This window comes from Salmo salar, chromosome ssa04 (assembly GCF_905237065.1).
Source record: "Salmo salar chromosome ssa04, Ssal_v3.1, whole genome shotgun sequence".
Lineage (NCBI taxonomy): Eukaryota > Metazoa > Chordata > Actinopteri > Salmoniformes > Salmonidae > Salmo > Salmo salar.
This window is the reverse complement of record NC_059445.1, coordinates 29,873,442-29,941,001: the sequence shown is the minus strand read 5'-3', so window position 1 is coordinate 29,941,001 and position 67,560 is coordinate 29,873,442. Positions and strand designations below refer to the sequence as shown.

At 42.9% G+C, this 67,560-nt stretch overlaps 1 protein-coding gene across 3 annotated transcripts; it reads right to left on the bottom strand.

Annotated features, from left to right (window-relative positions):
* Positions 1-13,675: 13,675 nt before the first annotated feature.
* Positions 13,676-61,413, bottom strand: LOC106602801 (TBC1 domain family member 2A). Of its 3 annotated transcripts, XR_006769590.1 has the most exons (14): positions 61,273-61,413; positions 60,587-60,912; positions 57,504-57,670; positions 56,910-57,040; positions 56,423-56,634; positions 55,812-56,180; positions 55,316-55,426; positions 53,361-53,530; positions 52,604-53,125; positions 47,043-47,163; positions 39,324-39,509; positions 37,708-37,829; positions 16,404-16,545; positions 15,739-15,983 (listed from the first exon to the last, which is right to left on the bottom strand). XR_006769590.1 is itself a non-coding variant. In XM_045716798.1 (13 exons), exons 2-13 carry the CDS (start codon positions 60,896-60,898, stop codon positions 15,788-15,790), a joined length of 2,619 nt encoding a protein of 872 aa, XP_045572754.1. In that variant the 5' UTR covers positions 60,899-60,912; positions 61,273-61,413; the 3' UTR covers positions 13,676-15,787. The 3 variants fall into 3 exon arrangements, 2 of the variants coding, with proteins under 2 accessions (XP_045572754.1, XP_045572755.1); XM_045716798.1 differs by lacking the exon at positions 16,404-16,545 and having other exon boundaries at positions 13,676-15,983; XM_045716799.1 differs by lacking the exon at positions 16,404-16,545 and having other exon boundaries at positions 13,676-15,983; positions 60,587-60,909.
* Positions 61,414-67,560: the final 6,147 nt, after the last annotated feature.

Here is a 67,560-nt window from a genome sequence, read left to right as displayed (position 1 = left end):
GAAAAATATACCAGTTACATTTGAGGACAAAAAGGTTGACAGCTGTGCCATACAGGTTGCAAAATACATGGGAAAGGATTTTCAATGTACTGATTCCATGGCACATGGTTTATGAACTGATATAAAAAACAAGTTTATCAATTTAAATTTTATAGAAAATTCTGGTATTTCCTCTGTGTAGCTTGTTTCTGATCACAGGTTCAGGAATGGTTAGAAAATCACAACATTCCCTTAAAATGAACCTTACAAATAGCAGTGCTGGGCAATTTGGAAAGCCATAGTCAGTAAATAATAATACTCGTAGGAAAGGTTTTCATTTTTAGCTCACATTCTGTGGATACTATGCAATTAGAATGGTTCAAAATGTATGTAAAACATTTACAGCACAATTAAAAAGTATATGGCACATGGAAACCAACCGAGGGGTGGTCTATGGTGATAGGTGGGACTAAAGCGTTTATGTTAGTACTTTTATATACAGCAATTATATTACCTATGTATGTCAAATGTATATGTATGATGTACAGTACCAGTCAAAAGTTTGGACACCTACTCATTCAAGGGTTTTTCTTTATTTTTACTATTTTCTATATTGTAGAATAATAATCAAGGCATCAAACCTATTAAATAAAACATATGGAATCATGTAGTAACCAAAAAAGTGTTAAACAAATCAAAATATATTTCATATTTGAGATTCTTCAATGTAGCCCCCCTTTGCCTTGACAGCTTTGCACACAATTGGCATTCTCTCAACCAGCTTCATGAGGTAGTCACCTGGAATGCATTTCAATAACAGGTGTGCCTTGTTAAAAGTTAATTTGTGGAATTTCATTCCTTCTTAATGAGTTTGAGCCAATCAGTGTGTCTCGCTTCCAGACAGTAGTCAGGACGGCTCAGGGGAGCCTTCACTTGCCTGCTCCAGGGACAGATGTTATGCTGTAATTCCCACATTTGGGGATCTTATCAGCTGCTAATGACGAGTTACTCTGGAATTCCACTGAAGTAGTTAACTTTTATTAAAACTTCTACATCATTTGAGGTAGTCCGAATGACAAAATAAAATAGTGGGCTAATGGAGCAAAAAGAGCGTGGCTCACAGTTCAGCTACATCCCTGTCACACACAATTGCATCACAATCGAAATTTACCTTACTACGTTACCCATAATGCACTTCAGTGTTTTAAAGCTATTCCCCTACTTTACCAACACTACCCCACTCTGGATGGTGATTAGATCTAACACCACTCCACCACTCATACAAAGGCACAACACCCAATGGTTTTTATTTCAGTTACATGAACATTAGATATGTTACCCCTTTGGGTTCTTGAAAGTTACATTTTTCTCTTCTTTTCAGTCCACAAAGCCCTCTGAACTTGTCCTGTTAAGTAATAACTCCACTTGAAGGAGCAAATCAGTCTATACAGTCCGTATTCCCTAATTTCCCGAAAGCACATGGAGCGGTGGGTAGCACCATACAAGGGCTGTTGGTTTAAGAGGACGCCTAGAGAAAAGGAAGGCAAGTCAGTGGTTCCAGTACCTAGCAGTACATTATGTAGTTCCAGTATCACTTCTGAAAAAGTAAGAAGGTTAACACTGTTCTATTTCAAGAATGTTACTTTCCATTTACAGAAATACCTGGCTTTCTTCCCATACAAAATAACACAGTGCCCAAAACATAAATGGCCCACGTCTCAATGCATAGAATATAAAACTCACAATTTACAGTCCCAACTACTTCAGTGTGTTTTGTTCTTTTTTGATTTTATATATAACTCCAGTCATTGCTCTGGGTAGGGTCCTGTATTGTGCAGGGGCAAGTCTGGCGGCAGGGCCTCCTGGACAGGACGTCAGCATTTTCGTGGTGGCGTTCTAGACGATGCATGACCTTGAAGCAAGACCAAGCTTCTCGAGCCACCTCGCCAGTTGACCTTCTGGTTCCTTCATCCTTATGAGCCACCGAAAGCTGCTGTGGTCGGTGCGCATGATGAAGGGTCTTCCGAGCAGGTATTGATGGAAGTGTGTAGTGAACTCCACTACTGCCAGTAGCTCCCTCCATGTTGTACAATAGTTTTGCTCAGTGGAGGACAACCGCCGGCTCCCATACGCTAATACGCGTTCCTCACTGTCCTACATTTGGGACAAGACGGCTCCAATGCCGAAGTTGCTGGCATCTGTATCGAGTATGAGGTCGCCGCTGTTGAGTGGATAGCCCAAGACGGGCGTGGTGGTGAGTAGCTTCTTTAATTCTTTGAACACCTCCTGGCACTCGCGTCCACCGGAAACAATAATGTCTCTTTGTAAGCTCATGAAGGGGCTTGTCTACAGCAGCAAAGTTTTTGACAAATCGTCGGCAGTACGAGGCCAGGCAACGAACTGACGGACTACTGAAACACAGGTAGGCTGGGGGCATTCTTGGACTTTCAGAATTTTCTGGTGATCTGTGGCGATGCCATGTTCGGAAACGATGTGTCCAAGGTAGGTTACCTGTCGGGAACCCACTTGGAGGGTTTCAATTTCAGGTTGGCTTGGCGTCGCCGATCAACCACTTGTGCCAGGCATTGGAGCATCTCTGTGACATCCCTTCCCAGGATGATGACGTCATCTAGATATACAAGGCAGGTCTCCCATTGCATTCTAGCCAGGACGCCCTCAATTAGACGTTGAAACGTCGCTGGTGCGTTGCAGAGCCCAAAAGGCATCACGTTCCACTCAAAGAGGCACTTCCTGCTGCAGAAAGCGGCCGCCTTATGAGCCCTGGGGGTAAGCTCTACCTCCCAGTAGTCTGACGCTAGGTCCAATGTGCTAAACCATTTGGCCGTTGACAGGGTATCGAGGATACGCATCAACAGTACGCTCATTTAGAGCCCTGTAGTCCACACATAGACAGTATGTCTGGTCCTTTTGTGGCTTGGAGAGGCTACTCCAGTTTCAAGACTTTGCTGGGTCTACTGGTCTGCATTGAGCTGCTTTTCTAATGCCATGCGCCGCAGTTACTGCATCACAGGGGGCCCAGGAAATGTCTAAATGTCATGCTGTACAAGACTAGTGCGACCAAGATCAGTGGGTCCAGTAGAGAAGACATCCCCGTAGGTACTAAGGAGTGGAGCCAGCCCACAACTTCGTCTGCACTTAGCGCAGTAGAGCTTTCTGTATACACTGGATTGTAAGTGATCAGGAACCGCTGGGGAGACGAGACTAGTTTGTGGTGACATGGAAGAAGTATCAGTGGGCTGAACAACATCTGCTGCCTGGAGGAATCCGGCAGAATGACGCCGACCGAGACGGTCGCCTCGTTTCGCGTTCTTAGGAAACGATGGAGTATTTCGTTTTTTTTATGTATTATTTCTTACACTGTTACCCCAGGAAATCTTAAGTCTTATTACATACAGCCGGGAAGAACTATTGGATATAAGAGCAATGTAAACTTACCAACATTACGACCATGAATACGACTTTCCCGAAGCAGATTCTCTGTTTGGACCACCACCCAGGACAATGGATCGGATCCCAGTAGGCGACCCAAAACAACGGCGCCACAGAAGGGGCAGACGGAGCGGTCTTCTGGTCAGGCTCCATAGACGGGCACATTGCTCACCGCTTCCGAGTATACTACTCGCCAATGTCCAGTCTCTTGACAACAAGGTAGATGAAATTCGAGAAGGGGTTGCCTTCCAGAGAGGCATCAGAGATTGTAACATTCTCTGTTTCCCGGAAACATGGCTCACTCGGAACACGTTATCAGAATCGGTACAGCCACCCAGTTTCTTCACGCATCGTGCCGACAGAAACAATCATCTCTCTGGTAAGAAGAAGGGCGGGGGTGTATGCCTTATGATTAATGAGTCGTAGTGTGATCATAACAACATACAGGAACTCAAGTCCTTTTGTTCAACTGACCTAGAATTCCTTACAATCAAATGCCGGCCTCATTATGTACCAAGAGAATTCTCGTCGATTATAATCACAGCCGTGTATATCCCCCCCCAAGTAGACACCTCGACGGCCCTGAAAGAACTTCATTGGACTCTATGTAAACTGGAAACCACATATCCTGAGACTGCATTTATTGTAGCTGGGGATTTTAACCTGTTATGGATAGGGGGCAGTATTTTCACGGCCGGATAAAAAACGTACCCAATTTAATCTGATTATTACTCCTGCCCAGAAACTAGAATATGCATATAATTGTTTGATTTGGATAGAAAACACCCTACAGTTTCTAAAACTGTTTGAATGGTGTCTGTGAGTATAACAGAACTCATTTGGCAGGCCAAAACCTGAGAAGATTCCTTAACAGGAAGTGCCGTCTCTGACCATTTCTTGGCCTTCTACACTCTCTTTATTTAAAACTGAGGATCTCTGCTGTAACATGACACTTCCTACGGCTCCCATAGGCTCTCAGAAGGCGGCAAAAAGCTGAATGATGTCTTTGCAGGCCCTGGCTGAAAAACATTAGCGCATTTGGATGGTGGTCGATCAGAGAACAGAGACTGGAGGCGCGTGCACGAGGCGACACCTTGTTTTTATCTTTTTCGTCTTTGAACGAAAACAACGACTCACGGTCGGAATATTATCGTTTTTTTACGAGAAAAATAGCATAAAAATTGATTTTAAACAGCGGTTGACATGCTTCGAAGTACGGTAATGGAATATTTAGAATTTTTTTGTCACAAAACGCATCGGGCCCGTAACCCTTCGTCACCCTTCGGATAGTGTCTTGAACGCACGAACAAAACGCCGCTATTTGGATATAACTATGGATTATTTTGAACCAAACCAACATTTGTTATTGAAGTAGAAGTCCTGGGAGTGCATTTTGACGAAGAACAGCAAAGGTAATCCAATTTTTCTTATAGTAAATCTGAGTTTGGTGAGGGTCAAACTTGGTGGGTGTCAAAATAGCTAGCCTGTGATGGCAAGCTATCTACTCAGAATATTGCAAAATGTGCTTTCACCGAAAAGCTATTTTAAAATCGGACACCTCGATTGCATAAAGGAGTTCTGTATCTATAATTCTTAAAATAATTATGTTTTTTGGGAACGTTTATCGTGAGTAATTTAGTAAATTCACCGGAAGTGTTCAGTGGGAATGCTAGTTCTGAACGTCACATGCTAATGTAAAAAGCTGGTTTTTGATATAAATATGAACTTGATTGAATAAAACATGCATGTATTGTATAACATAATGTCCTAGGCGTGTCATCTGATGAAGATCATCAAAGGTTAGTGCTGCATTTATCTGTGGTGTTGTTTTTTTGTGACATTATATGCTAGCTTGAAAGATGGGTGTCTTGATTATTTCTGGCTGGGTACTCTGCTGACATAATCTAATGTTTTGCTTTCGCTGTAAAGCCTTTTTGAAATCGGACAGTGTGGTTAGATAAAGGAGAGTCTTGTCTTTAAAATGGTGTAAAATAGTCATATGTTTGAGAAATTGAAGTTATAGCATTTTAAATCGGGTACGTTTTTTTATCCGGCTGTGCAAATAGTGCCCCCTAGCCCCAACAGGTTAAACAGCCATCACTAACATTGAGTGGCTGCTGCCAACATACTGACTCAAATCTCTAGCCACTTTAATAATAAAACATTGGATGTAATAAATGTGTCACTAGTCACTTTAAACAATGCCACTTTATATAATGTATACATACCCTACATGACTCATCTCACATGTATATACTGTACTCTATACCATCTACTGCATCTTGCCTATGCCGCACGGCCATCGCTCATCCATGTATTTATATGTACATATTCTTATTCATTCCTTTACACTTGTGTGTGTGTATAAGGTAGTTGTTGTGAAATTGTTAGATGACTTGTTAGATATTACTGCACAGTCGGAACTAGAAGCACAAGCATTTCGCTACACTCGCATTAACATCTGCTAACCATGTGTATGTGACCAATAAAATTTGATTTGATTTGATACTGCCCTTTTTTTACTTTCACTGACTCAGTTCCTGGTGGGCCTGATTGGGGATTTGATTATTGGTTTGTTCGTCAACCACAACCCGTGCCACCAGTAAACAATGTTTTTCAATTAATCCTTTAGTTGGGCTTAGCATCACGTCGCCTCTGACACGTTCACGGAAGTGTGCATTCCCCGGCACAATGTACTCCCACCCTGATTCGAGAATAGCTGTGCGTGCTATTCTTATGACATGCACCTTCGGTTTGTTCTTTGGGTTGAAGTAGGGCACCTGTTCACCAAACAGCACAGTCCTCTGGCTCCCGAAATCAAGGCATGCCCGTGACTGCTCCTTCTGAGTAGCTTATTTGTCCTCACTGTCAGATGAGATATCATAATGTACATGCCGGGGCTGCCTACCACGTGAACTGTATCTTGCTCACTTGGGGCGAGACTGTTTTCATAACAGTACATTGCATTACCTTCAGTGGGTAGAGCATCACTACGGATACATCCATGGCTGTCCTGCGACTTTGAGCGGTGGTTTTCCACAGGAGGCATGACTGGAGAGGAGGGCAGAGCTGCTGGCATCCTGTGTGGGTAATGGGAGAAAACAGCATCTACACGGGTACTCGCTGCATAGAGTATGTGGTTGGCAGAGTTGAAAGGGTTAGTGCATGGAGTATACAGCATTTCAGTAGTTGGCTGAAACACATTTCCAGAGAGAGCATTTTTAGGTGAGCATCTGTCATGCCAGCTGGCATAGTTTTGGTTGTGACTTAGCTGTGATTCGATTCCACTGTCACCCCCAATTCCGTTTTTTTGCATGAGACTTGAATGGATTCGTTTCTCTCCTTGGCTGTTGAGATGTCTTTGACTCACTGCATGAGTCAGCCATATTAGCTGCGGTGGGCTGCATATTAGCTACATCTGAACTTGGCATACATGGATTGCAGTTACTGTTAGCATTTGCAACATCAAATTCGTTCATCCAGTCGGCAAATGAGATTTGTGATTGCCTTTCTTCAGTCAATGTATTTAGCGACATGAATGGATTTTAGTAGCACATTGAATCCTCAGGCCATTTATCTCTCGTAATAACAGATTTCCTGTGTGAAGCCACCATTTCACAGCTTTAGCTAGAACATCAGCCACTACTCAGACAATGATGATTAACTTCGTTAGCCGTTGTCTCGTGAAAGTCAAATTCTATTTATTTTGTGATTTTTTTTTCATGTTTATTTTTCTTTGATATTCCGGAAGAATGTGAATAACTCACCGATGCAGGCAGGATAAATCCCGGACGAGCCCCCAATGTTACCTTTCCTGGCTGTCCTCCAGACCGTAGTCAGGGCGGCTCAGGGGAGACTTCACTTGCTAGCTCCATGGCCAGAGCAATTTATGGATGTTCTGGGGTAATTCCCACATTTGGGGATCTTATCTGCTGCTAATGACGAGTTAGTCTGGAATTTCACTGAAGTAGTTAACTTTTATTAAAACTTCTACGTCATTTGAGGTAGTCCGAATGACAAAATTAAATAGTGGGCTAACAGAGCAAAAAGAGCGTGGCCCATAGTTCAGCTATATCCCCGTCACACACAATTGCATCAAAACCGAAAGTTACCTTACTATGTTACCCATAATGCACTTCAGTGTTTTAAAGCTATTCCCCTACTTTACCAACATAAGGTAGGGTTGGTATACAGAAGATAGCCCTATTTGGTAAAAGACCAAGTCCATATTATGGCAAGAACAGCTCAAATAAGCAAAGAGAAACGACAGTCCATCATTACTTTAAGACATGAAGGTCAGTCAATCCGTAAAATGTCAAGAACTTTGAACATTTCTTCAAGTGCAGTCGCAAAAACCATCAAGCACTATGATGAAACTGGCTCTCATGAGGACTGCCGCAGGAAAGGAAGACCCAGAGTTACCTCAGCTGCAGAGGTTAAGTTCATTAGAGTTACCAGCCTCAGAAATTGCAGCCCAAAATAAATGCTTCACAGAGTTCAAGTAACAGACACATCTCAACATCAACTGTTCAACGGAGACTGCGTGAATCAGGCCTTCATGGTCGAATTTCTGCAAAGAAACCACTACTAAAGGACACCAATAAGAAGAGACTTGCTTGGGCCAAGAAACAAGAGCGAAGGACATTAGACCGGTGGAAATTTGTCCTTTGGTCTGGAGTCCAAATTGGAGATTTTCGGGCACACCCGCCATGTCTTCGCGAGACGCGGTGTGGGTGAACGGATAATCTCTGCATGTGTATTTCCCACCGTAACGCATGGAGGTGGTGGTGTTATGATATGGGGTTGCTTTGCTGGTGACACTGTATGTGATTTATTTAGAATTCAAGGCACACTTAACCAGCATGTCTACCACAGCATTATGCAGCGATACGCCATCCCACCTGGTTTGGGCTTAGTGGGACTAACATTTGTTTTTCAAAAGGACAATGACCCAAAACACACCTCCAGGCGGCGTGTAAAGGCTATTTTACAAAGAAGGAGAGTGGTGGAGTGCTGCATCAGATAACCTTGATTTGTTTAACACTTAATTTGGTTTCTACATGATTCCATATGTGTCATTTCATAGTTTTGATGTCTTCACTATTATTCTACATTGTAGAAAATAGTAAAAATAAAGAAAAACCCTTGAATGAGTAGATGTTTTAAAACTTTTGACCTGTATTGTCCAATTTCATGAAATACATTAAAAATAAATGAAAGATGCTCAACAATAAAGGATCTGTAAAATGTAGTCTGGATGAACTTGTCCACCTCAAAAGTGCTCTATCCGTTCTCCCCAATTAAGGTGCCACCAACCTCCTTTAATTGAGACACAGACCATGCAAATATCTCTAGCTTAAACAGATGCTTTTTGATGGGGATTTTTTTAAGGCCAATTAGATTTCCGCAGGGGGGCGGACATTGACTCTAGGGGTATCAGACCGTGATACAGTGCCTTCGGGAAGTTTTCAGACCCCTTGACTTTTTCCACATTTTGTTAGTTTACAGACTTATTCTAAAATTGATTAAATCGTTTTTTTCCTCCAGTCTATACACAATACCCAATATATACAAAAATGTATTTAACCTTTATTTAACTAGGCATGTCAGTTTAGAACAAATTCTTATTTACAATGATTTGGCCTACTCCGGCCAATTGTGTGCCGCCCTATGGGACTCCCAATCACGGCCGGTTGTTTTTCACATTAAAGGAGACTCCACCCCCAATTGGGGTATATATACCACAACTGGTAGAACCATGTCTTTGTCTGTTCAGCTTTTTGATCCTTTGGGATGAATAAACTTGGTTTAAGCTTTCATAATGTCTGTCGAGTTCTTACTCTGATATTTAGAACCATCCAGCCCTGGAGTTTTCCCTGGCCTAAAGGCTTTAATTGCATCAAGAAGTTCATTCTCTGTAATTTGGCCTTCACATGCATCTTTCTGTACAGCTGTTAATTTTACATTATTAATATAAAAGAATCCTTAGAGTTAACTTCGGAGATTGAGGAGACTGAACGAAAACAAATTCTTAAAGTACTTTGCTTCCTCTTTTCAAAATTTTGTTTGGTGAATCATAGGTAACAAGTTTCAGTAAAAAGAAAAATGGTAGTCTGTTTTTTTCCCATATTCCATACAGTTCTCTTTATTTAATATATTACACTTAATCTTTGAATAAGTTTCTCCATTTCTTTTTGTTTTTCCTCTAATGTATCCTGTGCCTCTATGGCACATGTAAAATTACTTTCTATCTGTACCATTAGTCCCTCTATTTACTTTGTTAATATGAACTATTTTGATCTAAAAATGTGTACTGAATTGCATGGCCTCTAAAGGCACATTTAAAAGTGTCCCATACCACAAGGGGATCTATGTTATGTCGGAAAAAGTCAGGTATAAATTATTCTATCCTGGTTAAAAACAAGTAAAATGTTCAATATCCTCGCCCACGTGGAAATTCTGTAAGAGTAATGTATATGCCAATTATTTGATGGTCAGACCGCATTCTGTCCCCTATCAACAGTTTATTTTACTTTTGGTGCCAGCGAGAATGACAAAGTAGTCAAGACGACTAGCTTGACTGAGCATCCGCCATGTATATCTTACTAGGTCAGGATATTTAAGTCTCCGTATATCGCTAGTTCCAATATATCCATGATATTTGTGATTACATTAAGTGCATAAGGGTGATAGTTCGTAGTGTGATTTCCTTTACGGTCCATTTAATAAAAATACGAAAATAATTATTTAACCAGGCAAGTCAGTTAAGAGCAAATTCTTATTTACAATGACAGCCTACTGGGGAACAGTGAGTTAACTGCCTTGTTCAGGGGAAGAATGACAGATTTTTACCTTGTCAGCTCGGGGATTCGATCCATCAAGTTTTTGGCCCAACGCTCTGACCACTAGGCTACCTGTTGCCCCAAATTAAGGTATGTAAAACCGTATTATAATCTCCCACCATAAAAATTGTGTGTTGTTGTAGGCCTGAAACATTATTATATATACTGTAGTTTCAAAGAGGCGTGGATCATCATTATTTGGACCGTATAGATTAATTAGCCAAATATGTTTATGGTCCAATAACATATTTAAAATAATCCATCTACGTTGCGGATCTGTTTGAACAGTTTGAACATTCGGGAAAAAAATATTGTTAATTAATATCAACACCCTTTTTGAGTTTCTTTTCCCATCAGAGAAGTTTATTTCCCCCCCAGTCCTTTTTCCACACAACTACATCTAAAATTGTTGAATATGTTTCCTGTAAACAATAGTTAACCTCCTACATCTAGGCGTTCCGCTAGCGGAACCCCATTCCGCCAGCGGAACCCCTAGCCAACAGCCAATGGGATCGCATGGCGCGAAATACAAAAACAACTAAAATACCACAATTCAATTTTCTGAAACATACGACTATTTTACACCATATTAAAGATAAACCTCTCCTGAATCCAACCACATTGTCCGATTTCAAAAAGGCTTTACAGCGAAAGCAAAACATTAGATTATGTTAGGATACCACCACAGCAAAAAAACAACAACACAGCCATTTTCCTAGCAAGGACAGCCATTTTCCAAGCAAGGGTAGCCGTCCAAAAGCACAAAACCAGTTAAAATTATGCACTAACCTTTGATGATTTTCATCAGATGACACTCCTAGGACATGATGTTAGACAATACATGCATTTTTTGTTCCATCAAGTTCATATTTATAAACAAAAAAAAACATTTTACATTGGCGCGTGACGTTCAGAAAATGTATTCCCACCAAAATCTTCCGGTGAATTTACAAAAATACTCATCATAAATGTTGACAAAATACAGAACAATTATTTTAAGAATTATAGATACAGTACTCTTTTATGCACCTGCTGTGTCAGATTTCAAAATAACTTTACGTAGAAAGCACATTGTTCAATAGTACTGAGCTCCAAGCTATTCAGTTAGCCGTCCAGCCACGGCATCTACAAAACGCTGAAATATGTTAAAAATATTATCTTACCTTTGCTGATCTTCGGCTGAATGCACTCGGAAGGTCTCCCACTTCCACAAGAAATGTTCATTTGTTCGATAAAGTCCATAATTTATGTCAAAATAAATCTGTTTGATGGCGCGTCCAGATCCCCATTCCAAAATGCATCTATCCATCGTCGACAAAAAGTTATAAAGTTCCCTCCGCGTTTGTAGAAACACGTCAAACTATGTTCACAACCAATCTTTAGGGTGTTTTTACCGTAGAATTTCCATAATATTCCAACCGGACAATAGCAGATTCATTACAGAATAAAAATAAAATGGCTAGCCCTGCATGAGCGCACACGAGGTTCAAACAAGGTTCTAATGACTGTTGACATCTAGTGGAAGCCTTAGGAAGTGCAATATGACATCACAGACACTGTAGTTTAGACAGAACATCATTTGAAATGACTACAACCATGTGAGGTGAAACTTCCTGGTTGGATTTTTCTTAGGTTTTTGCCTGCCATATGAGTTCTGTTATACTCAAAGACATCATTCAAACAGTTTTAGAAACTTCAGAGTGTTTTCTATCCACATCTACTAATAATATACATATCCTACCTTCTCAGTCTGAGTAGGAGGCAGTTTAATTTGGGTACGTTTTTCATCCGGCCGTGAAAATACTGCCCCCTATAGTGAAGAGGATATTATATTCCTTCTCTTTAGCCAGGTAAATACTGATTGTCTTTTCTTATTATCTGCTAAGCCATTACAATTATAACTGGCTATACTTATTTCACCATTAACCATAATGAGATGCAAGTTTCAATTCTATTTATCATAATATGTTTTTAAACTTGCCATTAAAAAGTACCATAATGACTGAGTGTCCATTTAGCTGTACCATGGTATTTGCACTGCTACTGAGTAAACCCAATTCCAATTGTTCTCCAAATCTAATTTTATTTGTCACATGCGCCAAACACAATAGTTTACAATTACCGTGAAATGCTTACTTACAAGCCCTTAACCAACAATGCAGTTCAAGAAAGAGTTTGAAAGAAAATAGACTAAATAAACTAAAGTAAAAAAATAATAAAAAGTAACACAATAAAATAACAATAACGAGGCTATATACAGGGGTACCAGTACAGAGTCATTGTGCGGGGGTACAGGTTAGTCGAGGTAATTTGTACATGTAGGTATGGGTAAAGTGACTATGCATAGACAGTAGACAGCATGAAGAAGCAGTGTAAAAACAAATGGAGGGGGGATGTCAATGTAAATATTCCGGGTGGCCATGTGATTAATTGTTCATCAGTCTTATGGCTTGGGGGTAGAAGCTGTTAAGGACCCTTTTGGTCCTCGACTTTGCGCTCCGGTACCGCTTGCCATGCGGTAGCAGAAAGAACAGACTTGGGTGACTGGAGTCTTTGACAATTTTTTGGGCCTTCCTCTGACACCGCCTAGTATATAGGTTCTGGATGGCAGGAAACTTGGCCCCAGTGATGTACTGGGCCGTACGCACTACCCTCTGTAGTGCCTTACGGTCAGATGCCGAGCAGTTGCCATATCAGGCGGTGATGCAACCGGTCAGGATGCTCTCGGTGGTGCAGCTGTTGAACTTTTTGAGGATCTGGAGACCCATGCCAAATCTTTTCAGTCTCCCGAGGGGGAAAAGGTGTTGTTGTGCCCTCTAGATGTCTTGGTGTCGATGTGTTTGGACCATGATAGTTCGTTGGTGATGTGGACACCAAGGAACTTGAAACTTTTGACCCGCTCCACTTCAGCTCCGTCGATGTTAATGGGGCCTGTTCAGCCTGCCTTTTCCTGTGGTCCACGATCAACTCCTTTGTCTTGCTCACATTGAGGGACAGGTTGTTGTCCTGGCACCACAGGTCTCTGACCTCCTCTCATCGTTGTTGGTGACCAGGCCTACCACTGTTGTGTCATCAGCAAACTTAATGTTGGTGTTGGAGTCGTGTTTGGCCATGCTGTCGTGGGTGAACTAGGAGTACAGGAGGGGACTAAGCACACACCCCTGAGGCGCCCCCGTGTTGAGGATCAGCGTGGCAGATGTGTTGTTGCGTACCCTTAACACCTGGGGGTGGCCCTTCAGGAAGTCCAGGATCCAGTTGCAGAGGGAGGTGTTTAGTCCCAGGGTCCTTTGCTTAGTGATGAGCTTTGTGTGCACTATGGTGTTGAACGCTGAGCTGGATTCAATAAACAGCATTCTCACATAGGTGTTCCTTTTGTCCAGGTGGGAAAGGGCAGAGTGGAGTGCAATTGTGGATCTGTTGGGGCGGCATGCGAATCGGAGTGGGTCTAGGGTTTCCGGAATGATGGTGTTGTGAGCCATGGCCAGCCTTTCAAAGCACTTCATGGCTACCGACGTGAGTGCTACGGGCGGTAATCATTTAGGCAGGTTACCTTTTCTTCCTTGGGCACTATTTCACCCGCTAAAACCTACCCCCATCCCAAGTTGGATTGTCATCCCAGTGACTAGCAGACCACCCCTGTCCACCTGGATCCTAGGGCCTTTGAGAGATTGGGACCTATCCTTTCAAAAGAGCACAGTGCCATCCACAGAATAGAAGCAGATTTACTGGCAAAAGCATTTCCAATGCCCTCACCTTGATTGTATTGTATACAGTTATTGAAAAATATATATACAGTGCATTCTGGAATTATTCAGACCCCTTCACTTTTTTCACATGTTATGTTACAGCCTTATTCTGTTAAATAAATAATAATACAGATTTACAAAGCATGTTTCTAGCACTCAAGCACACTTTGCAATGGTACAACAGCACAGTATTTTTGCATTATTTATTAACTGATTATGCACACTCACACTTCATTTGCTCACACACACACACACACACACACACACACACACACACACACACACAGAGAGAGACTACACACACTCACATACAATCATCTGTGGCGTACAGCAAGTCAGCCACCAGGGAGAGACTCGTCGAGGTCTGGTGACAGACGGCGTATACATCACGAGGCGATGGCTCCATCTGCTGGACATGCCAAGTCTCGACGGGTTCTCCGGCTAGGACTAATTGGGGCTGATTGGGAGTTGGTGAGTAATCAAGGGCTGATTGCTCACCAGCTGTGCAAGGCCCATAAAGCTGCCAGAAGGGCAGCACACAGGAAGAGAGTGGGGGAAGAAAGGACTCCTGTATAGTTGGGGACAGTTACAGAGGTAACAGGAGTGAGTGCAGTTTTGATCCTGGCTGGATATAGCAAGACCCGGAGCCCAGAAGACGGTATCCCGGAGAGGGTCTCATGGGGGAGACCTATCCTTTTCTTTTTGATTTATTATTTAAATAAGCACCCTTGAAACCGAGCTAATCCTACTTTGTCCGTGTCTGATCTGTGTAAAAGTCTTGACCAAACCCCCTGGTCTGCCACACATCATATATCCTGATGCCTAGTCACCTTACCCCTATACATACAGTGAGTTTCAAAAGTATTGGGACAGTTACAAAGTCCTGAATGAATCATGAATAATGATGAGTGAGAAAGATATTTATGCCTCTAACTTTCTCACTCATTATACAGGATTCATTCAGGATTATCCATAAATATGGTAGCGCCCACAATAATGTAGAAGTGTTTTGAAACATTCGATTCTTATTTACAGTACAAGTGACCATGCATTTTTTTGGGACACAAAATAATCTGAAACACAACCAAAACAAACAGCAAATGCATCCAACAGAGTCGCAAGCTTGATATAGTCATTGCGTGCTATTAAAATGGGACCAAATGCTTAACATTTTACTACACGTAAGTGAATTTGTCCCAATACTTTTGGTCTCCTAAAATGGGGGGGGGGGGACTATGTACAAAAAAGGCTGTAATTTCTAAACAGTTCACCTGATATGGGTGAAAATACCCTACAATTTAAACTGACAGTCTGCACTTTAACCTCACAGTCAGTCATTGATTGTATCATTTCAAATGCAAAGTGCTGGAGTACGGAGCCAAAACAACAACAAATGTGTCACTGTCCCAATACTTTTGGAGCTTGATGTATCTACCCCTACCACTCCCTGCACATTGTAAATATGGCATTGTAGATATGGTACTGGCACTGACCCTGTATATAGCTTACTTGCTTACTCGTGTTCTAATTTCTATTTTTCGTCTTTTTTTATTCTACTTTATACATTTTTATAGTACTGCATTGTTGGGAAAGAGCTGGCAAGAAAGGCATTTCACTGTATTTATGCACGTGGACTATAAAACATGAACCTTGAAAACATCAAACAAGAAATGACAAACCGACAATATCTACTGGGATAAGTGAGTAAGGAGGCAGGGGGTAGAAGTTCTGATTGGAATCTGGCCAGAGCCTTTTATCCAGAGCTCATGTTTATCCAGAGCTCTCGCTGGAAACGAGCCCAACCTCCCTGTCCTTGTGCTGGCGTTGCTCTCTACCCAGCTCCCTCTGGACACGCTCTAACTCACTCAACTGTACATGCACACACTGAAGGTGCAGGGCCCGTCTCTGACGGAGCAGCCTGAAAGGAAACGGGTTCATGTCGCTGAATGCAATGGTCGTCAGTCTCCTGTGGAGGGAAGGAAAAAGCAGTGTGTGATGTGTATATCGGTATATTTTTACGCTTATGTTGTCCAGTCACACACTATAAGTATATAGATATATATATATATATAGAAGTATATAGAAGTATTTTCAGTCCTGTTGACAAGTTTTGACAAATTGGTGGGAATTGTATTAAATGGTTTTGGGGAGAAGAACAGTCTCTATAACCAGGTTTCCATCCAACCATTTAATGCGGATTAATTACCTGAGACATACTTGAGAGAATGGCGCCGAAGGAGATGGCTGCTGTTTCACGATCCCGTATCCAATTGTGCTACTGTGTATGTTTTTTTGCTTTATTCGTAACTTATTTGTACGTAATGTTTCTGCCACCGTTTCTTATGACCGAAAAGAGCTTCTAGATATCAGGACAGCTATTACTCACCAGTACTGGAGGAATACTTTTTCTTCAACGAGTCGAACGGGAAGGATTTACTTCAGATGCCTGACAAGGCCCTCATCCCCATCATTCGCAGGAGAAAGAGACAGCGGTATCGAGGACGAAGTTCCGGGTGTCTTGTAAGGATCTGTCGCCAAGAGGGTAATCTACCTTTACCATCAGTCCTATTAGCCAACGTACAATCAATCGATAATAAAATAGACAAACTACAATCATGTATATCCTACCAACGGGACTTTTAAAAACTGTAATATATTATGTTTCACCGAGTCGTGGCTTAACGACGACATGAATAACATACAACCGGTGGGTTTTAAGCTTATTCGACAGGATAGAACAGCGGCCTCTGGTAAGACAAGGGGTGGCGGTTTATGTATATTTGTAAACAACAGCTGGTGCACAAAATCTAAGGAAGTCTCAAGGTTTTGCTCACCTGAGGTAGAGTATCTCATGATAAGCTGAAGCAAGAGCGTATGTACATACCCCAACCAGAAGCCATGGATTACAGGCAACATCCGCACTGAGCAAAAGGGTAGAGCTGCCGCTTTCAAGTAGCGGGACTCTAACCCTGAAGTTCATAATCCCTCTATGCCCTCCGACGAACCATTAAACAGGCAAAGCGCCAATACAGGACTAAGATTTTATTGTACTACACTGGCTCTGATGCTCATCGGATGTGGCAGGACTTGAAAACTACTACAGACTACAAAGGGAAGCACAGCCACGAACTGCAAAGTGACACGAGCCTACCAGACGAGCTAAATTACTTCTATGCTCGCTTCGAGGCAAGTAACACTGAAGCATGCATGAGAGCATCAGCTGTTCCGGACGACTGTGTGATCACACTCGCTGTAGCCCATTTGAGTAAGACCTTAAAAAAGGTCAACATTCACAAGGCCGCAGGGCCAGACGGATTACCAGGACATGTACACCGAGCTTACGCTGACCAACTGGCAAGTGTCTTCACTGACATTTTCAACCTGTCCCTGACTGAGTCTGTAATACCAACATGTTTCAAGCAGACCACCATAGTCCCTGTGCCCAAGAACACTAAGGTAACCTGTCTAAATGACTACCGACCTGTAGCACTCACATCTGCAACCATGAAGTGCTTTGAAAGGCTGGTCATGGCTCACATCAACACCATTATCCCGAAAACCCTAGACCCACCCCAATTTGCATACCGCCCTAACAGATACACAGATGATGCAATCTCTATTGCACTCCACACTGCCCTTTCCCACCTGGACAAAAGAAACACATATGTGAGAATGCTTTTCATTGACTACAGCTCAGCTTTCAACACCATGGTGCCCTCAAAGCTCATCACTAAGCAAAGGACCCTGGAACTAAACACCTCCCTCTGCAACTGGATCCTGGACTTCCTGACGGGCCAGCTCCAGGTGGTAAGGGTAGGTGACAACACATCCACCATGCTGATCCTCAACACGGGGGCCCCTCAGAGGTGCGTGCCCAGTCCCCGCCTGTACTCCCTGTTCACTCATGACTGCATTGCCAGGCACGACTCCAACACCATCATCAAGTTTGCCAATGACACAACAGTGTAAAGCCTGATCACCAACAACGATGAGACAGCCTACAGGGAGGAGGTCAGAGACCTGGCCATGTGGTGCCAGGACAACAACCTCTCCCTCAACGTGATCAAGACAAAAGGAGAGGATTGTGGATTACAGGAAAAGGAGGACCGAGCACGCCCCCGTTCTCATCGACGGGGCTGCAGTGGAGCAGGTTGAGAGCTTCAAGTTCCTTGGTGTCCACATCACCAACAAACTATCATGGTCCAAACACACTAAGGCAGTCATGAAGAGGGCACAACAAGATTTGTCATGAGACTGAAAAGATTTGGCATGGGTCCTCAGATCCTCAAAAGGTTCTACAGCTGCACCATCGAGAGCATCCTGACTGTTTGCTTCACTGCCTGGTATGGCAACTGCTTGGCCCCTGACCACAAGGCACTACACAGGGTAGTGCGTATGGCCCAGTACATCATGGGCCAAGCTTCCTGCCATCCAGGACCTCTATACCAGGCGGTGTCAGAGGAAGGCCCTAAAAATTGTCAAAGACTCCAGCCACCCTAATCATGGACTGTTCTCTCTGCTACCACACGGCAAGCGGTACCGGAATGCCAAGTCGAGCTCCAAAAGGCTTCTTAACAGCTTTTACCACCAAACCATCAGACTGCTGAACAGCTAATCAAAGGGCTACCCAAACCCCTCTTTTACATTGCTGCTACTCTCTGTTTATTATTTATGCATAGTCACTTTAACTCTACCTACATGTACATATTACCTCAATTACCTCGACTAACCGGTGCCCCCGCACATTGACTCTGTAAACGTAGGTAGAGTGACCCTGTATATATCCTCACTATTGTTATTTTACTTCTGCTGTTAAATATTTGTTACTTTTATTTTCTATTTTTTACTTAACACTTTTTTTTCTTAACTTCTTAAAGTGTTGTTGGTTAAGGACTTGTAAGTAAGCATTTCACTGTAAGGTCTACACCTGTTTTATTTGGAACATGTGGCAAATACAATTTAATTTGATTTGAAAAGAAGTCATGACAGGCCTGATGGAATTAGTACATTTGTGGGTAAAATGTTCTAACGTTGACAAAACAAAATATGCTACACAAGGGTGGATCATTTTTTGGTCTGTGAAATTTGTGACAATTGCTGTGGAAACACCTTTATGCGCAAATATTGATATAATAACCATCATTCGAAGTAAGCGTAGAATCAAGGGTTAATATGTAATGTTGTAGACCTACCACCACCACGTGGAAAAGCATCAAGAGTATATAGGCAGATTAAATAAATTATGAACTTCACATGGTGGTTAAGTGCATGTAATCATGCACATGTCCAATAAATAGACAGTTTATTTTTTTTATGCTGAGGACATGATCGTTGCTTGGCTGCCAATTATTAAATAAAATGATCTTGCTCTTTCATATATTGTACTGTTCTAACTCTAAGCTGTAGGAGTGTATGTTGAGTTAAACAGTCAGCTACACTCTTATCAGCACTTAGCCCTTCAAGGAACAGGCAGGTGTTGTCTTTTGACAGGTTTAATGCTGAAAAGTGTGAAACTGCAAATCCATATATAACAATCTATGCAAATCACTTTTAAGCTAAGCTAGATGGAGCTAATGAAACTAAACACAATGCTAATACCTGTAATGGCTATGCTAGATGACCATGCAATTATTTTGAATGAGGGCCATGCTACAATTGCTAGCGATTTTCAAACGCATACAAAAGTTGTATGAAGTTACATATTTCTCAAAATAATGATACACATGTAAAGATAACATTAGAATTATGTTTACCTGCTGATAGTGCCACTATAAGGGCCAAAAACAAAGGGATGGAAATTGATAAATAGCAGTTAGCCTGAACACTGCAAGGTATTGTGTACAACTGAGTTCACTGTCACATTTTTCTTCTATGGTAAAAACAGGAAGTGAAATGATGACAATCACCACTAGGTGGGGACAAACTGAAATTAATATATTAAAAGGTTGCAATACATTCCCCACCTGGCATCTTTTAAGATGCCACTTCTAACATATTTACATAAACTTATCTTCAGGGGACAAGAGAAGGACGATATCTGAGATGGGTGTTGAGAAGGTCTTGGAGACATTGTGTCGGGTTACTTTAATTTCCACCTTCCTGACCATTCCATCTTTACTCAGAAGAGCCTTCACAATGACTCCCATTGGCCATTCATTTCTTCTTGCCTGAATGTCCATCATCAGAACAATGTCTCCTTCCTTGAGGTTGGGTCACTTGCTTTCTGATGGCTTTGCAGCGTGTTGTGGTATTCATTGCACCATCTGGCCCAGAATATGTCCACCAGTACCTGAACACTTCCACAGTTGCTGAAACAGGTTTCTATTTATAAAAAATAAAAAATAAATGTACACATACATTCTACAGTGCAGACTGTTGGTCACAGATACCTTGTTGGTCACAGATACCTGTATCTGTTGGTCACAGATACCTTGAAAAAATACCTTTAAAAAAGTAGGGGGCGTGGATCAGAAAACCAGTCAGTATCTCGTGAGCAGCCCGACATCTCCTTTGCATAGAATTGATCAGGCTGTTGATTGTGGCCTGTGGAATGTTGTCCCACTCCTCTTCAAAGTGCAAAGTTGCAGGATATTGGAGGGAACTGGAACACACTGTCGTACATGTTGATCCAGAGTATCCCAAACATGCTCAATGGGTGACTGTCTGGTGAGTATGTAGGCCATGGAAGAATTCTGACATTTTTTGCTTCCAGGAATTGTGTACAAATCCTTGCGACATGATGCCGTGCATTATCATGATGAAACATGAGATGATGGTGGCCGATGAAGGGCACAACAATGATCTTGTCAGGATCTTGTCACGATATCTCTGCGCATTCAAATTGCCATCGATAAAATGCAGACAATATTGCCACTCATATTTGCCACATCTTTACTTTGAGCCTACTAGAAAGTGTGTGCCCTCAGGCCTGGAGGGAAGCTAAAGTCATTCCACTTCCCAAGAATAGTAAAGGCCCCTTTACTGTCTCAAATAGCCGACCAATCAGCCTGTTACCAACCTTTAGTAAACTTCTGGAAAAATAGTTTTTGACCAGATACAATGCTATTTCACTGTAAACAAATTGACAACAGACTTTCAACACACTTATAGGGAAGGACATTCAACAAGCAAAGCACTTACACAAATGACTGATGATTGGCTGAGAGAAATTCATTATAAAATGACTGTGGGGGCTGTCTTGTTAGACTTCAGTGCAGCTTTTGAAAATATCGATCATAGTCTGCTGCTGGAAAAACTTATGTGTTATGGCTTTACACCCCCGGGTATAATGTGGATAAAGAGACGCTTGTCTAACAGAACAGAGGGTGTTCTTTAATGGAAGCCTCTCAAACATAATTCAGGTAGAATTAGGAAATCCCCAGGGTAGCTGCTTAGGCTCCTTGCTTTTAAAATGTTTACTAACACATACCACTGACTGAGAAAATCAGTGTCTATGTATGTGAAAGACTCAACACTATACACGTCAGCTACTACAGCGAATGAAAAGACTAACACTTAACCTGTTAGGGCTAGGGGGCAGCATTTGCACGTCTGGATAAAAAAAATGTACCCGATTTAATCTGGTTACTAATCCTACCCAGTAACTAGAATATGCATATACTTATTATATATGGATAGAAAACACTCTAAAGTTTCCAAAACTGTTTGAATGGTGTCTGTGAGTATAACAGAACTCATTTGGCAGGCAAAACCCTGAGACATTTTCTGACAGGAAGTGGATACCTGATGTGTTGTATTGACTTTAAACCTATCCCATTGAAAAACACAGGGGCTGAGGAATATTTTGGCACTTCCTATTGCTTCCACTAGATGTCACCAGCCTTTACAAAGTGTTTTGAGTCTTCTGGAGGGAGATCTGACCGAACAAGAGCCATGGAACGATGATGTCCCATTAGACACCTGGCGCGCGAGTTCATGTTGGGTACCCTCGTTCCAATACGTTATAAAAGAGTATGCATTCGTCCACCTTGAATATTATTCATGTTCTGGTTAAAAAAGGCCCTAATGATTTATGCTATACAACGTTTGACATGTTTGAACGAACGGAAATATATTTTTTCCCCTCGTTCATGACGAGAAGTCCGGCTGGCTTAGATCATGTGCTAACAAGACGGAGATTTTGGACATAAATGATGAGCTTTTTTGAACAAAACTACATTCGTTATGGACCTGTGATACCTGGAAGTGACATCTGATGAAGAGAATCAAAGGTAATGGATTATTTACATAGTATTTTCGATTTTAGATCTCCCCAACATGACGTCTAGTCTGTATCGCAACGCGTATTTTTCTGGGCGCAGTGCTCAGATTATTGCAAAGTGTGATTTCCCAGTAAGGTTATTTTTAAATCTGGCAAGTTGATTGCGTTCAAGAGATGTAAATCTATAATTCTTTAAATGACAATATAATATTTTACCAATGTTTTCTAATTTTAATTATTTAATTTGTGACGCTGACTTGACTGCCGGTTATTGGAGGGAAACGATTTCCTCAACATAAGTGCCATAGTAAAACGCTGTTTTTGGATATAAATATGAACTTGATAGAACTAAAAATGCATGCATTGTCTAACATAATGTCGTAGGAGTGTCATCTGATGGAGATTGTAAAAGGTTAGTGCATAATTTTAGCTGGTTTTATGGTTTTGGTGACCCTGTCTTTGACTTGACAAAACATTACACACAACTCTTGTAAATGTACTGTCCTAACATACTCTAAATTTATGCTTTCGCCGTAAAACCTTTTTGAAATCGTAAAACGTGGTTAGATTAATTAACCTCTTGGGGCTAGGTGGGACGCTAGCGTGCCACCTGTGGTGCACTCCATCAACAGCAGGTGCATTTCAAGAGCGGCAAATTTGAATCCAAATAAATGTCAAAATTCAAATTTTTCAAAAATACAACTATGTTACACCATTTGAAAGGTAAACATCTCCTTAATCTAACCACGTTTTACGATTTCAAAAAGGTTTTACGGCGAAAGCATAAATTTAGAGTATGTTAGGACAGTACATTTACAAGAGTTGTGTGTAATGTTTTGTCAAGTCAAAGACAGGGTCACCAAAACCATAAAACCAGCTAAAATGATACACTAACCTTTTACAATCTCCATCAGATGACACTCCTAGGACATTATGTTAGACAATGCATGCATTTTTAGTTCTATCAAGTTCATATTTATATACAAAAACAGCGTTTTACTATGGCATTGATGTTGAGGAAATCGTTTCCCTCCAATAACCGGCAGTCAAGTCAGCGTCAGAAATTAAATAATTAAAATTAGAAAACATTGTTAAAATATTATATTGTCATTTAAAGAATTATAGATTTACATCTTTTGAACGCAATCAACTTGCCAGATTTAAAAATAACCTTACTGGGAAATCACACTTTGCAATAATCTGAGCACTGTGCCCAGAAAAATACGCGTTGCGATACAGACTAGACGTCATGTTGGGGAGATCTAAAATCGAAAATACTATGTAAATAATCCATTACCTTTGATTCTCTTCATCAGATGTCACTTCCAGGTCTCACAGGTCCATAACGAATGTAGTTTTGTTCAAAAAAGCTCATCATTTATGTCCAAAAATCTCCGTCTCGTTAGCACATGATGTAAGCCAGCCGGACTTCTCGTCATGAACGAGGGGAAAAATATATTTCCGTTCGTTCAAACATGTCAAACGTTGTATAGCATAAATCATTAGGGCCTTTTTAACCAGAACATGAATAATATTCAAGGTGGACGAATGCATAGCCTTTTATAACGTATTGGAACGAGGGTACCCAACATGAAGTAGCGCGCCAGGTGTCTAATGGGACATCACCGTTCCATGGCTCTTGTTCGGTCAGATCTCCCTCCAGAAGACTCAAAACACTTTGTAAAGGCTGGTGACATCTAGTGGAAGCAATAGGAAGTGCCAAAATATTCCTAAACCCCTGTGTCTTTCAATGGGATAGCTTTAAAGTCAATACAACACATCAGGTATCCACTTCCTGTCAGAAAATGTCTCAGGGTTTTGCCTGCCAAATGAGTTCTGTTATACTCACAGACACCATTCAAACAGTTTTGGAAACTTTAGAGTGTTTTCTATCCATATATAATAAGTATATGCATATTCTAGTTACTGGGTAGGATTAGTAACCAGATTAAATCGGGTACATTTTTTTTATCCAGACGTGCAAATGCTGCCCCCTAGACCCAACAGGTTAAGGAGATGTTTATCTTTCAAATGGTGTAAAATAGTTGTATTTTTGAAAAATTTAAATTTTGACATTTATTTGGATTCAAATTTGCCGCTCTTGAAATGCACCTGCTGTTGATGGAGTGCACCACGGGTGGCACGCTAGCGTCCCACCTAGCCCATAGAGGTTAACAAAGAGTTGCAGTTAGTTTCAGAGTGGGTGGCAAGGAATAAGTTAGCCATAAATATTTCTAAAGCTAAAAGCATTGTATTTGGGACAAAAACATTCACTAAACTCTAAACCTCAACTAAATCTTGTAATAAATAATGTGGAAATTGAGCAAGTTGAGATGACTAAACTGCTTGGAGTAACCCTGGATTGGCCACGCAGTCATGGGTGAACAGGGAGTACAGGAGAGGGCTGAGAACACACCCTTGTGGGGCCCCAGTGTTGACGATCAGCGGGGTGGCGATGTTGTTTCCTTACCCTCACCACCTGGGGCATCCCGTCAGAAAGTCCAGGTCCCAGTTGCACAGGCGGGGCCGAGACCCAGGGTCTCGAGCTTAATGACGAGTTTGGAGGTAGCTGATAAATTACCATTTTTATAGGAGTGATTAAAACATGATAAAAGTAGATCTTTGAGTAGATAAATAATTGTTTAACATTCAACTGGTATGCCATCCAGCCCTGGAGAGTTCCCTGGCCTAAAGGCTTTAATTGCATCAAGTTCCTCCTCTGAAATTTACCCCTCAAAAAAGTGTTTCTGTACAACTGTTCATTTTACACTACTATTCAGGAAATCCTTACTTACAGTTAAAACCTCTTCAGCGTCTGATCCCGTTCGTGGGATCAAAATCCAGCGAAAAATCATATCGCCAATTAGCATTCAAAAAAATCATATATATATTTTTTTTTATTAATATATATATTATTTTTTTTATAGATACACCTCTCCTGAATCGACCCACGTCGTCCGATTTCAAAAAGGTTTTACAGGAAAAGCAAATCATTAGATTATGTTAGATGAGTCCATCGTAAAAAGCAGCAACATAGCCATTTTCCGACCAACCACTTGCATCACAAATAACCAAAAACAGCTAAATGCAGCACTAACCTTTTACAAACTTCATCAGATGACACACCTAGGACATCATGTTATACAATGCATGCATTCTTTTGTTCAATAAAGGTCATATTTATATATAAAAACAGCATTTTACATCGGCGCGTAACGTTGACTATTTTCCCCTCAAATGTGTCCCGGGAAACAGCGCATAATTCCATTTATTACTATTCGAAAACGATTTTTTAATTTATATTGTCAATCTAACATTTATAGATGAATATCTCTTGAGAACACCTGTCATACCAGATTTTAAATTAACTTTACTGGGTAATCACACTTTGCGATAAAAGGAGATGCGATACACAGAAAATGAGCTAATAAACCGAGCTCGGCGCCATCTTGGAACAATCGCATGTCACATCTCATCTTGTATAATATTGTCAATAATCGCCTACCTTTAGTTGTCTTCATCAGAAAGCACTTCCAGGAATCCCAGGTCCACAACAGATGTATTTTCGGTCTAAAAAGTCCATCATTTATGTTCCATTAGCTTTCTGTTGTTAGCGCGTCTGAATGCTGTATCCAAATACTCTGCCGGGCGCGGCACAGCCGTTTCGAAATGAAACGTTTTTTTCCCATTTAGGTTCGTTCAAACATGTCAAACGTTGTAAAACATTAATCTTCAGGGCCTGTAACACCAAGAGAGCCAATAAGATTTGAGGGGGATGATTTCATTGTGTTTCAAACCGTTTACAAAGGTGGGGGTAGACATGGCCGCCGGCGTCATAATGGTGATGGCCCATCCCCTGTGACCAATTTCCAACGCGTCTCATTCACTGAGTTTCGACTGTATAAGGCTCAAACCACTGTGAAAAGACTGGCGACATCTAGTGGAAGCAATAGGAAGTGCTCACTGAACCATTGTTAACGGTGTGATTAATAGGGAAAGATGAGAAGTCGAGTCCACAATTCTGAATTCCACTTCCTGTTTCAATCGGTCTCAGGGTTTTGAATGCCATATGAGTTCTGTTATACTCACAGACACCATTCAAACAGTTTTAGAAACTTTAGGGTGTTTTCTATCCACAAGTATGAATTATATGCATATCCTAGCTTCTGAGTTTGAGTAGGAGGCCGTTTAAAATGGGCACAAATCTTTTTTTTAAATCGCTGTAGCGCCCCCTATCCTAGGCGACCGTCAAGAGGTTAATGGCACAGTCAACTTAGTGTATGTAAACTTCTGACCCACTGGAATTGTGATACAGTGAAATAATCTGTCTGTAAACAATTGTTGGAAAAATGACTTGTGTCCTAACCGACTTGCAAAAACTATAGTTTGTTAACAAGAAATGTGTGGAATGGTGGAGAAATTAGTATTATTGACTCCAACCTGAATGTAAATTTCTGACTTAAACTGTTAATAAAGTTTTTAGATAAGTATTCAGACCCTTTGCTATGAGATTCGAAATTGAGCTCAGGTGCATCCTGTTTCCATAGATCATCCTTCTACAACTTGATTGGAGTCCACTTGTGGTAAATTCAAGTGCATGTCATAGCAAAAATCAAGCCATGAGGTGGATGGAATTGCCCGTAGAGCTCCAAGACAGGATTGTGTCAAGGCACAGATCTGAGGAAGGGTACCAAAATATTTATGCAGCATTGATGGTCCCCAAGAACACAGTGGCATCCATAATTCTTAAATGGAAGAAGTTTGGCACCACCAAGAATCTTTCTAGAGCTGGCCGCTCGGCCAAACGGAACAAGTCTTAATGTCCTTGAGTGGCCCAGCCAGAGCCCAGACTTGAACCCGATCGAACATCTCTGGAGAGACCTGAAAATAGCTGTGCAGCGACACTCCCCATCCAACCTGACAGAGCTCGAGAGGATTTGCATGGGAGAAGAATGGGAGAAACTCCCTAAATACAGGTGTGCCAAGCCTGTAGTGTCATACCCAAGAAGACTGTAATTGCTGCCAAAGGTGCTTCAACAATGTACTGAGTAAAGGGTCTGAATACTTACGTAAATGTGATATTTCAGTTAATTTTTTTTGCAACAATGTCTAAAAACTTGTTTCTGCTTTGTCATTATGGGGTATTGTTTGTAGATTGATGAGGGGAAAAAACATAATACATTTTAGAATAAGGTCTGAATACTTTTTTAATGCACTGTATATTATTCTTAGGGCTAGCTGGACAACATCCGCTGAAACTGGAGGGGGCGCAATTCAAATAAATAATCATAGAAATTATGGATATTAAACACTTAGGTACATACATGTGTCTTACATCGGTTGAAAGCTTAAATTATTGTTAATCTAACTGCACTGTCCGATTTAGCTATTACATCAAAAGCATGCTATGCGATTGATTGAGGACGGCGCCCTTCATCAAAATATTTTTACACCGGCACAGGTTTCACAAATTCACAAATAGTGATTAAATATTCACTTACTTTTTGAAAATCTTCCTCTGATTTGTCATCCAAAGGGTCCCAGCTATAACACGTAGTGTTGTTTTGTTAGATAAAATCCTTCTTTATATCCCAAAAAGTCAGTTTAGTTGGCGCCATCGATTTGAGTAATCCACTCATTCAACATGCAGAGAAAAGAATCCGAAAATCTACCCCTAAATTTTGTTTCAACAAGTCAAAATATGTTTCCATTTACTCCTCAGATACCCTAAAATGTAATCAAACTATAATATTTCTTACAGAAAGAAGTATGTTCAATAGGAAACCGATTTCGTTTTGGAAGTTACAAGCCTGAAACCTTGAACATAGACTACTGACACCCTGTGGAAGCCAAAGGAATTGCATCCTGTGAGCTAGAATTCAGTGTGCCCCTATACTTTCCATTGTAAGAGCATAGTCACTCTCCAAAAAAAAATATTACGCTTGGTTTTTCTTTGGATTTTCTCCTGCCATATCTATTGTGTTATAGTCTCCTACATTATTTGAACATTTCAACTCATCCCAAAACAAAGAAAACCCCTTGAATAAGTAGGTGTTTCCAAACTTTTGACTGGTACTGTAGACTAATTAGCCAAATCATGGGTTGACAAGCTCAACTGAAGCTCAATCGTACTTCCAAGATGGCCTGCTTGGACAGATCATGAACCATGGTCAGCTGGGTTGTGTTCCGTCGGGACATACTTCCAATGCTCTGGTTGCGTTGACTGTCTGATGAGTTGTACTCGGTTGTTCACATACACATAAAATCTTTGAGTTTGATTATATAAGTATCCTAACACCACTTTGATGCCGATGTGGAATGTGATCCTATCTAGTTTCAGGTCCATTTCTTCCACAATGAGTTTGGCGTTCTCTACAGCCAAGACGGCAGCACACAGGTCCAGTCTGGGAACGGTGAGCTCAGGTAGAGGAACCAGCTTGGCTTTGCCAAAGACGTCTTTTCTGTCTTCGCCTGTGGTATTCAGGTAAGCAACTGCCACTATTGCCTTAAGACATCTGAGAAGACAGATAGTTCTGTGCTTTAAGCTTTTGAAGTGGAGAAAGATGCATAGGTTAGTGGAACATGTAACACCTTGAGTTCCAGCAGCAGCAAATCTTGGGATTTTTTCCCAGTCTTCGTACTTGACCTCGGGGAGGGGGTTATCCTACTCTGTGTCTTGAGAGGAGAGTTCTCTTAGAAACAGTTTTCCTTGAATCGTCTGGGGTAAGGAATCCTAGCTGTTCACTGTTGAAAAGCACACCTTAAGATCTTCTGCCTCTCAGGAACTTGGATTGTAAATGTATCTGACATGATGTTCCAGCTCACTTCCAGGCTGTGCTGGACAGGAAGATCATCCAAAGAGCGATCCAGGTCTTTGAGGTCTTTGGCCCGATTTTCTCAGGGGAAGGAATTCATCACTTCTGTTTTGTTTGAGGCCATCTTGTGAAGCCTGAGGTTGGAGAGTTTGAGCATGTTCTGGGCTCTTTGTAGAACATCAATGGCCTCAGCCTCTGTGGGAAAGAACTTAACCTGTTGGGGATAGGGGGCAGTATTTGCATGGCCGGATAAAAAACGTACCCGATTTAATCTGGTTACTACTCCTGCCCAGTAACTAGAACATGCATATAATTGATTTGGATAGAAAACACCCTAAAGTTCATAAAACTGTTTGAATGGTGTCTGTGAGTATAACAGAACTCATATGGCAGGCAAAAACCTGAGAAGATTCCTTACAGGAAGTGCCCTCTCTGACCATTTCTTGGCCTTCTACACTCTCTTTATTGAAAACTGAGGATCTCTGCTGTAACGTGACACTTCCTACGGCTCCCATAGGCTCTCAGAAGGCTGCAGAACGGTGAATGATGACTTTGTAGCCCATGGCTGAAAAACAGTAGCGCATTTGGATAGTGGTCGATCAGAGAAAAATGAGACTGGGGGCGCGTGCACGAGCCGACACCATGTTTTTATTTTTTCGTCTTTGAACGAAAACAGGGTTTCCCGGTCGGAATATTATCGCTTTTTTACGAGAAAAATCGCATAAAAATTGATTTTAAACAGCGGTTGACATGCTTCGAAGTACGGTAATGGAATATTTAGAATTTTTTTGTCACGAAACGCGTCGGACCCTTCGTCACCCTTCGGATAGTGTCTTGAACGCACGAACAAAACAGAGGATATTTGAACATAACTATGGATTATTTTGAACCAAACCAACATTTGTTATTGAAGTAGAAGTCCTGGGAGTGCATTCTGACGAAGAACAGCAAAGGTAATCCAATTTTTCTTATAGTAAATCGGAGTTTAGTGAGGGCCAAACTTGGTGGGTGTCAAAACAGCTAGCCCGTGATGGCGAGCTATCTACTCAGAATATTGCAAAATGTGCTTTTGCCGAAAAGCTATTTTAAAATCGGCCATAGCGATTGCATAAAGGAATTCTGTATCTATAATTCTTAAAATAATTGTTCTGTTTTTTGTGAACGTTTATCGTGAGTAATTTAGTAAATTCACCGGAAGTTTGCGGGGGGTATGCTAGTTCTGAACGTCACATGCTAATGTAAAAAGCTGGTTTTTGATATAAATATGAACTTGATTGAACAAAACATGCATGTATTGTATAACATAATGTCCTAGGATTGTCATCTGATGAAGATCAAAGATTAGTGCTGCATTTAGCTGTGGTTTGGGTTTATGTGACATTATATGCTAGCTTGAAAAATGGGTGTCTGATTATTTCTGGCTGGGTACTCTGCTGACATAATCTAATGTTTTGCTTTCGTTGTAAAGCCTTTTTGAAATCGGACAGTGTGGTTAGATTAACGAGAGTCTTGTCTTTAAAATGGTGTAAAAGAGTCATATGTTTGAGAAATTGAAGTAATAGCATTTCTAAGGTATTTGAATATCGCGCCACGGGATTCCACTGGCTGTTGAGTAGGTGGGACGATTTCGTCCCACATACCCTAGAGAGGTTTTAAGAGCGTCATCCACATAGAAGTCTCTCTCTATGAAGTGTCACGCACCTCCTATTCCTTCGCTGCCTTCTTCAATCCAAAGATTACCGGAGACATGGACTCTCATGCGGTATTCAACCACTTCTTTGTTGAGATCAGTGTTACGGTACCATAAGAAACGCAATACATCTCAGTGGTCTTCATGAACCACAAAACAGTGGAACATCTGTTCTTTGTCTGTTGTGATGGCGACAGATTCCTTCCTGAACCTGAGGAGGACCCCTAAGAGGCTGTTGTTGAGGTCCGACCCAGACAGCAACATATCATTCAGGGACACTCCATCAAACTATGCACTTGAATCAAACACCACATGGATCTGTCTGGGCTTTTGGGGGTGGTACACACTAAAGTTGGGGATATACCAGCATTCTTTACCCTCTTCAAGTGGTGGCGCCAACTCTCTTCTGCATAAACTCAATGAAATGAGCTCTCATGTTGAGTTTCTTTTCAAAAGTGTGTCGAAGTGACATGGGTTGTTTGTTGGAGTACGCTCTGTTGTTTGGGAGGAGTATTCTGGAATGGCACAGGGGCAACCCAACTGTTGGTGTCATCTTTGAAGAATTATTCTTCCATCATCTGCAGGAAGGTCATATCCTCGACAGATGGTGCTTGCTGGTTGTCGTCCTCAGTTCGGCAGAAGATGGTATCTCCTAGGCTTTCTTCAGTGAGTATAACTGGTGAGCTTGGCATGTGAATCTGTGGAGACTAATCTTTTTGCTGGCTTCTCAGGCCGAAGTTCTCCTTCACTCTAACATGATATCCAATTGGTAGTTACGATCTTGTCTCATCGCTGCAACGGGCTCGGGAGAGGCAAAGGTCGAGTCATGCGTTCTCCAAAACATGACCCGCCAAGCCACGCTGCTTCATAACACCTGCTCGCTTAACCCAGAAGCACCAATGTGTCAGAGAAAACACTGTTCAACTGACAATTGAAGTCAGCTTGCAGGATTCTGGCCCACCACAAGGAGTTGCTAGAGCACGATGAGCCAAGGAAAGCACCCCTGCCAAACCCTCCCCTAACCCGAATGACACTGGGCCAATTGTGCGCCACCCTATTGGAACCCCGGTCACGGCCGGCTGTGACACAGCCTGGGATCGAACCCCAGTTTGAAGTGATGCCTCAGTGATGTGGTGCCTTAGACCACTGCGCCACTCGGGAGGCCCAGAGCACTAACTTCTGTTGGCTTGTGAGCACTGCCGAGGCACACATGGCCTATGATGACCATTCCCAAATCTAGATTATTGGCATAGGGGGCACTGTGGGGTCCATTAGACTGTTTGCGGACCTGCAGGATGTCTCTTCCCAATAGGAGCAGAATGTCAGCAACTGGGTCGATGGTGGGGGGGAGGATCTCGTCAGCTATTGAGTTTAACTGACAATGATGGTATGCAGCCCTGTTGTCCATAATCTAAATGCACTTTATCAGGGTAGGGAGCGGGAGACTGGTCTTTCCATCTGCAGACTCCATAACGTAGCCATAGGCTCTTTTCCAAGCTGTCTTGGCTACTCCTGCACAGGTTTTCAAGGTGTAAGGAGCTGTAGTTCCCTGAATGTTAAACATTTCAAAGAACTTTATCCTGGCAAGTGACATGCTACTTTGGTCATCCAAGATCGCATACATCTTCTTGAGTTCTTTGCAATGGCCATTGGGATACACACTCACCAGGCAGATATTTGAGCTGGATTTGCCATCTATGTCTGCACTGCATACTTCAGTGCACTTGGATGTGACAGATGGATGGTGACCAGGTAACTTTCACTGGGGCCTCACAGTCCTTTGCCTGATAAGAGGTGGATACACAGCAGTGGACATATATGAGATTCTCCTTGAGGAACTTCTTGTGGTCATTTAAAACCATGTTTCTGAAGCCTCTACAATTCTTCAGTAGGTGATGCTTGTCATGGAGATACTATCTGGTCCATCTGACTTGTTTGCCTTGTTTGCTTTTGGGGAAGCATCTGATGATGTCACATTCATTTTATGTACAGAGAGAGCCGTTCTTAAATTGGAGAAACCTGCCTTCTCATTCTTGTGAATAGCCTCAGGGAGGGGGAGGGATACACTCAAAGTCCTTGAAGAAAGTGAAAGGGGGAAGGATACACCATACTCTCTCTTGGACTTCGACCCTTGAGACATCATTTGTCCTGAAGGTAGAAGGGCAGCTTCTTCACAATGGGCTGCACTCCTTTTGCAGTGTCAAGGTAAGCTAAGCCTGGTAGGTATCCATCTAGCTTTGCTGCAATCAGCTCAAGTAGAATGTCAGCGATCTCTTGAAGCTTTTCTATCTTTAAGTATCTTGGAAAAGTGTTCTACTTTCAGTAAGAGAGCTCTCTCTATGGCCTCTGTTGAACCATATGTTTTCTCCAGCCTTTCCCAGAACATTGTAATCCCAAGTGTAGGATTCCTAATGTTCACTGATTTGATCCTGAGTGTGTGCTCATTTGTTCCTTTCCTTAGCCACTTAATAAGAAGGTCCATCCCTTCACTTGCTGTGAGCTCAAGACCGTTGATTGCGTTGAGGTCGGTGGACTTCCAGGCGTGGAAGTGCTCAGGGAGTTCATCAAACATAATAAGTCCTGAGGAAACCAATAGATTTTTATTGAGAAACCTGGCAAGATCAGTGATAGCACTGTTAGGGTCATCCGTAGTATGGGCTCTGTGTGATGATCTGGTGGGGAGAGAGCTGTACTGTTGTGTGTAGCATCTCTGGTGTGGTGATGCTCCATTGAGGATGGGCGTGCTGTTCTCTTCTCTGGTAAAATGCAACAGACTCATGGCTCGGTTGCTGGGTGCTGGGACATATCAGTGCTTAGGTTGACTGGTCGAGGTGTGCTGTCTGGTTGAGGGTGTGGCAAACTTCTTCCTTTGTCTCAGAAAGTTTGCTGAAGGCGACTTGGAATGACTGGTAACATATTCCTCTGTTCTTTGGAGAACACTGGCTTGGAGGGAAAGGTACTCTATCTATTTATTATGTTTGACGACTCCTAGATCTGCTGCCACTGCCTCCAAGACAGCAGCCTTGGCTATAGCAACCTCAGCTTCTTTTTCCTGCTTTACAAGTGTAACTTCAAGATGGCGTCTCTCTATTTTGAAATCTATTTCTCTTTGGGAGTAGGCTAATCTGGCTTTAGCTGCCTCAGCTCTTGCTCTAGCATTGGCTGCGGCAGTACTTGCATGTGAGTTCAGATGAGCAGGATTACTTGCTGGAGTGAGAGGAGATGGACCCAGGGTCGATACCCTCTTGCGAAATTGTTGTCAGACGGAACATCTCTATTGCTAGCAGGATCCATTGAAGTAGTGAGGACAATAGGAAGTGTCTGGCTACTGTAGTCATTTTGGCACTCTTGCAGGTACAGGTCAGTTGAGGTAATTTGTACATGTAGGTAGGGGTAAAGTGACTAAACAGGGTGTAGCAGCAGTGTAAAAACAAAGTGGGGGGTTGTCAATGTAAATAGTCTGGGTGGCCATTTGATTAATTGTTCAGCAGTCTTATGGCTTGGGGGTAGAAGCTGTTAAGGAGATTTTTGGACCTAGACAATACTGCTTGCCATGCGGTAGCAGAGAGAACAGTCTGACTTGGGTGACTGGAGTCTTTGACAATTCTTTGGGCCTTCCTCTGACACTGCCTAGTAAATAGGTCCTGGATGGCAGGAAGCTTGGCCCCAGTGATGTACTGGGCCGTACACACTACCCTCTGTAGCGTCTTACGGTCAGATGCCAAGCAGTTGTCAGGCAGGGATGCAGCCGGTCAGGATGCTCTTGATGGTACAGCTGTAGAACTTTGAGGATCTGGGGACCCAACCCAAATTGTTTCAGTCTCCTGAGGAGAAAAGCTGTTGTCGTGCCCGCTTTATGACTGTCTTGTTGTGTTTGGACCATGATAGTTTATTGGTGATGTGGACACCAAGGAACTTGAAACTCTCCACCCGCTCCACTACAGCGACTGAGGTGATATAATCCACAATGCCATTAGATGAATCCCTGAACATATTCCAGTCAGTGCTAGTAAAACAGTCCTGTAGCGTAGCATCTGCGTCATCTGACCACTTCTTTATTGACCGAGTCACTGGTGCTTCCTGCTTTAGTTTTTGCTTATAAGCAGGAATCAGCAGGATAGAATTACGGTCATATTTTCCAAATGGAGGGTGAGGTAGAGCTTTGTACTCATCTCTGTGTGTGGAATAAAGGTGGTCTAGATTTTTTTTCTCTGGTTGCACGTGACGTGCTGGTAGAAATGAGGTAAAACGGATTTAAGTTTGTCTGCATTACCGTCCCCGTCAACTATCAGTACCACTTCTGTATGAGCATTTTCTTGTTTTCTAATGGCCTTATACAGCTCGTTGAGTGTGGTCAAAGTGCCAGTGTCAGTTTGTGGTGGTAAATCGACAGCTACGAAAAATATAGATGAAAACTCTTGGTAGATAGAGTGGTCTACAGCTTATCATGAGGTACTCTACCTCAGGCGAGCAATACCTCGATACTACCTTAAACTCTTACATCTAGACGTTCCGCTAGCGGAACACCTGCTCCAATATCCAATGATAGGCGTGGTGCAAATTACAAATTCCTCAAAAATCCCAAAACTTCAATTTTTCAAACATATGACTATTTTACACCATTTTAAAGACAAGACTCTCCTTTATCTAACCACACTGTCCGATTTCAAAAAGGCTTTACAGCGGAAGCAAAACATTAGATTATGTCAGCAGAGTACCCAGCCAGAAATAATCAGACACCCATTTTTCAAGCTAGCATATAATGTCACAAAAAACAAAACCACAGCTAAATGCAGCACTAACCTTTGATGATCTTCATCAGATGACACGCCTAGGACATTATGTTATACAATACATGCATGTTTTGTTCAATCAAGTTCATATTTATATCAAAAAACAGCTTCTTACATTAGCATGTGACGTTCAGAACTAGCATTCCCACCGAACACTTCCGGTAAATTTACTAAATTACTCAAGATAAACGTTCACAAAAAAACATAACAATTATTTTAAGAATTAGAGATACAGAACTTCTTTATGCAATCGAGGTGTCCGATTTTAAAATAGCTTTTCGGTGAAAGCACATTTTGCAATATTCTGAGTAGTGAGTAGCTATTTTGACACCCACCAAGTTTGACACTCACCAAACTCCGATTTACTATAAGAAAAGTTTGCTTACCTTTGCTGTTCTTCGTCAGAATGCACTCCCAGGACTTCTACTTCAATAACAAATGTTGGTTTGGTTCAAAATAATCCATAGTTATATCCAAATAGCGGCGTTTTGTTCGTGCGTTCAAGACACTATCCAAGGGTGACGAAGGGTTAAGTGCCCGATGCGTTTCGTGACAAAAAATGTCTAAATATTCCATTACCATACTTCGAAGCATGTCAACCGCTGTTTAAAATAAATTTTTATGCTATTTTTCTCGTAAATAAGCGATAATATTCCGACCGGGAGTCGTTGTTTTCGTTCAAAGACGAAAGAATAAAAACATGGGGTCGCCTCGTGCACGCGCCTCCAGTCTCTGTTCTCTGATCGACCACTATCAAAATGCGCTAATGTTTTTCAGCCAGGGCCTGCAAAGCCACCATTCAGCTTTTTGCCGCCTTCTGAGAGCCTATGGGAGCCGTAGGAAGTGTCACGTAACAGCAGAGATCCCCTGTTTTGGATAGAGATGATCAAGAAGGCCAAGAAATGGTCAGACAGGGTACTTCCTGTACAGAATCTTCTCAGGTTTTGGCCTGCCAAATGAGTTCTGTTATACTCACAGACACCATTCAAACTGTTTTAGAAACTTTGGAGTGTTTTCTATCCAAAGCTAATAATTATACGCATATTGTAGTTTCTGGGCAGGAGTAATAATCAGATTAAATCGGGTACGTTTTTTATCCGGCCGTGAAAATACTGCCCCCTATCCATAACAGGTTAATATTAGACGTCGCGCACCAGCTGTTATTGACAAATAGATACACACCCCCACCCCTCGTCTTATCGGACGTAGCTGTTCTGTCCTGCCAATGCACGGAAAACCCAGCCAACTGTATGTTATCCGTTAATGCCACCATAAGGGACAAAAACGAAGGAATGGACGTGTATAGATAGCAGTTAGCCTAGACACTGCAAGATATTGTGTACAACTAAGTAACTTCCTGTCACATTCTTCTTCTATGTTAAAAACAGGAAGTGCAATGACAATGGTAATTACAACAATTACCACTAGTTGGGGACAAACTGAAATAAATATATTTAAAGGTTCCAGTACATATATCGTCATATTGTAATAACCTACCCTGTCCACTTTATCAGCGAACTCTTGTCTATAGAGACAATGCGCCAAAACCAGAGTGGGCAAGTTTACTAATTAGGTAGAGGTGAAAATGCGGTGGAAACACATTGAACTACTGTTTTTTTATTTGGTACATGGCAATTAAAGCTGGAATCCGTAATGGTGAAACTGCCATCTCCGTTTGCGATATTACAATGAAGAAATTTCTACAAAACAACAAACACAGTTTTTCCCTCTTGGAAATTATTACACGCGCGATAGCTCAGTTTGTATTGCGTTTTTTTTTACCACGATGAAATAATAACAAATGTGCTTGGACGAACAGTGGTGCCATTTCCCCTTATGTGGATTTCAGCTTTAAGCGCTAAAGTGCTTTTAATGTGCACTAATGTCATCACGTAGAGCTTTTTATCTGTACCAATTCAGTTTGATGGAAACACACCTCTGGTGGGAAAATGTGCATATTATTTTTAGAATAGTCGCACGGAAATCTGCCACCAAATGGATGGAAACCTAGCTACTGAGATCACAAATAAAAGAAAAATGACTGACAAATTAATTTATCACAAGGAAATTAACATTGTATTTTGTTGCACTACTGCAGTTGGTTAAATTGCCAATCAATCAAATTGTCCTTCATTAGATCTATAGAAGAGCTTAGGGGATAACGTATCTACCTGCTGTCTGTGATGGTTCTGGTGATGAAACGGAGGTACTGGTAGATATCCACACTATGATGAATCTTCAGAATGTCCTCTTCTGTGTATTTGAAGAGCGCCAATGCATAGCGAAATATCACCTGTAAAAATATGTGATAAAATATGATGTCCATTAAGTAGTATTATTTCTTGCTACTATGACAATAGTGAATAGAAATCAAATCAAATTGTATTTGTCACATGCGCCTTGAAATGCTTACTTACAAGCCCTTATCCAACAATGCAGTTCAAGAAATAGAGTTGATAAAATATTTACTAAATAAACTAAAGTAAAACAAAATCTAAATCAATCAAAAAGTAACAAACATTTACATAACAATAACGAGGCTATATTCAGGGGGTATAACGGTACTGAGTCAATGTGCGGGGGTACAGGATAGTCAAGGTAACTTGTAATGTGACTATGCATAGATAATAAACAGTGAGTAGCAGCAGTGTAAAAACAAAGGAGGGGGGAGGGGTTCAATGTAAATAGTCTGGATGGCCATTTTATTAATTGTTCAGCAGTCTTATGGCTTGGGGGTAGAAGCTGGAGTCTATTGGACCTAGCCTTGGTCGCTCCGGTACCGCTTGCTGTGCGTTAGCAGAGAGAACAGTCTATGACTTGGGTGACAGGAGTCTTTGACAATTGTTTGGGCCTTCCTCTGACACCGCCTAGTATATAAGTCCTGGATGTCAGGAAGCTTGACCCCAGTGAATTACATAATCCTGTTTGTTTTTTGGATATAAGTGCTTCCTTTATTACTGATAAATAAACGAAATACTTGTGTAAATGAGGGATACAAAGTATATTGAAAGCAGGTGTGGTTCCAAAGTTAATTAAGCAATTAAAACATCCCATCATGTATAGAAATGCCCAGTTGCCCATTATTTTTGCCTACCATAGCTAGAAGAGATCTCAGTGACTTTGAAAGAGGGGTCTCAAAGGAGCATAGTGGGTTTAAAGGATGTGTGTGTGTGTGTGTGTGTGTGTGTGTGTGTGTGTGTGTGTGTGTGTGTGTGTGTGTGTGTGTGTGTGTGTGTGTGTGTGTGTGTGTGTGTGTGTGTGTGTGTGTGTGTGTCTCAGTCACCAGATCTCAACCCAATTAAACACATGGGACATTTTGGAGCAGCACCTGAGACAGCGGTTTCCACCATTATCAACAAAACACCAAATTATGGAATTTATCGTGGAAGAACGGTGTCGCATCCCTCAAATAGAGTTCCAGTTGTAGAATCTATGCCAAGACACATTGAAACGGTTCTGGCGGCTTGTGGTGACCCAATGCCATATTAAGACACTTGATGTTGGTGTTTCCTTTTGTTTGGCAGTTGCCTGTATATTTAAATAACTTATTGTCATTTCTCAGTACTACCATAGAGACCCATTCTGGACATATGTCGAAAACACCAAACAACCGCTCCATCTGACTAATATTGCAATGGTATACCTCTCTGAAGAATTTTTAAATTACCTTTATGACAAGTCACTTTAATATGGTACAATATCAAAACATCAATATCACTGAAATATACGTCCAAAACCTGTAACCTGTAACCTAAAAACCCTAACCCCTTCCTCAAGCCCCATTGACCTTGGTGCCCTCGTACAGGAAGGCGTCCCAAATTCTGAGCAGGACGTCACTGGTCAGCCTCTCCACAAACGCAGCTAGGAACCAGTCGGAGGTGACCAGGGACACGTCCACTCCGTGACAGTGGAAATGGGCTGTTAGTCTCGGCATCTTCTCTGCCATGAAGTCCTTGAGCACGCGCTGCTCCACCTGGGATTAAGACACAAGATGGGTAAAACAAACCTTTCTGTCCCACCACAGTCTAAACCCAGTCCACACTTCCTATTAGTGGGTAAACAACCAACACAGGGTTCTACACTAACTTTTTACACTGGTGGCACCAGAACATTATTTGCTCACACCAATTTTTGCTATATATTTTTGTCGTCCTGCATTCCATACAGAACCAGGCTAATAATGACAAGCCATCTTTTAAATGAGCATGCCCTTGTGTTCTTACATTGATTTGGATAGATTTACTGTAACAGCAAAGAAAATAGTTAAAATAAAGTGCAAAATGTATTTTTTGCACAATTCAAAATGCCATGTTCTTTTCTGCAAAATCCTTCACAGGGCAGAATAAAAAAATTTAAAAAACGATACCATGACAATATATATATATATATATATATATATATATATATATAATGCGGAGGACTGATTTTCATTTTCTCTCTCTCAAAATCTCACTTTTTAAAATAGGAAACAACAAAATTGGATGTTCTAAGTCCACCACAATGCTTAAACCACATATGGAGACCATTTTTTAGGTCTGGGAAAAATCTGAGAATATATTTTTTTTTGTGTGCATTTACCCTTTAATTCAGGTGAGAACCAGCCAGACAGTTTGGTTTTCTGTGTTTCTGTAGCCCACTTGTGATGGAGTTTTCAAAACAAAATGGCACTGGATTGGTGCAAATAATCATGATTCTGGTACTTTGCTATTTCCTTTTAATTGCCTTTCCATCTACCCAGTGGTAGTGGTAGAAGAATAATTCATTTTGAATGGCATTATGCATTGACATTCACATTATTTTTTACATTCTAAAATATGTCAGAATAATGTGGGCATTAACTGACTAAATAGACAGCATGCTCCCGACACAAACACACTAATGAAGTCTGTCCATGTGGTAGCTACTCAGTCTCGACATTTGAGATGCTGAAGAGTTAAGCCGGGTGTACATTACACGACTACTTATTCCAAGATGACGTAGCAGTAGGACGTCTGTTTGTCTTGTCCTGTCCCGTCTCATGTATATATATTTTTTATATTTCCGTCTACGGACTGAACCTTCTCTCCTGCAACCCGCCTCATCCAATGTGGTACGGATCTGCTATCTTTTACACTTTAGAACCGGAGCCCCATCAGAAGCTAGCCAGCTAACTAGCTATTTGCCAGTTAGCCACTGCTAGCGGTCATCACCATTAACTCGGACATCAGCCAGCCTTAGCCCGGTCAATTCCTGCCAGTCTGCACAGCGTGATATCAACCCAGAGCATATCGGACTGCTTTTTCTTTACCACATCTCCGGATTCCTACCGCAAGCTCTGAACCTTTACACCGGATCATCACAGCTAGCTAGCTGCTATCCGAGTGGCTACTCCTGGCTAACGTCTCTGTCCTGAAGAAAGCACCAGTTAGCCTGGAGCTAGCCTCGAGCTAGGCCCATCTCCCGGCTAGCTGAATAGGTCCATCAGCCAATTCTTGGGGTACAATACCTATTTTGCCAATTGGCCTGGACCCTTTTACTGCCGACACGGAGCCCCGCCGATCCATCATGACTGGTGTGCCGACATAACCGTCCGAGGGGGTTTCAACAGGCTCTCCCGTTGTAACGTCCCCCAAAGGCCCATCTGCTAGCCTGCTAGCTGTCTGAATCGCCGTGTCTCCAGCTCGCCTAGCTACTCACTGGACACTACGATCACTCGACTACACATGCCTCTCCCTAATGTCAATATGCCTTGTCTATTGCTGTTTTGGTTAGTGATTATTGTCTTATTTCACTGTGGAGCCTCCAGCCCTACTCAATATGCCTTAGCTAGCCCTTTTGTTCCACCGCCCACACATGTGGTTACCTCACCTGGCTTAAATGGTGCCTCTAGAGACAAAACCTCTCTCATCGTCACTCAATGCCTAGGTTTACCTCCACTCTATTCACATCCTACCATACCCTTGTCTGTACATTATGCCTTGAATCTATTCTTCCGCACCCAGAAATCTGCTCCTTTTACTCTCTGCTCCGAACTTACTAGACAACCAGTTCTTATAGCCTTTAGCCGTACCCTTATCCTACTCCTCCTCTGTTCCTCTGGTGATGTAGTGGTTAACCCTGGCCCTGCAGTGCCTAGCTCCACTCCCATTCCCCAGGCACTCTAATTTGTTGACTTCTGTAACCGTAAAAGCCTTGGTTTCATGTGTGTTAACATTAGAAGCCTCCTCCCTAAGTTTGTTTTATTCACTGCTTTAGCACACTCCATCAACCTGGATGTCCTAGCCGTGTCTGAATCCTGGCTTAGGAAGGCCAACAAAAATCCTGAAATTTCCATCCCTAACTATAATATTTTCCAACAAGATAGAACTGCCAAAGGGGGCGGAGTTGCAATCTACTGCAGAGATAGCCTGCAGAGTTCTTTCATACTATCCAGGTCTGTCCCCAAACAATTCAAGGTTCTACTTTTAAAAATCCACCTTTCCAGAAACAAGTCTCTCACCATTGCTACTTGCTATAGAGTCCCTTCAGCCCCCAGCTGTGCCCTGGACACCAAATGTGAATTGATTACCGCCATCTATCTTCAGAGTTCATACTGTTAGGTGACCTAAACTGGGACATGCTTAACACCCCAGCCGTCCTACAATCTAAGCTAGATGCCCTCAATCTCACACAAATTATCAGGGAACCTGCCAGGTACAACCCTAAATCCATAACCATGTGCATCGTTTTAGATATCATCCTGACCAACTTGCCCTCTAAATACACCTCTACTGTTTACAACCAGGATCTCAGCGATCATTGCCTAATTTTCTGTGTGCAAAATAGGGCCGCAATCAAACGACCACCCCTCATCACTGTCAAACGCTCCCTAAAACACTTCAGCGAGCAGGCTTTTCTAATCGACCTGGCCCGGGTATCCTGGCAGGATATTGACCTCATCCCGTCAGTAGAGGATGCCTGGTTGCTCTTTCAAAGTGCTTTCCTCACCATCATCTTACATCTAGATGTTCCGCTAGCGGAACACCGCTCCAATATCCAATGATAGGGCGTGGCGCGAATTACAAACACCTCAGAAATCCCAAAACTTCAATTTTTCAAACATATGACTATTTTACATCATTTTAAAGACAAGACTCTCCTTTATCTAACCACATTGTCCGATTTCAAAAAGGCTTTATAACGAAAGCAAAACATTAGATTATGTCAGGAGAGTACCCAGTCAGAAATAATCACACACCCATTTTTCAAGCTAACATATAATGTCACAAAAACCAAAACCACAGCTAAATGCAGCACTAACCTTTGATGATCTTCATCAGATGACACTCCTAGGACATTATGTTGTACAATACATGCATGTTTTGTTCAATCAAGTTCATATTTATATAAAAAAACAGCTTTTTACATACATGTGACGTTCAGAACTAGCATACCCACCGAAACTTCCGATGAATTTACTAAATTACTCACGATAAACGTTCACAAAAAACATAACAATTATTTTAAGAATTATAGATACAGAACTCCTTTATGCAATCGCGGTGTCAGATTTTAAAATAACTTTTCGGTGAAAGCACATTTTGCAATATTCTGAGTAGATAGCCCGGCCATCAATGGCTAGCTATTTTGACACCCACCAAGTTTGGCACTCACCAAACTCAGATTTACTATAAGAAAAATTGGATTACCTTTGCTGTTCTTCGTATATCGAAGCATGTCATACGCTGTTTAAAATAAATTTGTATGCGATTTTTCTCGTAAAATAGCGATAATATTCCGACCGGGAGACGTCGTTTTTGTTCAAAGACTGAAAATGTAAAATGGACTCTTCACGTGCATGCGCGCGCCCGTTTCATTGTTCTCAAATCGACCACTATCCAAATGCGCTACTGTTTTTCAGCCAGGGACTGCAGAGTCATCATTCCCCGTTCTGGCGCCTTCTGAGAGCCTATGGGAGCCTTAGAAAATGTCACGTTACAGCAGAGATCCTCTATTTTCCATAAAGAGGCTATAGAAGGCCAAGAAATGGTCAGAGAGGGCACTTCCTGTATGCAATCTTCTCAGGTTTTGGCCTGCCATATGAGTTCTGTTACACTCACAGACACCATTCAAACAGTTTTAGAAACTGTAGGGTGTTTTCTATCCAAATCAAACAATTATATGCATATTCTAGTTTCTGGGCAGGAGTAATAACCAGATTAAATCGGGTACGTTTTTTATCTGGCTGTGAAAATACTGCCCCCTATCCTAAACAGGTTAAATAAGTGTGCCCATTACAAAAATGTAGAACTAAAAACAGATATAGCCCTTGGTTCACCCCAGACTTGACTGCCCTTGACCAGCACAAAAACATCCTGTGGCGTTCTGCATTAACATCGAAAAGCCCCCACGATATGCACATTTTCAGGGAAGTCAGGAACCAATATACTCAGTCAGTTAGGAAAGCTAAGCTTTTTCAAAATAGAAATTTTTATCCTGTAGCACTAATTGCAAAAAGTTTTGGGACACTGTAAAGTCCATGGAAAATAAGAGCACCTCCTCCCAGCTGCCCACTGCCCTGAGGATAGGAAACATTGTCACCACCGATAAATCTACGATAATCGATCATTTCAATAAGCATTTTTCTATGGCTGGCCATGCTTTCCACCTGGCTACCCCTACCCCGGCCAACATCTCAGCACCCCCTGCAGAAACTTGCCAAAGCCCCCCTCCCCCCCCCGCTTCTCCTTCACCCAAATCCAGACAGCTGATGTTCTGAAAGAGCTGGATCCCTACAAAATCAGCTGGGCTTGACAATCTGAACCCTCTCTTTCTAAAATGATCAGCTAAAATTGTTGCAACCCATATTACTAGCCTATTCAACCTCTCTTTCGTATCATCTGAGATCCCCAAAGTTTGGAAAGCTGCCGCGGTCATCCCCCTTTTCAAAGGGGAGACACTCTAGACCTAAACTATTATAGACCTATATCCATCCTGCCCTGCCTTTCTAAAATATTCAAAAGTCAAGTTAACAAACAGATCACCAACCATTTCGAACCCCACCGTACCTTCTCCAATATGCAATCTGGTTTCCGAGCTGGTCATGGGTGCACCTCAGCCACGCTCAAGGTTCTAAACTATATCATAACCGCCATCGATAAAAGACAGTACTGTGCAGCCGTCTTCATTGACCTGGTCAAGGCTTTCGACTCTGTCAATCACTGCATTCTTATCGGCAGACTCAATAGCCTTGGCTTCTCAAATGACTGCCTGGTTCACCAACTACTTCTCAGATAGAGTTCAGTGTGTCAAATCGGAGGGCCTGTTGTCCGGACCTCTGGCAGTTTCTATGGGGGTGCCACAGGGTTCAATTCTCGGGCCAAGTCTTTTCTCTATATATATCAATGATGTCTCTCTTGCTGCTGGTGATTCTCTGATCCACCTTTTTGCAGATGACAAAATTCTGTATACATCTGGCCCTTCTTTGGACACTGTGCTAACAAACCTCCAAACGAGCTTCAATGCCATACAACACTCCTTCCGAGGCCTCCAACTGCTCTTAAATGCAGGTAAAACTAAATGCATGCTCTTCAACCGATTGCTGCTTGCACTCTCCCGCCCGACTAGCATCACTACTCTGGACGGTTCTGACTTAGAGTACGTGGACAGCTACAAATACCTAGGTGTCTGGTTAGACTGTAAACTCTCCTTCCAGACTCACATTAAGCATCTCCAATCCAAAATGAAATCTAGAATCGGCTTCCTATTTCGCAACAAAGCCTCCTTCCCTCATGCTGCCAAACATACCCTCGTAAAACTGACTATCCTACCGATCCTTGACTTCGGCGATGTAATTTACAAAATAGCTTCCAACGTTCTACTCAGCAAACTGGATGTAGTCTATCACAGAGCCATCTGTTTTGTCACCAAAGCCCCATATATTACCCACCAATGGGACCCGTATGCTCTCGTCGGCTGACCCTCACTACATATTCGTTGCCAAACCCACTGGCTCCAGGTCATCTATAAGTCTATGCTAGGCAAAGCCCCGTCTTATCTCAGCTCACTGGTCACATAGCAACACACACCCATAGCACGCGCTCCAGCAGGTATATTTCACTGGTCACCCCCTAAGCCAACACTTTCTTTGGCCGCCTTTCCTTCCAGTTCTCAGCTGCCAATGACTGGAACGAATTGTAAAAACAGAACTCATATGGCAGGCCAAAACCTGAGAAGATTCCATACAGGAAGTGCCCTGTATGACAATTTGTTGTCCTTCTGTTGCATCTCTATTGACATTACAGCATCTGTGCTGTAATGTGACACTTTCTAAGGCTTCCATTGGCTCTCTAAAGCCACCAGAAAGTGGAATGGGGTGTCTGCTGTCTCTGGGCAAAGTACAGCAGCAGAGTTTGTAAGTGGGGACAGTGAGACTGAGATGAGCGTTCACGAGACTTCTCAATTTTTTTCTTTCAGCCTTTGAATGAATACAACGTTGCCTGGTTGGAATATTATCGCTATTTTACGAGAAAAATAGCATAAAATTGATTTTAAACAGCGTTTGACATGCCTCTAAGTAGGGTAATGGAATATTTTGAATTTCTTTGTCACGAAATGCGCTCGCGCGTTACCCTTCGGAACGCACGAACAAAACGGAGGTATTTGGATATAACTATGGATTATTTGGAACCAAAACAACATTTGTTGTTGAAGTAGAAGTCTTGGGAGTGCATTCTGATGAAGAACAGCAAAGGTAATCCAATTTTTCTAATAGTAATTCTGAGTTTAGGTGACCCCGAAGTTGGCGGATGTCAAAATAGCTAGCTTGTGATGGCCGAGCTATGCACTCAGAATATTGGAAAATGTGCTTTCGCCGAAAAGCTATTTTAAAATCGGACATAGCGATTGCATAAAGGAGTTCTGTATCTATAATTCTTAAAATAATTGTTATGTATTTTGTGAACGTTCATCATGAGTAATTTAGTAAATTCACCGGAAGTTTTCGGTGGGTATGCTAGTTCTGAACATCACATGCTAATGTAAAAAGCTGGTTTTTGATATAAATATGAACTTGATTGAACAAAACATGCATGTATTGTATAACATAATGTCCTAGGATTGTCATCTGATGAAGATCATCAAAGGTTAGTGCTGCATTTAGCTGTCTTCTGGGTTTTTGTGACATTATATGCTAGCTTGAAAAATGGGTGTCTGATTATTTCTGGCTGGGTACTCTGCTGACATAATCTAATGTTTTGCTTTCGTTGTAAAGCCTTTTTGAAATCGGACAGTGTGGTTAGATTAACGAGAGTCTTGTCTTTAAAATGGTGTAAAATAGTAATATGTTTGAGAAATTGAAGTAATAGCATTTCTAAGGTATTTGAATAACGCGCCACGGATTTCCACTGGCTGTTACGTAGGTGGGACGAAATCGTCCCACTGGCCCTAGAGAGGTTAATGGATATCCACCCACATTTTTTTTATCAGAAGTAATTGCAACTTCAGCAAAACATACATTAAAAACTACCAAAGGAATCGTTTCACATACCTGAGATGCTGTTAGAGTCTTGCCATAGAAGTCCTTAGGCATGATGGTCTCGACAATGGCCACCAGACACCAGAAAGAATCTTCCTCGCTTTGCAACACTAGCAAGGCCATTGCAGCCAATCTGATCAAAAAAATAAGACAGATAAAGCAATGACAAGACTAATACAGTTGCTGTGTCCGAATACACATTCTAGCATACGACATACTTAAACTGCATGTTATGTACTCATCGTTGCATACTATTTAGCACGTACTGTTTAGTAAAAAGTATGCAGTATGCCAAGGCCGCAACGCACTAACGGCTCCTGACTGGCTGAGTTGGTGGGGTGGGGCCGAGTGCGGGTGGCTTTTCCAAATTCAACAGACATGCATTACACTAACCAGCCTGATAATAGCTCATTTCCAATTCTAATGATTTCTCTATCCTCGGAATAGAATAGGAATGTAGTTATAGGCCTACTCAGGTTGGTTATAAACAGACTACCAGACTACCACATTCGAGCTATAGCCTACCGTAGCCTACTATCTATCCTATTTAAAAAGCAGTGAAGATTGAAACAGATCATTTGGTTCCATTTTAACATACAGTATTTATTAGTGAAACAAAAGTGCTGTAACATAAATACATTAAATTAAATAGCCTAGTACACACACCAAAACTTATCAAAATGTTCAAATCAAAAGGGTATTGCGCAGCAAAACATGGACAGCATCGCAAATTCAGAACCACTGTACAGCAACATAATAAACAAAGCACTGATCATTGGGAACAAGATCAGAATGACTGCTAAGGCTTGATCCATAAACTAAATAATTCAATAGGTAGCTTACAAAACTAGAACAATCCATATGTTCAAATCAAAAGGCATGGCTAACATGACATCAACAATGCAGCCACATCCCGAGTCCCGGTGCCGACACACTCACAAATCGAAAGATGTTCAGTATTTTGTTTAAAAGCTCTGATGAAGGCCAAGACAACAAGAAACACTTTTCAATGAGAAAACAGAAATCCACTTTGGGTAAAAATACTTCTGATTTCAAAGATGTAGCTTACAATAAAATACTTGTGATCATTTTAAGGAGGACAGAAACTACTTAGCTAACATTTGAACACCACCGCAGAAGCTTCGCTTCCCAATGAAGTAAACTAGTTTTGTTGTTTGTTTCCTTGAAAAGAACTAGGGCCTATCACTTGCCGCCCATCTATTCCAATGCATTGTGGAAAAGTGTGCTTCAAATTCAACTAAATAAAGAGCCATTCTCGATTTTCAAAAATTCACATACTATAAAACATTATATTTTCGCATACTGAGAATGCATCATGCGCAATTTTCATTGTTTCTAGGTATTGGTTGATTTCGGTGTGAAATTAGCCGAAATTAGTATGACATCTGGGCATTTAAACTATACTTGATTTTCTAAATGTTGCATACCCAAAAGGCCTACTATTTAGGATGGAAGTATGGGTATTCGGACACAGTCAATGCCTCCTCAAAGTGATTACAAACCCAAAATTGTACCCCATACATTAAGTTTCCATCCACAGTTTTTATGGGAGTAAAGTCATGCCAAATATTTTTTTTTTAAATCACGGTACAATTTTCTGAATACAGACATCATTTGTTTGTTTGACATGGTAGGATCTTTTTGGAACTGGAAGTGCCTTTATGCGTAAATATTGATATGATAACCATCATATCAAAGTTAACTTGGAGTCACGTGAGGATACTTCAGTATGATGAACTTCACAGGGTGGTGAAAGTGCATGGTGATGATTCTGATAAATATTGAGGGTCTTATTCTGCTGACATGATGATCAATGCTTGACTGCCGTTTGACAAAAATATTCTCGCTCTTATCCATAATCTCATCATGTAGACTAGCCTACCCGCACTGTGTCTGCAAGCTGTTGGCTAGACTGCACATGCCAAGACCAGAGTAGGCACATTTGCTATTCAACGCAACAGTTTGTGACAAAACTATGTGATGGAAAATGTGATGGAAACACATTGAACGTCACCACCCATTGAGTTATATCCGCAACAAGTCCATTTGATCGAAACACACAACTGATGGGAAAATGCGCATATTTTCTTTAAGCAGATTTTTATAATACAGTGGATTTGGAAAGCATTCAGACCCCTTGACTTTCTCCACATTTTGTTACGTTACAGCCTTATTCTAAAGTGAATTAAATCGTTTCCCCCCCCCATCAATGTACACACAATACCCCATAATGACAAAGCAAAAACTGGTTTATATACATTTTTGCTAATTTATTACAAATGAAAAACTGAAATATCACATTTACATAAGTATTCAGACCCTTTACTCAGTACTTTGTTGAAGCTCCTTTGGCAGTGATTACAGCCTCGAGTCTTCTTGGGTATGACGCTACAAGCTTTGCACACCTGATTTGGGGAGTTTCTCACATTCTTCTCTGCAGATCATCTCAAGTTCTGTCAGGTTGAATGGGGAGCGTCGCTAAACAGCTATTTTCAGGTCTCTCCAGAGATGTTCAATCGGGTTCAAACCCGGGCTCTGGCTGGGCCACTCAAGGACATTCAGAAACTTGTCCCGAAGCCACTCTTACTTTGTTTTGGCTGTGTGCTTAGGGTTGTTGTCCTGTTGGAAGATGAACCTTCGCCCCAGTCCGAGGTCCTGAGCACTCTGGAGCTGGTTTTCATCAAGGATATCTCTGTACTTTGCTCTGTTCATATTTCCCTGGATCCGGAGTAGTTTCCCAGTCCCTGCCACTGAAAAACATCCCCACAGCATGATGCCACCACCATGCTTCACCGTAGGGATGGTGCCAGGTTTCCTCCAAACATGACGCTTGGCATTCAGGCCAAAGAGTTCAATCTTGGTTTCATCAGACCAGATAATCTTGTTTTTCATGGTCTGATATCTTTAGGTGCCTTTTGGCAAACTCCAAGCGGGCTGTCATGTGCCTTTTACTGAGGTGTGGCTTCAGTGTGGCCACTCTACTATAAAGGCCTGATTTGTGGAGTGCTGCAGAGATGGTTGTCCTTCTGGAAGGTTCTCCCATCTCCACAGAGGAATGCTGGAGCTCTGTTAGAGTGATCATCGGGTTCTTGGTCCTTCCCTGACCAAGGCCCTTCTCCCCCGATTGCTCAGTTTGACCAGGCAGACGGCTCCAGAAAAGAGACTTGGTGGTTCCAAACTTCTTCCATTTAAGAATGATGGAGGCCACTGTGTTCTTGGAGACCTCCAATGCTGCAGAAATGTTTTGGTACCCTTCCCCAGATCTGTGCCTTGACACAATCCTGTCTTGGAGCTCTACGGACAATTCCTTTGTCCTCATGTCAACTGTGGGACCTTATATAGACAGGTGTGTGCCTTTCCAAATCATGACCAATCAATTGAATTTACCACAGGTGGACTCCAATCAAGTTGTAGAAACATCTCAAGGATGATCAATGGAAACAGGATATACCTGACCTCATAGCAAAGGGTCTGAATACTTATGTAAATAAGGTATCTGTTTTTTAACATTTCTAAAAACCTGTTTTGGCTTTGTCATTATCGGGTATTGTGTGTAGATTGCTGAAAAAAAAATGTTTTAATATATTTTAGAATAAGGCTTTAACTTTAAGTCAAGTGGTCTGAATACTTTCCAAAGGCACTGTGAATCTATAATGAACGCAACATGTAAAGTGTTGGTCCCATGTTTCATGAGCTGAAATGAAAGATTCCAGAAATGTTCCTTATACACAAAAATGTATTTCTCTAAAATGTTGTGCAGACATTTGTTTACATCCCTGTTAGTGAGCATTTCTCCTTTACCAAGGTAATCTATCCACCTGACAGGTGTGGCATATCAAGAAGATGATTAAACAGCATGACCATTACACAGGTGCACCTTGTGCTGGGGACAATAAAAGGCCACTAAAATGTGCAGTTTTGTCACACAACATAATCTCACAGATGTCTCAAGTTTTGAGGGAGAGTGCAATTGGCATGTTGACTGCAGGAGTGTCCACCAATGCTATTGACAGAGAATTGAATGTTAATTTCTCTACCATAAGCCATCTTCAACGAATTTTAGAGAATTTGGCACCCCCCTTTCCACATCGACGGGACAGTAGTGGAGAAGGTGGAAAGTTTTAAGTTCCTTGGCGTGTACATCACGGACAAACTGAAATGGTCCACCCCCACAGACAGCGTGGTGAAGAAGGCGCAACAGCGCCTCTTCAACCTCAGGAGGCTGAAGAAATGTGTCTTGTCACCAAAAACACTCACAAACTTTTACAGATGCACAATCGAGAGCATCCTGTCGGGCTGTATCACTGCCTGGTATGGCAACTGTTCCGCCCACAACCGTAAGGCTCTCCAGAGGGTGGTGAGGTCTGCACAACGCATCACCTGGGGCAAACTACCTGCCCTCCAGGACACCTACACCACCCGATGTCACAGGAAGGCCAAAAAGATCATCAAGGACAACAACCACCTGAGCCACTGCCTGTTCACCCCGCTATCATCCAGAAGGCGAGGTCAGTACAGGTGCATCAAAGCTGGGACCGAGAGACTGAAAAAGAGCTTCTATCTCAAGGCCATCAGACTGTTAAACAACCATCACTAACATTGAGTGGCTGCTGCCAACATACTGACTCAAATCTCTAGCCAGTTTAATAATAAAAAAATGGATGTAATATATGTATCACTAAACACTTTAAACAATGCGACTTTATATAATGTTTACATACCCTACATTACTCATCTCATATGTATATACTGTACTCTATACCATTTACTGCATCTTGCCTATGCCGTTCGGCCATCGCTCATCCATGTATTTATATGTACATATTCTTATTCATTACTTTACACTTGTGTGTAAAAGGTAGTTGTTGTGAAACTGTTAGATTACTTGTTAGATATTACTGCATGGTCGGACCTAGAAGCACAAGCATTTCGCTACACTCGCATTAACATCTGTTAACCATGTGTATGTGACCAAAAAAAATGTGATTTCATTTGATACATCCAACCGGCCTCAACTGGAGACCATGTGTATGGCGTTGTGTGGGCAAGCAGTTTGCTGATGTCAACGTTGTGAACAGAGTGCCCTATGGTGGCGGTGGGATTATGGTATGGGCAGGCTTAAGCTACGGACAACAAACACAATTGCATTTTATCAATGGCAATTTGAATGCACAAAAGTACTGTGACGAGATCCTGAGGCCCATTCTTAGGCCCATTTTTTTAAAGTCTTCTGTGACCAACAGATGCATATCTGTCTTCCCAGTTATGTGAAATCCATAGATTAAGCCTAATGAATTTATTTCAATTGACAGATTTCCTCATATGGAACTCAGTAAAATCTTTGAGATTGCTGCATGTAGCGTTTATATTTTTGTTTAGTATAGTTACTGACACAGTACTGAAGTGTACAATTGTTTTACAAATATTACAAACCAAATAAATGTTTTACTCCACTAAGTTAGTTAAACAATGGAAGGTTTCTATATTTTTTCTGTATTACAGAAGATATCAACAAATAAAATAGGTATTTTTTTTAAAGTCTGTGAATGTACCTGTTGAGGCCCTGGCAGTAGCCGACAGACGGGTTATGACAAGAAAAGGCCAGGAGGATACGGTGTAGCTGCCGGACGGCATGCTTTGCGGGGAAGGAGAAGTGGCGGTTCCCCCTCAGAGTGGTCTCCAGGTCCAACCAGATCTGCCGCGAGACCCGGTGGGCCGACGCAACCTGGCTCCTAAGGCATATCTGTTGGTACCAGTGGGGGTGGCGCTCTCTCAGGAAGTGGGTGCGGCTCCACACTATCCAGCGCCACACACCGCGCCTGTAGTGGTGCGGCACGCCCTTTCTCAGAAGCCCCTTCAGCTTCTGAGAGGCCACCGCCTTGTCTGATCGTCTGCCATCAAAGTGCTGTGCCCAGCGGCCCCAAAGACGCTCGCTGTCCCCCTCCTCTTCCCCGTCCTTCTTTTGTTGTGGGTGATCGTGGGAACGAATCCCTAATGCTTGCAGTTTGGCCAGCAGCTTCATATCATCCCTTTGGATGTCAGTGGAGATTCTGAACCCATACTCATCATATTCCCTACACAACACACAAATGACGACAGCTCATTAACTCTGCTAGGAAGTTCTTTGTCTTTCTCATGATTAGCATCACTTACTGTAACTTTACCAACAAGTACTCACAAGAAATAATAGGAATCATAAGTGTGATTACAATGAACACCCTTAGTGAGGTTGACTTACCTGAAAATGTTTCAATTAATGCTACACACACACACACACACACACACACACACACACACACACACACACACCTGACAGGGTTCAGTTCCAGAATGTCCCTCCCGCCCTCCCGAAGAGTGTCGGAGATCAGGGTCTTTATGGCTTCCCTGTGTCTCTCCAAACCTCTGCTTTCCTGTAGCTTGAAGAGGACTGTCAAAGACCTGCTCTCCATCCGGAACACCTTGGCCTCCAGATGGGCACACTGACACATACACATACACAAAGCACAAGAGCGAGAAGGAATGTAACAATTTACAAGGTACACTGCTACTCATCTGGAATTAAGCATACTACAAATTCATACAGTACTTAATGTCTCAAAAAAAGCCATGCTTTTGGGGATTTTTTGGAGACAATGCTTTTACCATTATTTCCAGCATGATCCACTAGGTTTGCTGCATGTAAAAAATCCTAGGATTCAATCAATCAATGTCTGGTTGTGCGTGTGTGTTTGGTGGGGGGTGGGGGGGGGGGGGGGGGGTAGAATCACTGATCTACACATAGTATTCAATGCCAAATACGCTTAGTGCGATTATGATTAGCAGACCTACACCGAAGATAAATGAAGTTCACTCAGGCTGTTTACCATTGGAAAAAAATGCCAGTTCCGCTTCAAATTATGTAGACAACGCCACACACATTTACATAGAAAAATCCTAAACGTTTCTTGTCTGTCACGAATGTTGAATAAAATAAAATGTAAACTTTGCCGGTTGTCCGTGGTGTTGGTAGAAACTTGAGACAAAATATCCCCAGGAAATTATTATTAAACCAACTTCAAAACGCAGGTCTATGTGAGTGGCAATCAATATGTGCTTTGCTCATTACTGAAGGTACATGTTAGTATACATGCGAACCATGCATACTAACCAAAGTCTTGCAGGTGTTTACATAGTTTTGCGCATGTGTCAGGTGAAATGTTAACTTCAGTACGGTGATGTAAAAAGTTGGGTAAACAATTACTTTCCTGTGGAATTTTTTTCTCAAATGACGAGCAGCTGAAGGACCAACACCATTGACAATTGGCAGAGTAAGTATTTAGAAATTCACCGTCTGGTCCCCAGGCAAAGTTCCAGTCTACTTAACTGGGTTTGTCTCCCATAGACACCAGTGCAATAGGGTTTTCCACTAGTTACCACAGCCGCAAAGTCAAAATTGGCAATATTGTATATATTCATGAAAACAAAAATGTTTAGTCATAATTTAAGGTTAAGGCATAAGGTTAGCAGTGTGGTTAGGGTTAGGTATATAATCCGATTTTAAGAAGAGAAATTGTAGAAATAGGCAGGGTTTATGACTTTGTGGCTGTGGTAACTAGTGACGACAATGCAATAGCAGCTGGGTCTGGTCTAATCGCTTCCTCTTCCGTCTCTGCCTACACCTCCCCTGGCTTAAAGACGCTGCAGGGTCAAGCTGATGTCTGCATTGGCTGTGCAGCATTTACTGTGATACAGTCTTTGCAGAAGTCAGGACATTCATACCTCTTGCGCTTCACGGAGCAGCACAGTGCTTCTGAGCAGAGCCGTTAAAAAGGAAGAGTGTGTGTTTATACAGGACCTACCGTCAATCAATCATGTCAATGCGGAGCTAATCAAAGCCCTCCGCATTGTTACAAAATTTGGGAGGCACACAGCAATGTTGTACCGAGCTCAATTTAGCCTCTGCATGCCTCCAGAGGTTCCGCAATTGCATCACACTCTCAATACGGAGCCTCGGACCACAATTCCGGATCAAGTATAAATTCGCTTTTAGGTGATCCCCCACCAAAGACACACACAACCAGACATTGATTAATTGATTCATTGGAAATGGCTTGCATCAAATAAAGAACATTTCTTTGGATTTTCTACCTGCAGCAAACCTAGTGAATCATGCTGGAAATACCAGTAAAAGCAAAGTGCCTCAATAAAAGCCACAAAATAATACTACACAATCTACAATGCAACATCAAAGTCAGGTCTTGTAAATGTCATGCAGCAGCAGGTACCTTTATCATCAAGCACTTCTCTTGTTCTGTACTCTGCCTCCATACTTTGGTTAGCTTGTAGATCTCTGCATTCAAGTAAGTATTCTGAGTCTTGTAGGCCTCAATGTTGTCCTTGGGGAGGGGAGAGAGCATTTTAACTTAATGCCTTCAGTACATTTATAAAGTGTATTTCAAGTTTACAGAGGTTGCTCCTGAATTATTGTTTGATATACTGTTATTGTTGTAGGAACTATTTCACAACTGAAAAAACAGCAGAGACTCCCCTCCATCTTCCAGAATGTGAGTTAGTGAGTGTGTGTGTGTGCTTGCAATAGTTCTTTGATGCTGCATAAACGTTGCAACGGCAGGTTTGATTGAATACGGGCTTCATTCTACTAAGTGATGTCCATCTTGATCCTCCCGATACTGGTCATTTAAGTGGAAGCCTTCAACTAAAGTGACTTACAGCCCCATGCTCTAGCTCGCTAGTCCACTAAGCCATTGAAACCTTCCCCACCTTAAGATTCCTAATCTCCTGTCTCAGCTGCTCCTGCGTTTCAAGGACAGTCCAACCGCGGACGAGGCTTCGCTGGGGGTCGGCCAAACTCTCAGCCACTTGTTGGGACAGATGGAGGACCAACTCTCTCTCAGCCTGGTTCCTCTCAGCCAGTAGCCGGAGGTGATCCTGAGATTCAGCCACACAGTCGTGCCGCAGCAGTGGCGCAACCTGCAGGCCATACGAATGATCTGTGTTGCACTCGCCTTGATTCCATGGTTGTGAGTTGGAACTCTTCCATTCACACTCCGACCTCAGGGACTCTACTGCAGGAGTCAATTTCTCCTGCTGGGCCAACTCCAGGGCCTTCTGCAACAGGGATACTAGATCCTAAAAAGTAAGTGACATCAGAGATTACAGGGACAGGCTTAGACGTGACACCCAGCAGGTGGTCGCTATAGTACAATGTGTCCACAGTTGTCTAATTAACATGATCTTGTGTAAAATGTTTGACATGGACCTCAGAGAAATATAGGGCTATATAGACACTTTCGATTTATAGCTGAGTTTAGCTTTTTTTACTGATACAGAAATATTACAGGACTGAGTCGTTATGTTATTCCAGACCTCACCTTCTGGGCCTTGACCTGGCCTGTCAGACTGAGCACTTCCTGTTGAAGATGGGCGGTGTCTGCAGGCTCTTCCTGCTGTGGACTAGAGGTCTTGTCTGCGGGGGTAGAAGAGGAGCCCTCACTGCTTAGGGAGCTCTGGCGTTTCTTTGGTGCCTCTATCTCCTGGACCCACTGTGTTGCTGGCCCAGAGGGCTCAATATTTGTTTTTGGAGCTGTGCAAAGAGAAAAAAATGGTTTTCAATTACTTTAAAAAGTCACTGTTAATTACAAAGGTGGCATTGGTGGTTATATAATAGTGACAATCTTTCCCACAGGCACCAACCACTCAGCATTCACAGGTCTAAAAGGACTGGGTTGATGGCAGCAAGACAGCCATTACTCAGTCTTGCGCTCAATGAAGCCTCTGTCATATTGCTTTCAACTATCCAGCCCTTTCATATCCGTGAACATCCAAAAAGGTGGATCAGGTGTTCTAGGAGAGACCTACGGGATTTGTCCTGGTCAAAATATGGAGGGGCCTGGATGTTTTTGAGTGGCAGGAATGGGTCCCAGAGTTCCTCCCAGCTGAGGCTGTGGCTGAGCTCCTGGGAGGAGCGGCTCCGGAGTAAGTTTTCCTTACTAAAACCACAGATAGACATAAACATACAGTAAATAAGCACACACTAACTCTGTTTATGTAAAACATTTAAACTATACATTTATTTACAAAGACTCAAATGACAGTAAAGCAAGCTAATATTTTGGTTTATGATAGGGTAAAACAGTTGTACTTTGCTCATTAGGTATTTCTAAGTTATATTCTTCAAGAATCAATGAGTAGATATCATTACTTTTATGTAGTTCTGTCCATGAGCTGTTCTAGTCTATTAATGTTCTGTATTATGCCATGTTTTATGTTTTGTGTGGATCCCTGCTGCATTAGCAACAGCTAATGGGGATCTTAATAAAATACAACATTCTGATATTTCCTCCCAATCTAAAAAGCTATGTCAAATTTCTAGAGTGAACCAAGACCAATTCTGTTTAATGTGTGTGTGTGTTTGCAGATGTATGAAAAGGGTTCATATTTGTGTATACTGACGGAATTCCTGTCGGAGTGTGTCTGAGGAGGACGTCACTCAGCGTGGTGTATCGTCGTAGTGCATGGTGACTGGTGACCATTCCCAGCTTTACAGAAATGTTCCCATGATGCCACCTCTTCAACTGGAGCTGCTTCAGCCAGTATATCATAGACTCGCAATTCACAGCCTGAAATTCAAGACAGGTTTTGAGAATGACCTGAAGTAGGACCTCAGGGCAACATTTTACTTTCAAATAAATAACTTTTCTAAGCACATTTGGAGTGAGAAAAAAACACAAATAACCACAAAACTGTATACCACAGGATGTCTGCCTAATACAGCATTAAAGGTTTAATGGAGTTGAGGTCCTTTGATTCTCTTTATTGTTTCAGAGCATGCTTCTTTGCAGTGTCTGTATAGAATCTATTGAAAAATGTATACTTTAAAGAGGTTGGGGGAATGATGCCTATGTAAGGTGCAAATTTAACTCCTTTGTCCTGCTGTGGGTGATTTGCATTAAACTTGGTCAGGACATTGAATTATGCATTTCATAGAAAGGTGGTAGGAAGGTTGTGGGTGTGTCCACTTTCTTCTTGTCATTGGTTGTACATACGTAGACAGCTGTGACCTTAGACATCTTCGAGGCACTTCCCTCTTTCCCACAGATGAAACACTACTCGTCTAAGATTTCAGCACCAACAGCCATAACCACAACCCTACTTACTGTACACTGTACTCCGCCAGACCTACTTCATGGGACTGCTGAGCTGCACTTCATCAGACTTTGCACACTCCTTATTTATTTCTATGTATGTCTATATGTCACTATATATTGAAATGTGCAAAAGCCTGTTGTGTTGTTATTTCTTTGTAATCAACATTAAACCGTTCACAAAAATGTCTGCTTTTAGTTTTAATGCACCGTATTGCTGGAAATACACACAATACCCCATAATGTCAAAGTGGAATTATGTTGTTAGAAATGTTTACAAACTAATTCAAAATGTAAAAAATGTGCTTAACAAATGTGCTTAACAAGTCACATAAAAAGATGCATGGATTCACTCTGTGTACAATAATAGTGTTTAACATTTTTTTTTATGACTACCTCATCTCTGTACCACATAGAATTATCTGTAAGGTCCCTCAGTCGAGCAGTGGATTTCAAACACAGATTCAACCACAAAGACCAGGGATGTTTTCTAATGCCTCGCAAAGAAGGCCATGGGTAAAACAAAAAAAACTCAGACATTGAATATCCCTTTGAGCATGATGAAGTTATGCATTACACTTTGGATAGTGTATCAACATACCCAGTAGTGCATCAATACACACAAAGATACAGGCACCCTTCCAAACTCAGTTGCCGTAGAGGAAGAAAACGCTCAGGGATATCACCATGAGGCCAATGGTAACTTTAAAACAGTTACAGAGTTTAATGGCTGTGATAGGAGAAAACTGAGGATGGATCAACAACATTGTAGTAATACACAATACCAACCTAAATGGCAAAGTGAAAAGAAGGAAGCCTGTACAGAATACAAATATTCTAAAACATGCATCCTGTTTGCAATAAGGCACTAAAGTAAAACCACAAAAACATTTATTTTTTATTTTTATACGAGTACATGTTCATTAAGGCCAGATTGCTCTTCATGTCACAACGTCCACAGAAGGTGGCGCCTCTCCCCGGTCGGGCGGTGCTCGGCAGTCGTCGTCGCCGGCCTACTAGCTGCCACCGATCTATGTTTCAGTGTCTGTTAGTTATGTCTGTTTTAGGTTGCACCTGTTTCTTGTTTGTCATTAGTGGTGGGGTATTTAGTTTGTCTGTGTTTAGTTAGGATTCTTGCGGGATTGTGTTATGTTACGTGTGGTAGGGGTAGAATTTATGTACGTAGTTTATTTTTGCTACGTGTTGTATAGGCCTTAGGGTTGCCGGGCTGCGCCCCGTCTGACTTTGAGAGTGGAGCTGTTCTCATCGTTTATCTTTTGTGCACCCTGCCTTGTATTTGGATTTTGCCCCTTGGCAGTATTAAATATGTTTTTGTTCAACGGACCTCAGTCTCCTGCGCCTGACTCATCCCTCCTGTTATTTATCTGCCCGTGACACTTCAAAATGTTCATAAATGACCAGCAGGGTCAAATATAATCACAGTGGTTGTAGAGGGTGCAACAGGTCAGTACCTAAGGTGTAAATGTCAGTTGGCTTTTCATAGCAGAGCATTCAGGTTGAGTGTCACGTCCTGACCAGTAAAGGGCCTATTTGTTATTGTAGTTTGGTCAGGACGTGGCAGAGGGTATTTGTTGTACATGTTTTTGGTTATGTGTTTATATAGAGGGTTATTTTGTGTAGATTGTTTCTGGGTTTAGTGGTGTATCCATGTAGAAAGGGTATTTGATTTAAGTGGATCCGGGTTTATGAGATATGTATTTATGTAAGATGGGGTGTTTGATTTAGGTATTCCGGGTTGTTGGGTATGTTCTTGTTTTGTATTTCTAGGGGGCTGGTCTAGTGTTGTATTTCTGTGTTGGCCTGGTGTGGCTCTCAATCAAGAACAGCTGTACATCGTTGTTGCTGATTGAGTGTCATACTTAGGTCGCCTGTTTTCACCTGTTAGTTTGTGGGAGATTGTGCTTGTTTAGCTGTGTGCCTGACAAGACTGTCCAGTTCGTTTGTGTTTTTGTATACATTTGTGTTTCCCTTCTTCACCTAATAAAAAGAAGATGAGTATATATTTTCCCGCTGCGTCTTGGTCTTTACCCTACGACACCCTTGACATCGAGACAGCAGATTCGGTAGAGTGAGAGAGAGATGATTACAAAAACTTGGGCAGCCAGGCCCTTCTAAAGAGGTTAATTCTATCTGTACGATTTATTGGAAGATTATTCCATTTAATTAGATCTGCTTTCATATTGTTGAGTAATGGAATAAAGTTATATTTATATATTTGTTTGTTGTAACTTATTAAGCATCCTAAGTATTTCATATTTTTTGTGGTCCACTTAAAGGATTGCTGTAGATCATGAGTAAGTTATTTTTAATTTTCCTATTGTCATATATGAATACTTTCTGAAAGCACATGTTGCGCTTGGGCAAGTTTACCTTGAGGGTGAAGGTGCGCTCAGGTGTTTGAATGTAGAAGGTCCCCTGGTCTGCCTGCGGTAGGTCTCCCAGTATGGCGTTGGACAGGTCAATCCATCCCAGTGGATTCATATCCTGGGCACACTTGTAGTAGACCAGCTGACACTTCTTCTCCTCGTATATGAACCAGAGGGACCTCCAGACCTTCAGTGGCCCGCTCAGCTTGTCCAGATACCCGCATAATGTGGCGGCAGCAGATACCACTGGGCTCTGCTTTCTGGGCTCAGTGGGAAAACTGTCCCCGTCTTTGTTTCGAAAGGCAATGTCATTCATTCCATCTCTGCCTGCTTTCTCCAACGCAAATCAAATCAAATGATATTTGTCACATGAGCGGAATACAACAGGTGTAGACCTTACCGTGAAATAAATGCTTACTTACAAAGCCCTTAAGAAAAGTAAGAGTTAAGACAATATTTACTAAATAAACCAAAGTAATACATTTTAAAAAGTAACACAATAAAATAACGGCACAATGGCACCGATGTCCAATCAATGTTCAAGTTTCATAGATTTGTTCAAGTTTAAGCTGCCCCTATGCACAAAAGGTGCCTAGATCTGAAGGAAACTTTTCAATAGTAACTTCAATTAAACACAAAAATACATAAGGGAATGTACAAATTTGTTACAATTTATACATTACTACTCACTTGATCAAAGAAGACAAATGAACACTTCCACAGTTAATAAACATACAGTATCATACTTGACAAAGGTTACCAAAACCTTTTTTAAACTGCTAGTGGAGTCCAACTGAAGTCTTCGTGTATAGAAACTCTTCCTAGTCAAGTCTCTTGTAAGAAGCTACAGGGTGTGAGGTTATTTTTAAAAGGTTGCATCCAGAGTTTTAGGTTACGAAACTGTAGTGCACATGTACAAATCTAAACGTTGCTACTATATATACACACCATTCCATCACTGCCATATACCTACTACCAATATGTTGTTACTGTGAAAAGTACATTTCTAGTAGGGTTAATTAAATAAAGTAAAATACTTTCTCAATTATTTTTGGCACTAGACATTGAAAAATCTTCTCATACTTCTGGGGGGAAACCAAGTTGACCCCAAATGTGGACAAAGCAAGCATACTACTGCATCTGATGCACATACAGTGTGTTCCATAACTATTGTCACCCTTGATAAAGATGAGCATAAAAAAACTTCATACAATAAATAAAACAAGTTTATGATTTATTCATATTGTATGCAAAAAAAGGGGACATTATATTATTTTATACTAATACAATTGCTCAGAGGAAGAGTGTAACGCTAGGGTGTAGTGGGTGCAGAGTCAGGAGCAGGAGGCAGAGAATGCAGGGTAGTGTTATTTATTTAATACACAACGGCAAAACACAAGCCGCCCCAACAGCGAACTAGAGCGCACACCAAAACCAACGTGCCCAAACACATGGGACAAAAACAGGTCGGCGCAAAATACGCACTCGCACTTCAAAAATACAAATGACCGTGCATACACAAGCAATACAGTACCAAACAATCCCGCACACAGAGCAGGTGGGCCTCCTGGCTAAAATAGCCCAGCTAATCAGCCCAAACCAAAAACAGGTGCACACAATCAACAAAAAGGGGGAAAAGGAAATCAGTGGCAGCTAGTAGGCTGCGCCACCCGAACAGGAGGGGGAGCTACCTACGGTAGTAGTCGTGACAGTACCCCCCCCCCCCCCCCCACCTGCCTCGAGGTCGACCCAGAGGGCGAGGCGCAGGGTGATCCGGGTGGAGGCGATGGAAATCCCTCAACAGGGATGGGTCCAAGACGTCCCCCACCGGTACCCAGCACCTCTCCTCCGGGCCGTACCCCTCCCAGTCCACGAGGTATTGCAGGCCACTCACCCGGCGTCTCGAGTCCAGAATGGCCCGTATGGTGTACGCCGGGGATCCCCCGATGTCCAGGGGGGGGTGGAGGGACCTCCGGCACCTCACCTTCCTGCAGGGGACCTGCTACCACCAGCCTGAGGAGAGACACATGAAACGAGGGGTTAATACGGTAATAGGAAGGAAGTTGTAACCTATAACACACCTCGTTTATCCTCCTCAGGACTTTGAAGGGCCCTACACACTGCGGCCCCAGCTTCCGGCAGGGCAAGCGGAGGGGCAGGTTCCGGGTCGAGAGCCAGACCCTGTCCCCCGGTACGAACACGGGGGCCTCACTGCGGTGGCGGTCAGCGCTCCTCTTCTGCCATCCACTGGCTTGTTTCAGGGATTCCTGGACGGCTCTCCAGGTCTCCTTGGAGCGCTTCACCCACTCCTCCACCGCAGGAGCCTCGGTCTGACTCTGGTTCCATGGTGCCAGGACCGGTTGGTAACCCAAAACACACTGGAAGGGTGATAGGTTAGTAGAGGAGTAGCGGAGTGAGTTCTGGGCCAACTCTGCCCATGGGATGTACCTAGCCCACTCCCCTGGCCAGTCCTGGCAATACGACCGCAGAAACCTGCCCACCTCCTGGTTCACCCTCTCCGCCTGCCCATTACTCTCAGGGTGATAACCGGAGGTCAAGCTGACCGAGACCCCCAGACGTTCCATAAACGCCTTCCATACCCTGGATGTGAACTGGGACCCTCGATCAGAGACAATGTCCTCCGGCACCCCGTAGTGCTGGAAGACGTGGGTAAATAGGGCCTCCGCAGTCTGTAGGGCCGTAGGGAAACCGGGCAACGGGAGGAGACGGCAGGACTTTGAAAACCGATCCACAACAACCAGGACCGTAGTGTTCCCCTGAGACGGGGGGAGATCGGTCAGGAAGTCCACTGACAGGTGCGACCATGGCCGTTGTGGAACGGGGAGGGGCTGTAACTTCCCTCTCGGAAGGTACCTAGGAGCCCTACTCTGGACGCATACCGAACAGGAAGAGATGTAGACCCTAACGTCCTTAGCCAAGGTGGGCCACCAGTACTTCCCCCTGAGACCCCGCACTGTCCTCGCCACACCCGGATGACCCGAAGAGGGTAGAGTGTGGGCCCACCGAATCAATTGATCCCGAACACCAAGCGGCACGTACAAGCGACCCGTGGGACACTGTGAAGGTGCAGGTTCCACCCTTAACGCCCGCCCGCTCGATGTCCGAGTCCACCTCCCATACCACCGGTGCCACCAGCCTAGACGCCGGAATGATGGGAGTTGGATCGATGGGCCGGTCCTCTGTGTCATAGAGACGGGACAGCGCATCGGCCTTCGTGTTCAGGGAGCCCGGTCTGTAGGAAATAGTAAACCTGAACCGGGTGAAGAACATGGCCCACCTTGCCTGACGCAGATTCAGTCTCCGGGCTGCACGGATATACTCCAGGTTCCGATGGTCAGTCCAGATGAGAAAGGGGTGCTTAGCCCAGATGAGAAAGGGGTGCTTAGCCCCCCAAGCCAGTGTCTCCACACCCTCAGGGCTTTTACCACCGCTAACAACTCCCGGTCCCCCACATCATAGCTCCGCCGGACCAAGCTTCTTCGAAAAGAAAGCGCAGGGGCGGAGTTTAGGTGGCGTACCCGAGCGCTGTGACAGCACGGCACCCACCCCAGCCTCGGATGCGTCCACCTCCACTATGAAGGCTAGAGAGGGGTCCGGGTGCGCCAACACGGGTGCATCGGTGAACAGCGCCTTCAACCTCTTGAAGGCTCTGTCCGCCTCAGTCGACCACCGCAAACGCACCGGCCCCCCCTTCAGCAGTGAGGTAATGGGAGCCGCTACCTGGCCAAAACCCCGAATAAATCTCCGGTAGTAATTGGCAAACCCTAAGAACCGCTGCATCTCCTTCACCGTGGTTGGAGTCGGCCAATTACGCACGGCATTAACGCGGTCACACTCCATCACCACCCCCGTGGTGGAAATGCGATAACCCAGAAAGGAGACGGCTCGTTTGGAGAACACACACTTCTCAGCCTTGACGTATAGGTCATGCTCCAGCAGTCTCCCAAGCACCTTGCGCACCAGAGATACATGCGCGGCGCGGGTGGCGGAATATACCAGAATATCATCGATATAGACAATCACGCCCTGCCCGTGCAGGTCCCTGAGAATCTCGTCTACAAAGGATTGAAAGACGGCTGGAGCATTCTTTAACCCATACGGCATGACGAGGTACTCATAATGGCCTGATGTGGTACTAAATGCAGTTTTCCACTCGTCTCCCTTCTTGATATGCACCAGGTTATACGCACTCCTGAGGTCCAGTTTTGTGAAGAACCTTGCACCGTGAAATGATTCCACCGCCGTAGCGATCAGAGGTAGCGGGTAACTAAACCCCACCGTAATAGAATTTAGACCTCTGTAATCAATGCACGGACGCAGACCTCCCTCCTTTTTCTTCACAAAAAAAGAAACTCGAGGAGGCGGGTGAAATGGAGGGCCGAATGTACCCCTGTCCCAGAGATTCCCTGACATATGGCTCCATAGCCAACGTCTCCTCCTGTGACAAAGGGTACACATGACTCTTGGGAAGTACAGCGTTTACCTGGAGATCTATTGCACAATCCCCCTGTCGATGAGGTGGTAATTTGGTCGCCCTCTTCTTACAGAAAGCGATCGCCAAATCGGCGTATTCAGGGGGGGATGCGCACAGTGGAAACCTGGTCTGGACTCTCCACCGACGTGGCACCGATGGAAACTCCTATACACCTTCCTGAACACTCCTCTGACCACCCCTGGAGAACCCCGTCTCCATGAAAACCGGGGATTTTGACTAGCCAGCCAGGGAACCCCCAGCACCACCGGAAACCCAGGTGAGTCGATAAGGTAGAGACTAATCCGTTCCTTATGATTCCCCTGCGTTACCATGTCCAGTGGAACCGTGGCCTCCCTGACCAACCCTGACCCTAATGGCCGGCTATCTAGGGAGTGCACGGGGAAGGGGGGGATCTATCGGCACTAGCGGAATACCCAGCTTAATGGCGAGTCCGCGATCCATAAAGTTCCCAGCTGTGCCTGAATCGACTAGCGCCCTATGCTGGGAAGAGGGAAAAAAATTAGAAAAAACAATTTCAACGAACATGTGACTGACAGGGGGTTCTGGGTGAGTTTGATGCTGACTCACCTGGGGTGACCGAGAAGTGTTCTGCCTGCCCTCTCGACTCCCAGACTGACTCCTCCAGCACCGGTCGGCCGTGTGTCCTCTCCGACCACAGCTGGTGCAGGAGGAGCCACCTCCTCCGGTACCCCTCGGCACAGCCCCCCCCCCCCCTCCCAACTCCATAGGAATAGGGGCGGGAGTGCACGGAGGTGGAACAGACAGGACCCTTTCAGAACGCCCTCGGGCAGCCAGCAGATTGTCCAGTCAAATCGACATGTCAAATCGACATGTCGATGAGCTCGTCGAGAGAGAGAGTGTTGTCTCGACACGCTAGCTCCCTGCGGACGTCCTCCCTGAGACTACACCGGTAATGGTCCATCAGAGCCCTGTCGTTCCACCCCACCCCAGCAGCCAAGGTCCGGAACTCCAGGGCGAAGTCCTGCGCACTCCTCGTCTCCTGCCTGAGGTGGAATAGCCGCTCACCCGCCGCTCTTCCCTCTGGAGGGTGATCGAATACAGCCCTAAAGCGGTGGGTGAACTCTGGGTAGTGATCCCTCGCCGAGTCCGGACTGTTCCAGACCGCGTTGGCCCACTCCAGAGCTCGGCCCTTCAGGCAGGAAACGAGGGCACTCACACTCTCCTCCCCCGAGGGAGTAGGTCTCACGGTGGCCAGGTACAGCTCGAGCTGGAGCAGAAATCCCTGGCACCCAGCCGCCGCTCCATCATACTCCCTCGGGAGCGCAAGACGAAGTGCGCCGGAGCCGGATGAAGGAGGCGGATTAGTCGGAGGAGCCGGAGGTGGGGAGAGGAGGCCACTCCTCTCCCAACGGTCCATCCTCTCCATCATCTGATCCATCGCCGATCCGATCCGATGGAGAACTCATGTGTGATGCAGAACACGTTCCTCCATCGAGGGTAGGGGGTTGGCAGCTGCTCCTGCTGACTAAATTCAGGATAATGGTGCGAGATTCTGTAACGCTAGGGTGTAGTGGGTGCAGAGTCAGGAGCAGGAGGCAGAGAATGCAGGGTAGTGTTATTTATTTAACACACAACGGCAAAACACAAGCCGCCCCAACAGCGAACTAGAGCGCACACCAAAACCAACGTGCCCAAACACATGGGACAAAAACAGGTCTGCGCAAAATACGCACTCGCACTTCAAAAATACAAATGAGCGTGCATACACAAGCAATACAGTACCAAACAATCCCGCACACAGAGCAGGCGGGCCTCCTGGCTAAAATAGCCCAGCTAATCAGCCCAAACCAAAAACAGGTGCACACAATCAACAAAAAGGGGGAAAAGGAAATCAAAATTGCACCTGTTTTTGGTTTGGGCTGATTAGCTGGGCCATTTTAGCCAGGAGGCCCGCCTGCTCTGTGTTAGCTAGCTTGAACATTGAACACACTAAGGTTAGTAATTAAAAACACAATCCAACACTTACCTACCAGTCCTTGAGAACAGTGGCCATTTCGTCATCACTCTTCTAGCTTGAACATTGAACACACTAAGGTTAGTAATTAAAAACACAATCCAACACTTACCTACCAGTCCTTGAGAACAGTGGCCATTTCGTCCTCACTCTTCCAACCTTTCAATGCTCGCCACCTTTCAGTGGCCTAGCTAACACTTAGCAAGATAACATTGTCTGTATTCACACTGCTTTGTACTCAAAGGAATCTAATGATAGCTACATCATGTAGCTACACTACATAAACTCCACAAGAGACCCAATGCCTTTGTTTTAACTACCTAACATTACCTAGCTAGCTAGCTAAAGCTAGATATGCAAATTGCTGACACAGTAATGTTTGGCTTGTAGATTACAACTTTAGCTAGCTAGGTGGTCAATAGCATTTTCGGCCCAGTACCCCATCGGTCTCACTCACATAGGCCGCTTTGTCACGCGGCAGCAGTGC

Excerpts from the sequence above, each read along its gene's own strand:
- LOC106602801 (XM_045716798.1), bottom strand. The coding sequence starts at position 60,898 with ATGAATGACATTGCCTTTCGAAACAAAGACGGGGACAGTTTTCCCACT. Across the intron at positions 53,126-53,360 it reads CTGGAACTGAACCCTGTCAG|GGAATATGATGAGTATGGGT; the intron begins GTGTGTGTGTGT and ends TGTGTTGTGTAG. Across the intron at positions 15,984-37,707 it reads AGAACCATCACAGACAGCAG|GAGACTGACGACCATTGCAT; the intron begins GTAGATACGTTA and ends TTCCCTCCACAG.